This window comes from Xenopus laevis, chromosome 8S, assembly GCF_017654675.1.
Source record: "Xenopus laevis strain J_2021 chromosome 8S, Xenopus_laevis_v10.1, whole genome shotgun sequence".
Classification (NCBI taxonomy): Eukaryota; Metazoa; Chordata; class Amphibia; order Anura; family Pipidae; genus Xenopus; species Xenopus laevis.
The window spans coordinates 70,483,755-70,555,843 of record NC_054386.1 but is presented as its reverse complement, the minus strand read 5'-3'; positions in this window follow the sequence as shown (position 1 = coordinate 70,555,843).

Sequence of the window (72,089 nt, the reverse complement as noted above, 5' to 3'; positions counted from 1 at the left end):
AGTGTGTTAATGAGCTTTTCAGATAAAAAAGTCTAGTTTTCAATTGTGGGACACTGATCCTACAAGTACTGTATCTAGAAGCCCTATAATAAAGCAAGACAGAACTTTTGTTGTTTGCTGCAAATAAAATAGAATGTCACATGAAAACAATAAAATGCTTTCCCCTGTGCAAAGGACAAAAATTCACAATAGCAACCTAGCAGCAAAGTTTTTTCTTAAGTTTCTTATTGTTTTTAGAAGGCCCTGAAAGAGTAATTAAGTTTATATGTATATATTATTATATTATTATATTTTCTATATGTTTGAAAATAAATTAATATTCAACAAGATTGTAGGCATGTTTGGGCAGTATTAGACAATGGGTGGGTGGATCTCTAGATGATGCTTCATTCTATAAACAGCCAAAGTTCTACTGAGGTACATCATCTGAAGGGCTTCTGGGCCATGGTGTCATGTACTGTATAGTGTCTTGTATGGTAAACCCAAACCATACAGGAGTATACTGCTCTTCCGACCCATTTTTTTTTGCCAAAAAATTTGACATACTGCATTGAAGTCTATGGGCATGTCATGCAATGTGGCACGTCAAAGTTTTTTGTAGCGCAACAATTTTTTTTATTCATTGGAGTCTATGGGTGTCATTTTTTTTGGCAAAACTTAGTGAACATTTTTGCTTATCACTGCCTATAGCAGTCAATTTTGGCTTTGGGCCTGGTCCTAAGCTACTTGGGTCCAGACAGGGTTTACGTTAGAATCCAATGACAAATCCTAAATTACACTGCAGGGAAGGAGCCGGTAAGGAAAGAACTACAGTAGATGTAGTCATTGAGGCCAGGTACCAGAATACAACAGCACTTCGAGATAAGCTCTATGTCAGGAACAAGCAGGGATCAGAACCAGGAAGTCAACATAAGGCATAGCAGGCACCCACAGTGGCAGGAATCAAAAAACCTACAAAAAAGAGTGCAAAGCAGGGGGTTTTATAGGCAGACTGATGGCTAAATCTGTGTACCCGTGGCCAGATTAACAACTAAAACAAGCCATGTCATGAAAATACATGGATACCAAACAAAATGAATGAGTACCTAGCTGTCTGCTTATATAGAACTGAGGTGTAACATACTGCATAGAATCTGTAGGTCACTGGTTTTAAACTAGGTGGGATGATACATATAGTTGCTAAATAGGGATGGACGAAATTTAGTCAATAGGACATTTGTCAAACAATTTTTCAAACTGAGCAACATTATTTTCAAGCAGCTCAACATTTTTTAACTATACATTAGAGTCTATGGATGTTTTTTCACTGCTAAATATTTCCCTCACCCTTATTAATGATTATAAGCATTCATTCGTCCTTTATACCATTGTCTATACAGTATATGTCACTGTTATTTCAGTGGTAATTAACTGTTACAAATTGTTTTTTAGGCAATTAGCAAAATAAAGAAAGAAAGAAATGAGAACAAACGCTAATCAAAATATTAGGGTAAAAATTATGTTCATGTTTTGGTTTGTTCTATTGGTCATGAGATACATGAAGTAAAGCAACCCTAGAGCAGTAAAATGTAAAACAATAGCAGTCTATGTTTATCTGCTGAGACACAGTAAGTTAAATTATCACAGGGGAACAAAGTGAATATTGTTGTTGCCCGTATACTTAACCATTAATAAAGCATGAATCATTTGTATTTTAGTAGGGTCTGATTCACAAAATGATAAGGAAACTATGTGGGGAGTGGGATGTAATTTTTTTTTTGCAAAGTAAAATTCTTCATTAGGCTGTTATTGCATTGCATATTTTAATTGTGCATTGCACTATTTTAAAGCATGCTTGAAGGTGGTGTAAACTTTTGGAACAAACATACATTTTTCAGTTTTATTACATAGACTGTACCGTGGCACAAACTATAAAGTTTCTTTCATCCACCGTAGGAAGTGATCGCTAAGCAGTTTCCAGGTTTGCAAAAGCTTTTTTTTAATTTGTGCAAAGAAAAATGTGTTCATGTTTATTTTCGCATTAAGAATATTTTTACTGTTACTAGCTTTTATTACATTTAATTTAAAAGCTTTAAGTTTTAAATGCTACTGATGCATCTCATACATGCATCATATTGACGCATGATACAGCTTCATTTATCTGGAATCCCATTATCCAGCAAGGATAATAAAAGGAACTAAGGAATGTCCAACTCCCATAGAATAATTTTTTTTAATCCTCAGTCTCTAGCCTAGTTCAATATGTCCAAAATATATGAAACAGCATTGTTTGTTGAGCATTAATCCATTTATTAAAAATTAAGAATATATGTTTTAAATTAAATTGGGGATTTAAATGTATGGAGATCAGTGAAGCTTCATAAGTAATCCATTCACTATAAAAAAAATCATATCAAAAATATCTGCCTCGTGTAGCGTGGTGAATTGTTTGACCACACCCATCTATGTTCCCACACCCCCTAAAAACTTCACCCATTTTAAAAAATTTGGCATGTTATAGAAAGTCTGAACAGATTTCTGGGGGTTTTAGGGCCATATTTTTAAAGATGATGGGTGAATCTGTCCCGTTTGCGAAACTGTGAAAAAATTCACAAAACGGCGAAAAACTATTTTGTCCAAATGCATTAAAATCAATGGGCATTCAACTAATTTTGACACACGTGAAGTTTGACGATCGTCAATTTTTTTTTGCAGTAAATTTTTTGCCTGCAAATTTTTGGCGCAGTTTCACAAAAACATTCACGGGTGGCGAAATGCGAAATTTGCTGCAAATCCATGCCTGCCTAATTAATTTGCCTATATATATATATATATATATATATATATATATATATATATATATATATATATATATATATATATATATATATATATATATATATATATGTGCTAAGTATAGAATTTTAGATTATCTATGTTACTCATAATTAAATATAGGTTATAATATAAAATGTTATAAAAAAATATGGTAAATAAATTAATGATGTGAATTCATGTGAATAAGGACTTGTCTGTGCTAAAAAAATAAACTTTGTAAAAATTATTTTATTTCTCTTCATTTTAGATTTTTATATAAATAGTCATGCCTAGTCATTTAGAAAAGTGCAATTGGGTTATGCAATTTTAACTGCTTATAAAATATTTTGAAAGCCACCATTCAAGGTAGATATAGGTGGAAAATATGTATTTTAAAGGCCATGCGTAAGTATTTTAAAGGTCATATATTTTTACCATACATTTTTTTTTTCTGTCATCTATACACATAAAGGCATAAAGGATTTATCAAACCTCTTTTTTAATGAAAGGTAATGACATAAAAATGTAATACAATAAAATCTGTTCATTAGTGATGTGCAGGTCGAGAAAAACTCGACCCAGGCCCTACCATAACCTGCTGCTCCTCCAACCCTGTCAACCCCAGCCAACCCTAACTTGACGGCTGCCATTAGGGGGGTATAAGGGGGACAATTGCCCAAAACCACATGAGTTTTTGTGGCTTAGGGGGGCCCGGTCGTGCCTGGACACCAACTATTTTTATTAATATAAACAAATTATTTTACTTGACTTTAATTTACACTAACTTGCATTCCAATCATTTTAATCAAATGCTTGTTAATTTTCAAACACTTTCTGATGAATTGAATACATTGATGAAAGCAGTAAATGCTTTTATGAATGGGTCAACAGTAAGATAAACTGTAAAAAAAAAAAAGCATTGGATAGTTTGGAATCCTTCAGGATTTCTTATTTTGATTAAGTAAACCAACTCGTGGTCTCATGTACAGATTTTGCAACATCACAGAAAATTTAGCAAAACAGGGAATTTTCCCTCAAATACACTGGAGTTAATGGAAAGGGAAAATTATGTTGTGGTCAAATCATTTTTGGCTCTTTAAAACACATACATTTTTGCTAATCTCCTTTTACACTGTTCTTCATATAAAAAAAGCTCTCTGATTAAATTTCTTTTCAAATATGGTTCTGGGATAACTCCTTTAATTAAACAGGGGGTGGACTGGGGAGGGCCCCCATCCCATTGTTTTTGGCAAAACAGATTGAAAGGCTAAATTGTAGATGGATTCAGGAAAAATGTACTGTGGGTGAAACCATATATTTTATCACAAAAATTGCACTGGGTGAATAGTTTGCACATCCCTAATAGTAACTAGATTTATTTAACTTGATTACTGTATATTGCTAAATTATGAGTAATCATTTAACGGACCAGAGGAAGCATAGGTCTCTTTTTCTAGTGGGCAGCCAGGGAGCACAAAAAAGCCCATGAAGGTGGGATTGGGGCATGTCTTAAAAGACAAGTAAAGTCTAAAATAGAATAAGACTAGAAATGCTGTATTTTGTATACTAAATATAAACATGAACTTACTGCACCACAAGCCAAATCAAACAAATGATTTATGCTTTCAAAGTTGGCCACAGGGGGCTGTCATCTTGTAACTTTGTTAAACATCTTTGCCTGACCCTGACCCTGCACATGCTCAGTGTGGTCTGGGCTGCTTAGGGATCATCATAAACAAAGCTGCTTAAATTCTGCATGGCTGGGAAGTAAGGCTGGGGCTCCCCCTGCTGTTCATAAGTATGAACCGTCTGACAATTTATATCCACAGCAGTAAATAAAGGGAGAATTTCACTGCATACAGTCAGGTTTCTTATAAAAACGGTACAATTTTTTTTTATTAAAGTATATTGGAGATATGTTTCTTTTTCATTAAAGAAAGTAAAAATGGGATTTTATTTTTTTGCCTTTCCTTGTCCTTTGGGGTTTTATATTTATTAAAAAAAAATTTGTAGGAACCTTACTAATTAAAACAATTCAATTCACTTCCTGGATGGAGGAAGGTATGTAAATCGATCTAAAGCATAGCGGAAAGAAGTAAACCCCCCTACCTTCCACACCCCAAACCAATTCAGAATTAAACAAGTGCTTAGTGCAATAAATAATTAAATAATTAGGTAGAATAATATTCTTAAAATTACAATAGGTAAAACACTGATCAACCACCATCAAGTTAATACTTTAAAAGTGCTAGTGCCAAAATCAAATTGCAATCTATTTAGTTTGACCTATGAAGGAATGCGAAAAGGGGTAAGGTGCCAGTGTTGGCACTTGGTTGTCAATAGCAGGGATTTACTAGTTTGGCAAGGGTCTCAGGAGGGGACCTCATCACCAACTGTCCAGAAGTTGGCTGGAAGGCATGGTAGACAGCCACCAAGTGATTTTGGTTGACATGCATTTAGATGAGCAAGTATACATAATAATTTTATGTTGTTTAAAGGGGAACCTTCACAAAATGAAAATCTTAATTTAATATAAGCTTCATCATAATGAAATAAGAAACTCTTAAAATGTAATCAGTCAAAATATCTGTGCTGTTTCTAAAATAATCAAGTTTATCTTCACGTTTATGATTTATTTCTCTTCATTCTGTCTTCATGCAGTAGTTCGGTGTCAGATTTTGATTGACATCTCTTATCTGTAATATAATAGTATTTTTCTATGTAGTAGTAATGCATTACATGCTTTTGGGTCTTGCCTTTTTATCAAGTGAGTTTATCAAACTTTTTTTTGTGCATGTGTCTTTTGGTGAAGCACAGACATCATTAAATCAGCAGATGTAATGAAGTTGCATTTTCCTATACCATTTATTTAAGGTGGGGTATCCCAAAACCAAGAACAAGCCTCAAGGTCCCAGTCTCGGCTCAAGCTTCTGCCTTTAAAAAACGCCTTTCATTTTGGGAGGAGCCTTCCGCTACTCAGATGCCACCAGGTCTTAAAGTGAGAGGACCAAGGGGGAGTTCTGGGCAGGCAAGGGAAACATAATGTATAACCATAATGTATACAATAAGGATGGGGAACAGAGAGAGAGACAGAGTAATTGTGAAACAGGCAGGGTTAAAACCAGTCAGACAAACCATTAGTAGTGATGGGCGAATTTGCGCCGTTTCGCTTCGCCGAAAAATGTGTGAATTTCGCGAAACAGCGAAAAATTAGCAAAATGGTGCCGGAGTCTCGTTTTTTTCTGGCTAATTTTCATGGGCGTTTTCCGAATTTATTCGCTGGCGGTGAATCGTGCAAATTCACCGCAAATTTGCGCCTGGCGAATTAATTCGCCAATCACTAAACATTAGTCAGTAATCAGGCAAGGTCGGTTCAGGCAGCAAATCAGCAAAGATTAAGGACAGGCAAAGGTCAGGAACAGTAAATCAGATCACTAGCATACCCAGGAACTTTCTGAGAATAGACCTACGTTGGGCAATGAGTTCAGAGCAGGGGTTTAATAGCCAGACTAATGGCTTACACTGATCACCTGTGGCCAAATTGGCAACAGGTTAAACAAGCCATGCCTACTTGCAATTATAAAGATAGAAATAGGAATGAACCCAGACCATATCTGTCTGCTCATGTAGAGCAGAGGCAATGCAGACAGCCAGAAAACACTAGGTCACTGGTTCTACTCCAGCCAGGATGTTACAAAAAGTACTTTGCTCCAAAGTTGCTCCTTGCACTTCAGCATAGTTGCACCCAGCACACATTTTGATGATTAAAAGCTTGAAGCTACTGTCACCTGGTCTCTATGGGAACCCTGGAACTGCTGTCTGGTCAGGAGGTGGCAGTTGCTTCATAGTTCCCCTGCATCTATATGTGCAGCAGTGCCTAATTCAGAATGGAGGCACAGAGCACATGGAATTGCGAAGAATGCATTTTCACCTAAGTACTTAATAAAAGTGGTTTTCAGCACAACTCACTGTGGGGAAAGGTGCAAGTTACACACTGTGGATGCAGTCATAAGTAAGCTATATAATGTTTTAACATGTTGACCAGACAGCACATCTACAAGCATATCAGTTTTTTTATTGTCAGACAACAATTGTGATCTCTGTACTAAATATCCCACCCCCTCGCCCTGTCCAACATTATGCTCTGCTGCCTTCAGGGACTGAAAAACAAGAAATACCTATGAGTGTGTTATTTTATGAATATCTATAGTATTGTTTCATTAAATGACAAGTTTTTAAACAATATCTTATTTTGTGATACCTGAATGGATGTAAATTAAGGAAAATGATACAAGTAGGAGAGATGCCGAATGTTTCATGAGCAATTATCCAAAATCAGCCAATGAATCAGCCAAAATCTAGTGTACAATGTAATAAGTATAAGTTTGAGTAACGCATTTCAGAATGACTGGGGATGAATCAATGCAAATTGGTTGCATATTCAGTGTCAAAAAAGTGCATGGATTTTGTTTCACATATGACCTCCATTTGTTGAGGATGTAATGTAAGGTTTAAAAGAGAATACATATGTATACATTAAGGGGCAGATTTATCAAGGACTGAATTGAAAATTCACATTTTTAAATTCATAATTTGAGTTTATTGTAGTGAAATTTGACTAGGGAATAGTCCAAATTCGATTATATATAGAATTCCAAAATGTATCATGTTTAGTGATGGGGGAAATAATTTCACCTAGCACGAATTCCCATTGAATTCCCTGGTCAATTTCCGATTTTCACAAATTTTTTTTCACAAATTTTTTTCCCCACGGGGAGAAATTCGCCCATCACTACTCACTCACTCGTGTACTGTCCCTTTAAAAATTCAAATTTGACTATTCACTAAAACTTGCCGACTTGGTGTTTTAGCCTATGGGGGACCTCCTACAAACAATTTGGAGTCGTTTGGTGGACTTTTGAAAATAAAAAAATTATTTTGGTGAAAAATCTCAAATCAAATTTGATTTGAGTTTGTGGGTCGATCCTATTCACCCAAATTTAAACAAATTACATTTTTTAATAAATTTTCGATTGGTCATTTTTTTTTTATTTCGAGTTCATGGGAAATTATGGGAGTTTTTGTAAACTCCCATAAACTCTAAATTCGACCTTTGATAAATATGCTCCTAAAGGTTTAAGTGATTGTAATCTTAAAGAAACATCACTCAAACAACTTTGCACCACTTTTCCAGGGTCAGTGATCAATGAATGTCAGCTAATACACCAGTTACTGTATACCCATGCTTTGTATATGTAGCATATACAGTATGCTGCTGCAACTCTTTATAACTGCACTGCTGGATGAATATGGGGCTAGAGTAGCGCTTGGGATCATAAATGACCCATAATGTGTTAGATAACAAGATTCTTAATGCCAAATATATTTGTATCTCTAAATACAGTAAGTATGGGACACCTGCTTTGGAGAAAACTTCAAATTCTAATTAAAGCTGGGCTGACTTTAGGAATATTAACCTGCAGGATGTTTTTTTGTTCAACATTTAACCAATTGTTTGGATGCAATTGATTAGTCCATGGCATGGAAGTATGATTAGTGTAGTCTATCAAAATTCTATATTAACTGCTAATCCAACATACAGTATTTACCAAATGAGTCACAGGTCTTATTTTCCTTTTTCTCCCAATTAATTTTGTATGAAACATTTCACCATGTACAGCCTAATTATATTTTTCCATCCTATATCCTGTTTCCCAGTATGTACTGTATAATATAGAATATATATATATATATATATATATATATATATATATATACATATATATATATATATATATATACATATATATATATAGTCCAAAAATAAAAGGAAGCACTCACAGCATAAAGGTTGTTAGAAGTCCTTTACTGAATCATACATAGACATAGACATCCTGATGACGGTCCCTTGAGGTACCGAAACGTATAGATGTTTATATGATTCAGGATTCAGTAAAGGACTTCTAACAACCTTTATGCCGTGAGTGCTTCCTTTTATTTTTGGACTTTATATTGAATTGGGTTAACACCCGGCAAAATGATCAAATGGCGGAGGTGAGTGCCGGCAACCAATGGCTTTATATATATTTATTTATATATATATATATATATATATATATATATATATATATATATATATATATATATATATATATAAATATAAATTTTCCTGGTAGACAGCACCACATATCAGATAAGCCTCTTGATGGCTACCCATGTGCACGGAATAAATTAGTATACAATTCGGACAAAGAAAACCAGCACCAAGGGACTTGAAGTAAGCAAAACTGTATTAAAGCATATGTATCACCGACGTTTCGGTCCCCATTGGGACCGTTCTCAAGGTACAAATTCATATAAAAAAGTGCATTAAATAGAAAACACACCTCCCCCATGTGATCGAATCTGTGACATCATGTGCATTGTTAACTCCTTATAGAGCTGTGTAACAGCAGTGCAATATAATCCTGCTAAAAATCTTCTGTACAACAGCAGCCATCCTAGGCATTTAATCCACTCACTCCCTAGGTCACAAATGCTACGGGTAGTAAGGATAACTAGTGAGATGGGGGAACAGAGGAATGAACTTGAAGCAATGTCCAAACGATTCCTAGAACGTGGCTATCCAGAACAGCTCGTAACCCAGACCAAGGAATGGGCCCTCTCTTTGGATAGGGCGACCCTATTCCAGAAAGATGGCAAAGTTAGGGGTGAAGCTAAAAATTAGTTGTTTTATATGTGTACATATGATCCTAGTACCTCATCTATTAAAAAATCTCTCACACAGTTTTGGCCTTTGATTACTACAGACCCGGAGATGTCCAAACTAGTGAACAAGAAACTACGTTTTGGGCACAAAAGAAACAGAAATTTGAAAGAACTATTGTCTCCTGCTGATCCAGCAAGTAAATACACACAGTCAACTGGAGTCAATCCGCTCAAACCAGGTGTGTACAAATGCAGCAATTGTGTAATGTGTAATACACTTATTGTAGGAGACAAATTTTATCATCCGCATAATGGAAAGTCTTATACTATTCGGCAGAGGCTAACGTGTCAATCTCAAAATGTGGTGTACATTATAAAATGTCCATGCGGGATGCTGTACTGTGGGAAAACCACAAGAAAATTGAAGGATAGAATCAGCATGCACCGTTCTACTATACGGGCAGCATTAGATCCCAACTATGCCAACAAAAAGATGAAGCAGGATATTTCCAAGCAACCTTTGGCACAACATTGGCTAAATGCACATCATCCCATTGCTTCATTTAAGTGTATGCCCATAGACTGCGTGAAAACACCGCGCAGGGGAGGTGATGTAGACCAATTGCTGCTACAGAGGGAGGCATTTTGGACTTTCGAGTTAAGATGTGTTTCCCCTAAAGGACTGAACTCTACGCTACAGCTAAATGGCTTTTTGAACAAAAGATAACGTCTCATATTGAAAGACTGAGGAAACAGTGTTACAACATTATCTCTAGAAACTTTTTAAAAAATTTGTTACAACGTTGTTTACGATGTATAGTTTGCAACTAAAGTTAATATGGCTATATTTATGGGGTTATAGAATAGATTAGAGATAATAATGGTCTAAAATATTCATCAGTGCTCTTTTAATGTTTTAAAATTGTTAACACATGGTTTTAAATGGGGTTTATTCCAAATTTAGAAACCTTACACCTTATAATATTTTTACTGATTTTTACAGAAGATTTTTAGCAGGATTATATTGCACTGCTGTTACACAGCTCTATAAGGAGTTAACAATGCACATGATGTCACAGATTCGATCACATGGGGGAGGTGTGTTTTCTATTTAATGCACTTTTTTATATGTATTTGTACCTTGAGAAAGGTCCCAATGGGGACCGAAACGTTGGGTGATACATATGCTTTAATACAGTTTTGCTCACTTCAAGTCCCTTGGTGCTGGTTTTCTTTGTCCGAATTATATATATATATATATATATATATATATATATATATATATATATATATATATATATATATATATATATATATATATATATATAAATATATATATATATACTCAATCCATTTTTATCATTTCTACATAAAAGTTATATATATAAAGTTATATCTAAGATAAAAATAATAGTGCACTAGGCAAGGACTATCAGCTTGCTCTTATTCAATATAACAATACATTTGTATAGCTGGAAGTTATTGTTCCCAACTAAAGCTTTACATTTTCTTTATGTAGACAAGATTTTGAAAAGAGAAATATTATGTGAGCAGAAAAGAGTCAACCAGATTTTTCTATCCTGCTGACAATGATTGAAGAAATTCAGGTGTTATAGGAAATGTTTTTGGTTGTGATGCATTAGACACCAGTGGAGAGGCTGTAAGGAGTAGATACTTTATTATATAATAATGTATCATATGCGAAAAACAATAAGAAAAAAGCGAAAGCAACCCTAAATAGATATGAAAAAGAAATATTGCGTGAAATATTAAGATATCTTTTCACTGCCAACTGTTCAAGAAATCATGGAACTTAAATATATCAAATACATAAAAACAAATGAAAAAAATATACAACCAACAATAGCTTTAAATGCACACCATTGCTGGAACATGGTAAGTCACTACAGGACATATTTGTCTTGCATCAGTTACCTTAATTAGAAATTATCCCTAATTAAAATGATTGCAGAACCTTGAAGTATAAAAATATAATAACCTGGAGTACTGTCTCAAAATATAATTTTCTTCATTCACTAAAAGAGCGTGAAGCACATTTTACCATACCTTACCATATATACAGTAATCGTGATAATCTGCTGTGTTATTCACACTGTTCATTTGTTCAAATGGTAACTATCTTAATAATTGACAAAAAAAACCTTTACAATTCCACTCTTGTTGTAAATGTATTATGGATTTAATGTTCTGTTAAATGTGATTTTCATAGTACTAGATTTATGGGCAGAATTATCACGGGCCGAAGTGAAAATTCGAACAGAGTTTTTTTTTTGTGGAATTCAACTAGGGAATAGTTAAAATTTGATTTGAGTTTTTAAAAAAAAATCTAATTTGATTTTCGAAATTTATCATGTACTGGCCCTTTAAGAATTTGAATTAGACTAATCGCCACCTTAAACCTGCCGAATTGCTGTTTTAGACTATGAGGACATCCTGGGATCGATTTGGGGTTGTTTGAAGCCTTCCTGAAAATTGAGTTTTTTGTGTCGAAAAAACTCAAATCAAATTTGATTTAAATTCAATTTAAGTTCGCGGGTTGATCCCATTCACCCGAGTTTGAAAAATTCTAATTATTTTAAAAAATTTGGACCCTTAAAGTCAATCCATCTTTCAAATGAAAGAAGTGCTCGTAAAAGGATGTGTTGCTTTAAGATATTATGAAACTTAAAAAAAACACAAAACACAATATCCGTCTTAAATTTAGTTTACAGTATTTTATGGACATGCTAGTATTTTCAAAATTGTCGCATAATTCCCTCATGTACTTTTTGTTCAGCATCTGGCACTAACACGAGTGATGTGAAAAGCTTCTTTTCCCCTTTAGACCAGCCACTGAGCATTCATTTATGGGTCAAAGGACATCAGAACACGTAAAACCTTCAGGAGATGGATACTTCGAGCAAACCTGTTGTTAAAATATGTGAATGTCTTACCCTTAGGGAGTTTATACAGGAACTTTGAAATGCCAACCTAATTTCAGAGTTCTGAGGGAAACACAATGTGAACTGTATAATGATTTTAAATCTTTTGATATAACACACAAAAATATTGCCTCGTTATATATGCTAGAAAAACGACAGGCAATCAAACTCAACACTTTGCACTTTTAATCCAATGGAAGGAGAAAACGTGTACCTCTTATTTTTGCCTCTAGACAGGATATACAGTGTGCCTTCCTAGTTATATACATTTTTTCATATTGTAAAATATTACTACTTTTTAAAGTAATTATTTCATCCTTTACCCTTGGGTATCATGATTAAATCTTGATGGGAGTCTATTTCAGAAATCTAACTAAGCACAGAATTCCAACACTGCTGAACTCATAGGGGGTTATTTAGTAAGCTCCGAATACCCGAAATTTCCCGAAATCTGAAAAATGTGTGATTTTTTTTTTTTTATAAAATCTGACTTTTAAAAAAAATCAAAAACCCAGAGGGCTAAAAAGCCTGAATATAAAAACACGGTATCTCAAACCATCATCATCATCATCATCATCATCATTTATTTATATAGCGCTGTCAAGATACGCAGTGCTTTACTGCAGTTATAGCAAACAGGGAATAAATGGTGGCTAACAGACAAGGATTACAGAGTACAATGGGGTTTACAAACTAAAAGGTTAGGGTACAATTGAGACATTAGGATTATATAAACACTTTGTCATTTTTGATACAGCAATGATTAATTAAGGTACAACGAATAGGCCTCTTTAAACAGATGGGTCTTTAAGGAGCGCTTGAAAGTTTGGAAGGAAGGAGAAAGTCTGACAGCTTGTGGCAGAGAGTTCCAGAGAAAAGCAGAAGCCCGAGAGAAGTCTTGTAGACGAGAATGGGCAGAAGTGACCAGAGGAGAAGTGAGGCGAAGATCAGAAGCAGAGCATAGGTTTCGTGAAGGAGTGTATTTGGAGATTAGAGATGAAATATAGGGAGGGGTTTCATTATTAAGGGCCTTGAATGTGAGTGTAAGTAATTTGAATTTGATTCTAGAAGAGATTGGGAGCCAGTGAAGGGACATACAAATGGGAGCAGCTGATGTTGAGCGGCGAGCTAGATGAATGAGTCTAGCGGCCGCGTTTAGAACAGATTGGAGTTGTGAAAGGTGACTTGTTGGAATACCTGTGAGGAGTAAGTTGCAGTAATCAAGGCGGGAGATGATGAGAGACTGAATCAGTGTTTTAGTTGATTCTGAACTGAGATAGGGTCGTATTCGAGCAATGTTGCGCAGTTGAATACGGCAAGATTTTGCAAGTGTTTGAATGTGTGGTGAAAAAGACAGATGAGAGTCTAAGATAACTCCTAGGCAGCGTGCCTGTGTGGTGGAATGAAAGGTGGTGTTGTTTACGGTGAGTGATATCTGAGGGACAGGGGAAGATCTTGGAGGAAATATGATGAGTTCTGTTTTAGAAAGGTTCAGTTTCAGGTGGCGCTGTGACATCCAGGAGGAGACAGCAGAAAGACAGTCTGTGACTTGGGAAAGGACAGAATTAGAAAGATCAGGAGTAGACAAGTAGAGTTGGGTGTCATCAGCATAAAGGTGATACTGAAGTCCAAATGACTGAATGAGTTTTCCTAGTGAAGTTGTATAGAGCGAGAACAGCAGGGGGCCAAGAACAGAGCCTTGAGGAACTCCAACAGAGAGTGGGAAAGTAGTAGAAGTAGAGTTAGAGAAGGAAACTTTAAAGGAACGGTCAGACAGATAAGATGTAAACCATGAAAGAGCAGTGTCCCGAATGCCAGCTGAGTGTAGAATGTCAAGGAGGAGTGTGTGGTCAACTGTGTCAAAGGCTGCAGAGAGATCTAGTAGAATTAGAATGGAATAATGACCTTTAGACTTTGCCAATAGAAGATCATTGGTTACTTTGGTGAGGGCAGTTTCAGTCGAGTGTGATGGGCGGAAGCCAGATTGCAAGGGGTCGAGGAGGGAGTTGTGAGTGAGATGCTGGATCAGGCGTTTATAAACAAGCCTTTCTAGTAATTTGGAGGCGAATGGAAGAAGGGAGACCGGTCGATAGTTAGTGGGAGAGCTGGGATCAAGGGAAGGGTTTTTGAGGATAGGAGTGATTAGTGCTTGTTTGTATAATGATGGAAAGGTACCAGTAGAGAGTGAAAGATTGAATAGGTGGGTAAGTGCAGGAGAGAGTGTATCAGAGATTGGGTGGAGAAGGCGAGAGGGTATGGGGTCAAGGGAGCAGGTGGTGGGTTTGAGCTGGCTAGAAGTTTGCTGACTTCCTCTAGAGTTGCAGGGGTGAAGGAGTGCAAAGTAGATGTGAGTGGACTGCACGTTGGTCTGAGATTGTTGTCGGACGGTATGCTCAGCCTAATGAGATCGATTTTTTCATTAAAGAAATGAGCAAGGTCTTGGGCAGTAACATTAATAGGTGGAGGAGGTGGAGGGGGGCATAGGAGTGAGTTAAATGTGGCAAACAGCTGCTGTGGTTTGGAGGACATAGTAGATATTAGATAAGAGAAGTATTGTTCTTTGGCTAATGATAGAGCTCGGTTATAGCAAGAGAGCATGAATTTGAAGTGGATGAAATCAGGATCAGTTCGTGACTTTCTCCATCGTCGCTCAGCTGATCTACTACATCTTCTGACGGTACCGTGTTACACTAGTGTGCCAGGGTTGGGGTTTAGCTGGCCGGCTGTGACGGGTGGTAGAAGGTGCAAGGGAGTCAAGTGCTGTTGAAAGGGCATCGTTGTAGAGAGAAGCTGCCATATTGGGACAGGAGAGAGTATTAATATGAGATATGGATTGTGCTGATACTGTTGATAATTGTTGTGGTTCAAAAGCATTAAGGTTTCTGTACGTATGGGTAGAGAGAGATGGTTGTGAAGGTGCAGGTGAAAGCAGTATCTGAAAGGAGAGTAGATGATGGTCAGACAGAGGGTAGGGAGAGTTTATTAAGTTGGATGGGCAGCATGAGTGGCAGAATATAAGGTCAAGAGCATGACCCTCGATGTGGGTAGGTGAGTCGGTCCACTGAGAGAGACCAAATGAAGCTGTTAGAGAGAGAAGTTTAGAGGTGGCAGCAGAAGCAGAGTTGTCAATGGGGATGTTGAAGTCCCCTAAAATGAGAGCAGGTGTCTCACTGGAGAGAAAGTATGGAAGCCAGGCAGCAAAGTGATCCAAGAAGGTGGAGTAGGGACCTGGGGGGCGATATATGACAGCAACACGCAGAGAGATTGGAGAAAACAAACGTATGCTGTGGACTTCAAAAGAAGTGAAGGAGAGAGAAGACGGTGTAGTTAGATTTTGAAACCTGCATTTGGGAGAGAGAAGAAATCCAACCCCACCGCCATGACGGCCATCCGGTCTAGGAGTGTGAGTAAGCGAGAAGCCTCCATAGCAGAGGGCAGCAGGTGAAGCAGTGTCTGAGGGTGAGAGCCATGTTTCAGTGATTGCAAGAAGGTGAAGGGATTTAGCTATAAAGAGGTCATGGACTGCTGTTAGTTTATTGCAGATTGACCGTGCATTCCAGAGGGCACATGAGAAAGGTATGGAGGGTGCTGGTTTTATGTGAATTAGGTTTGCAATATTAGAAGTACGTAAAGTCTGAGAGACTGGAAAAGACCTTGTTGAATGCCTGAGAGTAGGAATAAGTGAGGGTACAAATGAGTGAGTTGGACCAGGGTTTGGGGAGACGTCCCCAGCTGCAAGTAACAGTAATAATGAGAGTGAGACAAGGTGTGACCTAGATTTGACAGTGCGAGCAGTGTATTGTTTGATGGAATGAGAGGGGATAATAGATTTAACAATACAAGATAGTGTGCTTAGATTGAGAGAGGGTGATGGGAGCAGTGAAGAGGAGATTTCAATTTCAGGATAGTTTGATGGATGTTGGAGTGCAGAGGATATATGCAGAAGTATAGAGGAGAGAGAGAAAAAGAAGGCAATCAAATTAAACATAGTTAGACAGTATAATCCGGCTTATCTTGTTGATAGAAGAATTGATGAGCAGTGATGTCCAATGTTTGCTTGGAGATTCCAATTCAACTCTGATCCAACTGTTGTCCAACTCTGTCTAACTCTATGGGGCAGATTCATTAAGGGTCGAATTTCGAAGTTAAAAATACTTCGAAATTCGACCCTCGAATTGAAATCCTCAAACCTGTTGAGGTTGCATAAAAGTCAATGAGAACAGTCCCATTGTTCGGTTATGTTGGGGGTTACAATGTTTTCATAGCTTTCTGGTGAAAACTCAAAGCAAATTTTCGGGAAAATGTAATAATAAATAAGAGTTAAAAACCTGAGCAGGTTAGATCAGAGTTTGTAGCAGCCGATATTGAGATAAATTCGGACCTTGATAAATAACCTCCATAGTGAAGACCTCTGAAGGTGACAATGTTCTTCATTTATGCAATTAGAGCTGAAATAATTAAATACAGTTTTAGCACCAAAAGAATAAACATTGGTATGCCTGGTATGCACTCCCACTCATGTTTGATTAGCGTGTCACATTGGGAATACAAAATTTATTTCTGTATGATAGATACCAGAAAGTCACTGATATATGGAATTCTCATTGGTGAATTCTTACATCTGCATTTAAGTTTGGGCCACCTTCTTTAGAAAGCTAGGGGCACAGTGAGATAAAAGACACACCGTTTAGTTTGGGTATCACAGAGTAGGCATTATTCAAAAACTACACTTAGGATAAAAATGATTATGCGGATACTGTAAGCTGTTAGTTGGTGCTCATCTATCTGCTTATCCCTCAGAAAAAAAACAATAAGTCATGGTTCAACAAATATTGTAAGGACAGTATGAAAGATCAATATGTGGCTTTCCTGTCAGGTAATTTAGTAAAGTACAAAATCCCAAGGTATGCATTTTAGAAAGCCATAAGAAGCTATGCAGATGAGATTGACAATCAATCCTCCTGCAAAGGAAACTTTGTCAATTGACTACAAAGGGGTAAATTATAATGTTATAATTTAATACCCACTATGCCATATGATCTGAGTAGGTTGCATGCAAGATTCAATAAATACTGCATCAGTTGATTAAATAACATACTGTACTATACTCACCCTCATTCCAGGTCCAGGTAATTACAGATTCAGGACACAAAAGGAAGGAGCTTTCTGTCCCATATAGCTTACAATCTAAAAATACACATATATATATTATATATCAAATTATGTTGACTGAAAAATAGGATGTGTCCTATATTCAACAGGTACCTCTATTTCAAGGTATTCATGTCAAAACTGTTAATTGTACCAAAACAAACAATATCTCAACAAAAGTCTCAAAAAGGAACATTAGCTCAGAAAACATATCTTAAAAAAGACATGCAATGTCATATCACTTATTCAAGCCTATAGGAATATGTGTTTCCAACGTAAAAAGATCCAGTACACCTCCTGCAAATTAAGGGGGCTCTTTCCCGATAGGATTTTTTTTTATCTTGATTGAAGACACATGGGAATCTATTTCAGAAATCTAATCAAGTCAACTACCTGGGCAACTATCTGTATATTCAGCCTAATTAAGTTCCAAGCTCAAATATTGAAACAAAAAGCCACAACATTGAAACATTGAACTTAAACTTGCAACCTCTTTGTCCTTATATCTGACTTTTCTAGCAGAGTCTCCTCCTTTTTCATATGGTCTAGTAACCTTTCTGTATAAACAACTAACATCTGCAGATGCAACTAGAAACAAGTCAGTCAGCCTTAACTAGAAGATTGAATGAGCATACCCTGGATTCAGCTCTCCATCAAAGGCACTTCTGTAATGTGGTCCACAAGAACAAGGCAACTCTGTAGCTACAATGCATATGTTTGCTGCAAAAACAATATCTTGTGGTTGTCAGTACATTAGTTATTTTTTTATTTCAAAAGAATTGTACTGCATTTGCTGCTACAAAAATTTCATCATAAAAAAATCCTTTAAAATGAGTGCTAAAATAATTGCATTGCATTATGAATAATCATACAATTTGGAATTTCTGCTTAGTACTACTTTTTTTACTTGACTTAGGTTTAGATAAATCAACCCCACATATGGTAGCTATTTATTATTTTTCAATAGGTTTCAGCATTATTTTGTTGTCCAAAAAACCCAGGACATATTCTTCCCTGATACTTGTATATTGAACAAATTTGTGAATATCTATTGTATATGTTACAGTTGGTATAACCTTTTATACCTGAGAAGGGATTATGCATGTTTAAGAAATGTGCTACTGTAGCATTTTTCTTCCGTAATGGAATCTGATCCTTGGATGAATGAACTTCTAATTAACATACCAATTCACGGGCAGCAACACTGTTAGAACTGTCTCTACTGGGAGTATCTGATTATTACAGTTGTTAAACTCCAGTTCAGCACTTTAGGATTTACTGGATAATGGTTTGAATTATCCAACTATTAGATAATGTCATACACTTTTTTAAGGTTGTTGAATTTAAAAAAAAAATATGTATTTCTAGAAAACTTTTATTGAGGACATATTCAGAACAATATACTGTAAGTAGTTTCAATATCTTGTTTTCTAAAAGTATTAGAAAAAAGAGTAGACAAAACAACACAATGCAGAGAGGTCAGTGAAAATGTTCCTTAGTAACCGCAGAATGATATAGTATTCTCTAAAGAGTGAAAGGGTAAAGAATAACTATAAATTATTTTAACTGGACCTTAGTGGTTCTTATCGGCAGACATTGCCTGCCGCCCTGCAATCTGCTGCACCACATCATAGCAATTACATTTAATTACTAAGTAATTAAAGGAAACAATACTGCGTGACAAGACAGAGACAAGACAGCGTGTAAGCTATAATAAGAGAGAGAGAGAATTAGAAGTGTTTACTTGACTTTAAAATACACCTATAAGTCATTTACCTTTTGGAGGAGTGCCTATTTTACAGATTTTTAAAAATTAACTCTATAAACATTTATATGGAATGAACTATAAAACAATCAGCGATATGGTACACATGGCATTTTGAACAATAGTGGTCTTATGGAGAATATGTCAGACAATCAAGGGCATTTTACCCACTGCAGATTTATTTGAGAGCACCAGAGTAGCTAAAATAACACATGTGACATGGCCATTAGAAGGACAACTCAACTATATGTGACTTGTTTAGATTTTGGCTACTAGACATAAAGCAGAGCAAATATTGACATCTATCATTATACTGGCCTCAGTTCCAGAAAGCATTCACTTTGTAGACCTAAGTCAAGAATGTGTGTTTTTTTAATGCTTAGTTTGAACAGTGGGCCTGATTAGAATTGGGTTGTGTATAGAACAGATCATATTTCATACTCACAAAAGATTAGATAACCTTAATAATCTGATTCTGATCACATTTTCTACTGCTTTATACTGCATTTTAAACAGGGAAAATTTTTACCAGCAGCTTGCTTGCTTTCAAGGTTAAAACTCCCAAATGGTTGCCATTTTATTGGATAACACTGGGATCACCTGGCTGTAGCTGGAAAGGGTGGGAAGTACAACATGGAGCTGGCCACTGCTCCTGTATAAACTATAGCAAAAAAGGGAAAGTTGTGGTCACCACTACATTTCAAACCATTAGGCAGGAGTGCAATGAGGTTGTGATCACAAAATTCATGCAAACAAAGACAAGAAATTCTCTGCACTGAACCCATTTTTTAAAATACATTATTGAAAATTCCTATTTTGAATGAACTGAAGAGCAGATTTTTTAATAGGAAAAGACAAGGTTGTTTAATATTCAACCACACTGAACCATTTTGTCTATTTATATAAGAAAAGTGACCGTCAACCAATTCTTCAGTCATTAGAAGATGATTACCATGCCGTACCAGTGGTGTTTGTAGGAGCTGTGGATATTTTACTTGTTTATTACTTTGAAACAATTATATTTTTTCTAATCACAAAAAACCCACAAAACAATATGTACCAAAACATTGAATCCATTAAATTGATGTGATAGACAACTTTCTGAGAAATGTACAGTAGTTCTCTGTGTACATTTGAGACCCATCTAAATTACACTAAACAATTAAAACTTTATCCCTTTTGTTCATGAGCTGTCACCATAAATTTCCAAATGTTTTTACTATGGCTCTTGGAATCAAACTAATGTCTAAAATATTTATGTAATACGGTATAGTTGTATATATTTAATAAACACAAGTAATGACACATTGTTTAGAAGTTAAGGAGAAAAAGATTTAATACATTAATTTCTAAAACAACTATCAAGGGCAGATTTATTACAGGTCAAATGGAAAATTTTTTATTTGAATTCTCAAATTTTTCTTTATGATCCAAACTCTCAAATTCAAATTGTGAATAATCCAAACTCGATTCGAATCTTAATTAAAATTCAAATTAGAATTTCGAGATTTATCAAACCCTGGCCCTTTAAAAATTCAAATTCGACTACTTCGTCGGCTAAAACCTGCCGAGTTTATGTATAAGTCAATGTTTATGTTAACATGTTCCTAGCCTTCCTGACATTCAAGCTTTTTTCAGAGATTCGAGTTTTGTTGAATTCGATTAGAATTTGATTTGAGTTTTTGGTAATATTCGTTTGAGTTTTAGATATTCAATTTTTTTTTATCAGATAACCCCCAATCAAATTTCAAGTATCTCTGAATTTATTACAGTTAAAAAAAAATTCACATGAATTTGCAATTCAACCTTTGATAAATGTGCCTCTAAATGTGTAGACAGTGAGCAATACTAGTGATGGGTGAATTTATGCGCCAGGTGCGAATTCACAGCGAATTTGCGGCAATAATTTGCTGGTGTTGGGAAAAAATGTCGCTGGTGACAATTTTGACGCCAGTGACAATTAAGGGATGCCCATTGATTTTAATGGCTGTCCAATTGTCGCCGGCGTCAAAATTTGCGTTTCGTGAATTTTTGCAAATTTTGTAGGAAATTCACAAAATTCGTGGTGAAACGGGACAAATTCACCCATCACTAAGCAATACAGCTACATTTGATAATTATAGAAGAATGATGGATCTTATCACCAGAAGGCAATAACTTTTACCCTGTTAGCAGTTTAAATATTTGATGGGGCAAATCTGTGCTTGAAAATGATAACTAAGAGATATGCTAACTATAAAGAAATTATAGCTAATGAAAATAAATGCTTGTGATGTGTGTAGACCAATTAACCTTTTATATTAGTGAGCCTCTTAAAACATTCAGGGAACCACTCCTTTTAGATATTATTCAATATTTTTTATAGATATATTTTGTATTTTTAGCAGACAATAAAGCTTCAAAGAACATATAAAGGTAGAAAGGAATACTGAGAAAACACAGTGGCAGAACAAAAAGATCCCTATTGTATCAGTGAATTGGAAGAAAGAAACATTGACCTGGTGTGGCAGATTAAGGTAAGCTTCAATATCTACAATGTCCAAGTCACAAGTAACAAAAAATAACAAATTAAAAAAAAGGCAAAGGAACATTTAGAGCCACAGTACAGAGCACAATAAGTTCCTGAGAAAGAAAAGAACAAATTTAATAAAGATGTAGGGTCATCAGTGAACTATAGAAAGGGCAGAGCAATTAAGTTGGACAAGACATGGTACAAGATGATGTCACCTTGAAAAATGATTGGTTTCTATAAGCAAAAATACAATCAAACAAAATAATCCTGTAATTCCGGTTCACAATCTTGCACTGTATATAAAATTATTAATCTTAACATTTTTGTAATTTATATGTAGTTTATATAATGCAGCAACATGCAGCAAAACAACAGGGTAAATAAATAATGTGAGTACAGAAAACTACAAAGACTAATACATAATTTAAACAATAAATAGACAGATAGATGATAGGGCTACATCAGAATACATAATGATAATGTAATGCTCGGATGCTGTTGTTTTAGAAAAATCAAAACACAAGTGTATTCACAAATGTGCCAGTATTAGAACAGCAAATGGTGCTGCATTGGTCCTTCCAGAAGCATAGAATCCTATTAATGCTAGGGGGTTTCAGAGATAGGCCACTGCAAAATGCAGACAATTTCCTGGAATAATCATCATCATCATCATTTATTTATATAGCGCTGTCAAGATACGCAGTTACTGCAGTTACAGCAGTTACAGCAAACAGGGAATAAATGGTGGATAACAGACAAGGATTACAGAGTACAATATTGTTTACATACTAAAAGGTTAGGGTACAATTGAGACATTAGGATTGTATAAACACTTTGTCATAATAAAAAAAGAGGCAGCTATTGTGGCAACAAAAGTAGTGTGGCAACAAGTTAGCTGATGAACACACATGTACAATGCACTTGTTTATTAACCCTAACTGAGTGAAAGATTATGATGAATTAATAAACATTTTGGGAGTTTAAGTTCCTTAATTGTGTTAGGCCATCAAATCCAAGTCATTCAAATCCATGTCATAGATGGATACTGATAATTAATTTATTTCACACTCATGCAGAGAGTTGTGAAATCCGGTATAAGCTTATTCGATAGTGTTTATAAACTTCAAATTTTTCTCACCATTCAGTTAAACTGGCTCAGGTGCCAGATGCCCCGAGCCTCTCACTTAAGGAAGGGGGGAGAGAGAAAAACCATCCCCAACTTTGATATCCCCAATCTTCAATTTGGTATTTAGCTTACCGGATTTCTGCTGTGACCCGGGTGCAGCCGCCCCGAGTCCGTCGCCAAGAAATAAACGCCAAGTTACGATTATTGATGTATGGCAGCGCACTCCAGACCACATTCAATAGTCACCAACACCGCAGTCGCTTGTTAAAAAGATAAATTTTATTTGAACATTAGGCTAATAAGCGTCTGAGGTCTGACGCGTTTCGTGTTCACACACTTCCTCAGAGACCTCCTGGATACTGTATGAGTATAGTGCCTCTCTACTATTTTGTTTGTTCAGTCTGACATTATGTTTGAGAAAACAGTAATTTCAGAGGAGCTGTGATGCAATACACTTGCAAAAATGGTTCATCGTTAGATTAAATTTTTAAACATGACCAATCCACAAGCAGACCAATATCTATTGTACATGGATAACTTGTTGCCACCATACATACAGTATGCTGAGAATCATACAAAACTTTGTTTTCATACAATATTACCTGCATGTGTATGGTCAACTGCAAACGTGAGGAACTGATGCACAGAACATCAGGATATGTTGAGATTTTATATTACATATATTACATATATGGCAGGCCATCACCTAATAATTATGTGCAGGTTGTTACGTATGGTATTCCAAAACCCAGTACAAACCCGAAGGTCCTGGTCTCGGCCAAGGCTTCTGCCTTTTTTTGTCACCTGGTATCTATAATATCCCTACATGCTTGCTTTAGTCCTGAATTAACTCTGCCCCCCTGAAAAAGCAAAAAAATTTTGTTTTTTTTGCACTTGCACCTTTTTTCTTACTTTGTCATTGTTCTGTTCATTTTCAGTTAATTAAGGTGGCTGGGAAACAAACCAATGTTGTATTTCAGTGGCAATGTTACAGTGGGGGCGGGGCATGCCTAAATATCTGGCATACAGTAATGTGCCTGGAGGGCAGTATCCATTGCAACTCACTACATTAACAGTGCTTGTTTTTTAAATCTATACTACTTCTGACATCATATAGGGTTGCCACCTTTTCGGGAAAAATATACCTGCCTTCCTATTTTTATTAACCTTTTGCACTAATGGTATTGGTACATTGGTATCAAATATCATTTTTACCAACCAGGCCCATAGAATATTGGTCAGGTGGCAACCCAAACTGCATAATGTCTCTGGGCCAGTACTCACTGCATCTTTCTGCATGTAATTTGTTTGTTTTGGATGGATGGAGGAACCATGTAATGTGACCTTATTTGGAACCCATGGAAGTGCATATGTAAATACTTTTACATCCTGAAATTTTTAGGGTGAAAAATCACTCTTCTCTGCACTTTTGCACAATTTCCTGGAACATAGTGAGAATCATTAGAGGTAGTTGTGGGTTCATTTTCATGCCAGTGGCACATCCACTCAACCTCACATTAGCTTGAGGTTGGTCTATGAATGGCCCCTCTTAGCCTCCCCAAACAAAAAATTCACTGTCTGTGAGAACCTGTCATCTGTATTAAATCTAGCAGCATAATCTGTACTGTATGTGTGCATGCATAATCTACATGTGTGTGCATTGTGCAAAATTATAATCCACTTGACTACCTCAATGCCAATAAATGCACAACACAGAAAAGTATATTTATTTTCCTGTTTGCCAGATATATCTCTAGGCAATTGATTATGTTTTTCATGTAATTAACTTGATTTTTCACAAGTATTCCACTAAATAACCCATGCTTTTCCAATCTAATTTTAATAAACATCTTAATTATCAGATTATGAAATTGAAAAATTATCTGTGAAAGTGATTTTGCAAAAATATTATTATATTTTCAATAAACGGCTAAAAGTTTTCTAACTGCGATATATAATTATAACTTTACAATTACACCTTTTTATGCTCAGTATCACCCATTTAAAGGTCATGAAGTGCAAACACCATACACACTAGTTCTAATTGGCTACATACTTCTTTATGATCAGCTCTTATGAAAAGCTCACATTATCAGGACTGCTGATTTGCAGACCATGTCAGACAAGAAAAGACAAGGACAATAAAAAGTAATCCCTAATTAATCTAAATTATTTTCCTTCTGGTCAGTCACAGTAAAGTCATAAAAAGAAGCAATTTAAATTGCAGTGCTAAAATGTGAGGCAGAGCTTATGCACTGTAAATCAGAACAGACCCTCCAGCCATAATTATATCTGGAATAAAAGTAATTACACTTTTACCAATCATTTCAGATTCTGTCAGAAGAGTTATTCACGTTCATTGAGGAATCATGATATTTTACTTTTCTGGAAATAATAATCAGTGTAGTCCTGGTAAATGTAAACCATAGAAAACCCCTCAGCAAAGGTATTAAATGACCCATAATAGAGTTTGTATTACTTACCAAGAAAACAACACATTTACTGGCCATTATATTGACATTTAATTTCGTAAATAATTTTAAATAGGCATATTCTCTTTCTCTCTCTCTCTAAATATATATACAGTCATATAAAAATGTTCCGGAAGCCCTCTCAGCCTACATAATAATTTACTCCACGTTCAACAAAAAAATATTACAGTGGTATGGCCTTCATACCCCAGGAACATCTGAGTACTGGGGTATTTTCTGAACAAAGGTTTTTAGTGAAGCAGTATTTAGTTGTATGAAATGAAATCAAATGTGAAAAACTGGTTGTGCAAAAATTACCCTTGTAATTTTGCTAATTTGAATGCATGCAACTGCTCAATACTGATAACTAGCAACACCAAATTGATTGGATTAGCTAGTTAAGCCTTGAACTTCTTTGGCAGGTGTGTCCAATCATGAGAAAAGGTATTTAAGGTGGCCAATTGCAAGTTGTGCTTCTGTTGAACTCTCCTCTGAAGAGTGACAGCATGGGATCCTCAAAGCAACTCTCAAAAGATCTGAAAACAAAGATTGTTCAGTATCATGGTTTAGGGGAAGGCTACAAAAAGCTATCTCAGAGGGTTAAACTGTCAGTTTCAACTGTAAGGAATGAAATCAGGAAATGGAAGGCCACAGGCACAGTTGCTGTAAAAATATGCAAAGGTTTGGTGCGCTAAGTCGATGTTCTGTCCCCAATATCGAGTGTCGGATGGGTATGAGCGTTTCAAAGGTGTATGCTTACAGCGCAGAATGCCGTCTCACAGTGGGTATCTGGCGTGCGGTGATTTAATCTCCAATTTTCGCGATGTTCCTTGGCGCTGCGAGGTTCTGTATGTTATTAGCCGCAACACTTTGGAGTAGTCGATGAACGCAGACCGATAGCTCCAACTTGAAACTTAACACAGTGGCTGTCAGCACGGTGATTGTGCGTTCCTGGGTGTCGTTCACATACACCTTTGTAGCAGAGAGTCTTCCAGCGTGTTGGTATAGGTTTACACGCGGTGTATTGCAACGATTCTAATTAGGTATTCAAAGGTTTCTGAGGACTTCAAGCGAATAGAAATCGACTTGGCTAGCAAATATTGTAAAATTATTTATTTATTTCAACAATAAAAGCCCAACGCGTTTCGTATGTCATATACTTCATCAGGGGTGTTGCTGTAAAACCCAGGTCTGGCAAGCCAAGAAAAATACAGGAGTGGCATATGCAGAGGATTGTGAGAATGATCACCTCCAAAGACCTGCAAGAACATCTTGCTGCAGATGGTGTATCTGTACATCACTCTACAATTCAGCACAAAGAACATCTGTATGGCAGGGTGATGAGAAAGAAGCCCTTTCTGGCCACAAACAGAGTCGCTTGTTGTATGCAAAAGCTCATTTAGACAAACCACAGTCATTTTGGAACAAAGTGCTTTGGACTGATGAGACAAAAATTTAGTTATTTGCATGGCAGAAGAAGAACACTACATTCCAAAAAAAAACAAAACACCTGTCTGTACCTACTGTCAAATTTTGTGCAGGTTCCATCATGCTGTGGGGCTATGTGGCTAGTTCAGGGACAAGCAGGGTCGGACTGGGCCGGCGGGACCCCGGGAAAAAACCCAGTGGGCCCGACTCTTTTGGGCCCCGCTGGCCCAGATCCACTCCTACACTCACTCTGGTCATGCTGCAACACAGGAAAACATAGGTGCGCATGTGCATACATGCGTACAAGCAGGGGGTGGGGTTCAGGAGGTATCTGAGGCACAGATACCTCGGCCGGCCCAGACCCGCTCCTATACTCACTTTGTTCTCGCTGCAGCGCCGGTAAAGGGAGGAACGCACTGTGTGTACACTCGCACGCGGGGGATGGGAATGCTGCAGGAGGTATCTGAGGCACACAACCAGGGTTAGAACTGTGCTGATTTCCTCAGATTTCCCTATTCATCTTTTTATGTAATAACTAGATCAACTGAAGTCTGCACATCTTATCTACTACAGTATGTAAACATGTGCCCTCTATCTCAGTTTCAGGTTGAATGGCTGCTCCATGGTTATATTGTAGTGTATTTATATAAACTGTAGTGTTTTTAAAACAAGTACACTTTTTACCAATGCAATGTAAATGCATGCAAATCCCGATTTTGGTGTTACTGGTAGTGATGGGCAAATACATTTCCCATTTGCCAAATTTTTTGCTGTTTTGCAGGATATTTTTCGGTGAACCAAAAAGGGACAAAACTTTTTAAAGACCATGAATACCTTTATAATGTTTTCTATATTATAGAGGGACATCTTCTGAGCAACTTTCTGTTTGTTAATAAGGGGCACATTTACAAAGCTCGAGTGAAGGATTCGAATTAAAAAAACTTCGAATTTCGAAGTGTTTTTTTGGCTACTTCGACCATCGAATGGGCTACTTCGACCTTCGACTACGACTTCGACTACGAATCGAAGGATTCGAACTAAAAATCGTTCGACTATTCGACCATTCGATAATCGAAGTACTGTCTCTTTAAGAAAAACTTCGACCCCCTAGTTCGGCAGCTAAAAGCTACCGAACTCAATGTTAGCCTATGGGGAAGGTCCCCATAAGCTTGCCTGTGTTTTTTTGATCGAAGGATATTCCTTCGATCGTTGGATTAAAATCCTTCGAATCGTTCGATTCGAAGGATTTAATCGTTCGATCGAACGAATAATCCTTCGATCGTTCGATCGTAGGATTAGCGCTAAATCGTTCGACTTCGATATTCGAAGTCGAACGATTTTAGTTCCTAGTCGAATATCGAGGGTTAATTAACCCTCGATATTCGACCCTTAGTAAATCTGCCCCTAAATATATGAATATATTTTTTTTAAACTGTGTCACTGACTGGGTTAGTTATATTGTAATTTGCAATACTTTTAATAGTTTATCATTCTTTTCAAATCCTCTTTTCAAAGTCCTAGTGACCAGATAGTAGTTAAAAAACTAAATGAATACTTAAAATAGCAATTTCTCCATTATGCTGAAATGTCATTTTAAAATGAACTGCACTTTTAAGATCTAATTGCATGTTATAGGTAAATCTTTTTTACACAATTTTTACTGAACTAAAGATTAGTCACTTTTTATAAATATTTAATTATGTGTCTCTTTGTATTGTGTGTCTCATTTAACATATTTTATGAACTTTGTGTATGAGAACTGACAGCCTTTTATAATCCTTGGATTTACTACATGACTCTTCCCATATTATATATAATATATTATATAATTTTCAAAAAAATATTTTGAGGATGAGTAGTGATGGGCGAATTTATTCGCCAGGCGCGAATTCGCGGCGAATTTGTGATCAAGTTTTTTCAATTTGAGTTTTTCATAAATAAGCTAGCAATTGAAAAATTCAAGGTTTTTATTTATTTTTTTACTTTTTTTCACTTGAAAATATTAAAAATCCACCTCTCCTTGTTAGAGTTTAAATAAATAACCTTTTGGGACCCATTTACTAAAAATGGAATAGAGATTTTTTTTCACAAATCTTGAAAAATGTGTGATTGTCCTCTATTTCTAAAAAACCTCTAAAAATTAGAAATGTATCAAGTAAAAAAAACATGAAAATCATTGATACCAAACTTTTCCAAGTAAAGGTTGTGGAGGTGCTATAGAAGTTGTTGCTATAGAGCTGTTCTTATTGAACTGCTTTAAATCAATTTGGACTTTTATAGGTTTTCAATTTTCTTTTCACTAGGAATTCAAATTCTCATAACTCAAATTCTTCAAAAACTCAAATTTCAAGGTATTCATATTTTTTTTAGCACGAGGTCAGTGCTTTTTTTTTCGTTCACACATTTTAAATTTGGATCTTCTAACAAATTCAATTAGAATTGTGGTTTTAGAGTTTGTGAGTTTAGTCATAGTTTCAAAAACCTCTAAAACCAATAACATCTGACCTTTAATAAATAAGCCTCTACATGTGGGATCTAGAAAAGCAACATATACATAATGTACTTTAGTGAAACATTAGATTCACACAGACTTTTGTCATTTGCAGTAAACAAAAGCAAAACAAACAAAAAAAAAGCAAAGGTGGAAGTTAACACATACTAGTTTAAGCATTATGAGGAGTGTAGCTTTGTTTTTTGTTGTTGTTGTTTTATAAAGAAATGCGAATGTGCCTGTATAAAGAGTAAAATGGATAATGGGCTGGTTAAAAATAAAAAATTAGCAAAATTGCAAGTGTCCGTTTCTGAAAAACCCTTAAATAGAAAATAATGAAAAAAGAAATGTCATGCACCACTACTTATATTACCTTGAGCATCTAAGCTTTTAAAGGAAAGTGTAAATTGGAGATGTTAGAATTCTTTGAAGCTAAGATGAATTTGCATATATGACTATTTTAATGAAAGCCTGCTCTTTAATGTAAAGGCAGAATGGTTTCAAATATTATTTCCTTTTTATATGCTGCATTTATCACATTTAGCAATATTTAGATGTTCATCTTTTTTTAAAGAAATGTAGTATCTCCATTTTGTTTAGCAAACTCATAAAATAATGCAGATGGGGAGCGCATGCAATTGAGTCAGGTTCACCTTCAACTGTACATGTTTGGTGTTGGTGGTCACTTACAGGAAAAGAGTTAGTTGCATGAGATGGCATCTGTGCAACACGCTCTGCTATTCTGCTACAAGGGGGAAAAATCAAGATGGCAAACTGGTAGGGTGAAAGGGTGATCCATGGGTACTACATGTCATCTAAACCTTTTATTCTCATAATGTTGTCCTATCTCTATAATGTATAGTCCAGTTTATTAAAGACAATATGAATTGTTGCTGAATTACAAACCCCAAATATAATAACACATTTTTAAAGGTTAAGATATTCTAGAAGCTGTAAGTCAACAAAATCAGGGCAATATTGTTCAACCAAACTTCTCTCAGTTCTCCAAATTTGAATTTGCATTCAAATGCAAATTAATCCTTCAATTACAATTACACGTTTAATCTCAGTGTAAATTAATGAAGCTAACATTACACAATAATTTCTGAGTAAAGTAACAGATAGATGACTGTTAAAATGGTGTTAATCAGCATTCTTATTTCTGAATTAACTAAAGATCTAAGTGGCATTATGGGACAGTTTTGTGATGAATTAGACCATTATCCTTTGTACCTAGATGGTCTAGATGGTACCGAACTTCAGTTTCCTGTATTATTCTACATATATGCACAGTTAAAGGACATGTAAAGTCTAAAATAGAATAAGGCTAGAAATGCTGTATTTTGTATACTAAATATAAGCATGAACTTACTGCACCACAAGCCTAATCAAACAAATAATTTATGCTTTCAAAGTTGGCTACAGGGGGTCATCTTGTAACTTTGTTAAACATCTTCGCAAGACTAAGACTGTGCACATGCTCAGTGTGGTCTGGGCTGCTTAGGGATCATCATAAACAAAGCTCCTTGAGTTCTGCATGGATGAGAATTGAGATGGGGGCCCCCCCTGCTGTTCATAAGTATGATTGTTTCCCTGCTCAGCAGTTAGGGACCATCTGACAATTCCTATCCACAGCAGTAAATGAAGGGAAAATTTCACTGCATAGTCAGGTTTCTTATGAAAACGGTACACATTTTTTTAATTAAAGTATATTGGAGATAGGTTTCTTTTTCATTAAAGACATTTTACATGTCTATAAAAGAAATTTGGCTTTATAAAAAAATAATTTTAATAAAATGCATAAAAATATTAAATATTGTTTTACTTACAATGATTATTGTTTCCTCCTATTTGCTGCATTCTCAAATTTTGGTTTTCAAGCCGCCCACAGACAACAAAATGTCTTGCGTGACATAGAAGGTACTGACCTTCCATGGTGTGCACTTCTGTCTCGTAACATACCTGTCATGCAATTCTACATTTCTAGTCACTTGCATTACACAGGTCACAGGCAAGGGATAATATTATGCATATGTTTGCAAATATTTAACAATACTACCATGCTAAATGGAATAAGAACTGAAACTGCATAGCATCTTCTACATCTCACCTCCACACTTCCACCCAACCATTAGAAGTTGATGGATCCTGGCAGTTGTATTTCCTTAGGACTGCTGAACAAAAATGCCATCTTAGGACTCTACATCATAGTGTACAAGTTTGCTTCTAGCATGTAGGGGGTTATTTACTAAACTCCAAATGCCAAAAATCAAAAAAAAAAATGTGTTTTTTTTGTATAAAATTACAATTTTTTGTGAAAAAATCTGAATCTGAAAATCCGGCATCTCAGACCTGCCGAGGTTGCATATAAGTCAATGGTAGAAGTTACAAAGAAGTTACAAAGATATCTTGATCTGTGCTGGGGTTTGTTCAATAATAAGTAGTATACAGTGCATTTAATATCAAGTCCCCCAGAGTAGTAAGACCATTGTGCACTTACCCTTAGCTGCACCTTTGTGGGAAAGCTGGGAGCTTTTAAGCCCCAGCCAACAAACATACACCTGTGAATAATTTGCTTCCTACACTATTAGCATTTTAACTTTGTAGTGCATTTAAAATCAAGCCTTTTTTTAACACAATCACAGGGGCTCAAAAATAATAGGACAAATAAAAAACTGAAAATAAAATGTTAATTTCTAATACTTGGTTGAAACCCCTTTGCTGGCAATGACAGCCTGAAGTCTTGAACTCATGGACATCATCAGATTCTGGGTTTTCTCATTTTTAATGCTCTGCCAGGCCTTTACTGCAGCGGCTTTCAGTTGCTGTTTGTTTGTGGGCTTTTCTATTCGAAGTTTAGTCTTCAACAAATGAAATGCATGCTCAATTGGGTTCAGATCAGGTGACTGACTTGGCCATTCAAGAATATTCCACTTCTTTGTTTTAATAAACTCCTGGGTTGCTTTGGCTGTATGTTTTTTGTCATTATGAAATGCCTCCCAATCAATGGACTGCATTTAGTTGGATTTGAGTAGTTTGATAGTATGTCTCTGAACACCTCAGAATTCATTCGGCTGCTTCTTTCCAGTTTCCCATCATCGATAGTGATGGGCGATTTTCTTCTGTTTTGCTTTTCTCTGAAAAACTTGCGAATATTCGTCAAAATTCACAAAACAACGAAAAATTTGCCAAAAATAGTTAAATAGGAAAGTTTACGGAAAAAAACGTGAAATTCGAGTGTTTTCATGAAAAAATTGAGCAATTCGAATGTTTTAACGAAAAAATCAAGCAATTCAAACGTTTTCACAAAAAAAGAGCAATTCGAACGTTTTCATGGGAAAATCGAGCAATTCGAACGGTTTCAATAAAATCGAGCAATTTGAACGTTTTCACAAAAAAATCATGTAATACGAATGATTTCACAAAAAAAAAATCGAGCAATTCGAACGTTTTCACGGAAAAAAAACCGGAAATTAACGCAGGTGAATTTTTGTTGCCTGGGACTGCTGCACCTTCAATGCCTTTATGTATTTATGGGTGATGAGGCCTTTGGTCTTACGGAAAACATAATGCAGCCTTACCCAGGGTCACAAAGTGTCATTCAGATACAACTTTTCAATTACAGATTATCAAGAGCACACCATATGGTAGAGTGTGCTTTTGGCATTCTCTCAATTAAATGGCATATATTCTATAACGTGATACAACTGGAACCCAATTTTGTGGACATTATAATAAAAGATTGTTGTGTCCTACACAACTTTGTTCATCTTCGGGATGGGTATAGCAATCAAGACACCCTGACCGATGATATTCCAGATATTGATTGGGCCCCTGTTAGAGGTCCTACAGGAGGAATGAGAGTGAGAAATCAGTTTGCCAATTACTTTATGTCTCCAGATGGAACGATACCATTGCAGTCTGCATACAGTTTCATTGTATTGTATTGTATTGCCACCATACCAATTTTATGATCATAACTTTGTAACTAAAAACCCGTTTTTGTAAACACATGCACTTGGATATATATACTGCATTACTTGTGAGACTGGGGACCAGGAGATGTTCATAGGTTAATTGGACAAATCAGTTGCACTTCCAACACATTTTTACTTAGCCTTGGAGTGCTCCCACAACCCCCCTTGTATTTTCATATATTTACAGCCACTACAAACCACAGGCATCAATAACCGCATCGACAATTCTTTTTTTTATTAGCTGCAGCGACAATTCGAGTTGACAAAACACTGTGAATGGCCAACGTTCATACGCAACACGTCATACGGCCAGCGTCATACGGCCAGAGTTATTTTTCACCAGGCCTGGTAGATAGAAAGTTTTCTGCTTGCAGAAAGCTACGAAAACTTGCCAGTTTGGAAACACAAGCAGCACCTTTTGCAGAGGTTAAGACGCAGGTTAAGGCACGGGCATGGTTTTTTCCTTTGACGGCTGCACCTTACAAAGGCTGTGGTCAGATTTAAAGCACAGGGAGCTGGATTTATCATGCAAGTACAGCTGCATGAACACTTCATGAATAATTCATATTTCATAAGTAACTAAAATAATTGCACTATACATATATTTAATATTACATTTTTTATCAGGGGGACATGCACAAGCTGTTGCTGAGCCTGAGGAGGAGGAGGCTGAGGAGGTGGAAGAGCAGTCTGAGGAGGAGGCTGAGGAGGTGGAAGAGCAGCCTGAGGAGGAGGGTAACTGCAAGACTGCATCACACCACCACATCAAACCTTTTTAAATTGAAACATTAATAATAATGCAATTTATTACATATAGGTTACCAAGAACATGAAGAAGAGGAGGAGAATTAGGAAAACTGGGACCATGCCCAACTGAAGTTCAGCCCTTTGTGGTAGCTGAAGTTCGGGCCCTTAAAGAAAGGGTTCTGGCCCTGGAAAACCAACTGAACCAGGGTTAAAATTGTTTTTGATATCCTATATAATAAAGTTGAAGTTTCTCTGCGTCCAGTCCCTGTGTCCGTGGGATTGCGCTACTGCGAATGTGCCCCACGGACCGTTTCTGGCGAATTTTTTTTAGACTAGAACAATTCTGTTTTTTTAAATGTTTGACTACATATGATCTAGCGCCCGTTAATTTAACGGGCTTAATGTCTAGTAGTTGATAATTATCATTTACACTTCTGTAAATATGTAAATAGTCTTTATAAAAAAAGTCTTACTAAACCATAACTGTGATTTTCTATAAACATTTGTAGACAAGGAAGAGTAAGAATTCTGCTTATAATAAGTTGAATATTTATTTATAAAGCTATTAAAAAAACATTTAGTGCAAGCATCTCTATCCCCTCCCCCAAAAGTGCAAGCATCCCCCCCCCAAGTACAAATATCCACATTACCCAATAAAAATAATAAAGCACACACAACAAGATCAGTTTGTACAAATCAAAAAGTTTAACATTAAAAAGTGCATATACATTAAAGGTCCATGAAGGAGTTTTGATCCCATGCTTGGGAAATTGAAGGGTATGGATAGGGGTACCAAGAGTTTGCAAAAGTGGTTTGAGGCATCAGGTAATTCTGAGGTGGTTGCAAGACAGGCTCACTGGGTGGTTGATTTGTTTGTGGTAGAAATCTGTATATCATGAATTCTGACTGCAGTGCTTGCCTTTGTGCCTGTGGTACCATCATAATTGTAGGCAGTAACCCAATAAAAAAAGAGAATTCTGGAGTATTCTCATATAAATAAGTAATTTAAGAAGAGCCTCTCTGACTAACATTGTATTGCACAACATGGCAATCATGTCTTCAACATCACCTGATGCAATATCTTGAGTTTTTTCTTTTTGACGGCCGAGTTGTCGTTAGCCAGAGAGGTTTGGGGAGGTGGAGTGATAGTGCCAGTAGTTGGTAAACTCTTAGATGAAGTTTCAGCATGTGGATTTTCTAGGGCTATATCTCCATCCTGCTCCTCATTGTTCTAATGCAAACAAAAATGTAACATTAAAACAAGGAATTGTTTCCATACAAATAATACATACATTTTGGTACTTCTGAGGTATTCCTCTGCACTGTTGTTTTAGAAAATATACATTACATGAATATGAGGGCTCCAGTGTAACTCCAGGGGTAGATATACGCTCATATCCCCCCCCACCCATGCCCCCTCAACCAAAATAAATTGAGAATTTTTTTGGGCAGCTACATTCTACATGGCACAGCTGGAAAGTAAAGAATACTTATCTCTGTGGTAAATATTAACATTTACTGTCTGCATAAATATATTTTTTTGCTGTTTCATGTTGATGCGCCACTGTGTGAATCAGTCCTCTGGGCAGCTACTTCCATACGAAAACAAACTCTGATGTGCTTGGGAAGCAATGTTAGCTGAATTTCTTTAGCTGTGGGGGTAGAAGAAGAAATAAATATTGTTACAATGTGTACTAAATTGAAGATGAGACACTTAGGATGAGCCACACACACACAAACTGTATGCATACCCACCGTACACATGATTGTTTTAAAAAAAGAAACAAAATGGTGGCAAGCAATTACCTTACAAATTCTTTTCACCCTCTGAAAGAGATTCCCAGAATTTAATGAACTGAACTGTCACCTCATCCCACAGTTGCTTCCTATTTTGTTTGTTGTGGTATGCTGTTAAATCAGTCATGTACAGAGCTGGTCGTTCTTCAGTCAGATCAATGAGCCTATCTGTATCAAAATAAATGCTTTAAATAAAGCATTTTTCCTCAGCGTATCGTTGCAAGAGCAATGTCACGTGGCGTCCTCTGCAAATGTCTGCAGGCGAATGATGAATGAGCGTGTGGTGCTGGGACAAAACAATGGGAATTCACAACCTAGAAACTACATTCTGCGTCCTTACGTGCCGCCGTGAAAGCTACGTTCATTGTTTTTATGTACGGACGACATGCCGCACACCACATGATTTGAATACTATCGTGGCTACTAATCTCCCTGTGTGTTTTGCTAGTGCAAATTTTCAGTACTTTTACATGGCCATGCATTTCTCATAGATCGCTCCAAAAATGTCTATGTGCATTTTGAGGCTACTGGCATTTTCAAATAGCTCTGTGTGTGTAGTCGCTGTCGATTTATGTTTTTCTCTATGGGACGACAAACAGTCTTGTCACCAAAACTCACTTTTAAAAAACGCGGGCAACAAATCTTCCTGTGTGTCATTATAATTTTTGCAGAGACATTGGCAGTGAATGGCTATCGACCTTGAAGAGATTGACTTACTGGTTGCCATAGTACCATGATTAGTGCTTCTTATTTCAATGATGGGACAGCTACCTATTTCAGTGCCCTAATCAGTGAAAATCTATCAATTTAAGGATTGTCTGCGTTTTTTATTGCATTCACTTTACATTGAGCTTATTGGGCAGAGCAGTGTGATGTAAGTAATGAAGCTGGAGGGGGGATAAGGCTGCTGGGTGAAAGGTTTCATTTACTTTTGGAAAAAATGTGCTGCCGTCAAACCCCCTTTTGTGCTGAATATTATGCAGTTTAGGAGGGAAAGCTGTACATTATCCATAAACATGGTTAAATATATTAACATGTCCTTAAAAGGAAACCTATACACTCAAACGAATACTGAAGCAACCAAACTATACCAAACTGGTATATATATTTAAGTAAATATTGCCCTTTTACATCTCTTGCCTTAAGTCACCATTTCGTGGGTTTCATGCCACCTGGCCAGTATTTTACAGACCTGACAGGTAAAAATGTTGCTTGATGCCAGTTATTTATAGGGCAAAAGCATAAAAATATACAGTACACTAGGAAGGCCGGTATTTTATTTTCAGAAAAGGTGGCAACCCTAGATGGTCTGTGTGCTGCCTCAGAGATCACCTGACCACAAATACTGCAGCTCTAACTGTAACAGGAAGAAGTTTGGAAGCAATAGACAGAACTCTGTCTGTTAATTGGCTCATGTGACCTAACATGTATGGTTTGTTTGTGTGCACCGTGAATCCTAGGATCCAAGGGGGCAGCCCTTATTATTTAAAATGGAAATTTTTATTATAAACCATTTTCATTATTATGAAAATGGTTTATGTACATGAAGCAGGGTTTTACATATGAGCTTTTTTATTCAATATATTTTTACAGAGACCTTCATTGTTCGGGGGTATAGTTTTCCTTAAAAATTCCTGACATTATATAGTCATTTTGAACTGCTGATTAATGAATTAGGGTAACAAACAGCAAGGGCTTAGCTGAAGAAGTATTGGAATATTTCATTTTAGTTCTCTGTCATGCTTGCTTGACACTAGTGTGTGATCAGCTGGCACAGTGGACACAATAAGAAATGCAATCCACAGTATATCACAGTAAACACAGGGAGTCTGGATATCTGACAACATTATATTAAAGATGCATCTTCTTCACCACCAGTAAAACAGAGTAGATAATTTCAAAATAAATTGTTTAGATTGACCTCTGTATGGGGTCTCAATGAAAATCATACAAACAATGCAAGCCCTGTATAAACAATTATTTTGTGTTTCTGTTAATGCAATTGCTGTAATGAGTAAATTAAAATTATTACATTAAATACAACACAGTACAGATCTTGCTAACATTTACTAGACAGTATTTCGTGTATGAATAACCTATAGAGCAGATTTAGCAATGTTTCATCTGGTTTCCCAAACATTCTTTGGATTCATGAGGATTGATCCAATTGGTCAATTGTATCAATTTGCTGCATATCAATTAAAATAGTTATCATTGTCAAAGCCTGCAGTATTTGTTATTTGCAACAAAAAGAACAACTGTTGGATGTTGAATCTCCTTGAAGGTTTGCAATAGTGCCAGTTAAATAAGTGTTTACACAATCACCCCTTTTGCATTCTAAGGGAAAATCTAATTCTATTACTATTTTCTGGGATTTTTTGCATTTGTCCACAATACTGACCTGTTACCTTAGGGAGACTTGCTTGTGTCAAATCTTTATTATAAACAATGTGTGTATATTTTATATATGTTGTGTTGTGGATCTGAAAATTTTATGTGATATACTGTACTTCTTAGATGGTATCAGGATACAATAAATACAAGCTTCAAACACAACCCATTTAGCAAACAGCTGCCAAGTGCCCCCCACTTAACAAAGTGTAGTTTTAATTCAGTCATTTAATCAATTCAATCTCCCACCTTCCATTGTCCTCCTAATTCTTAAATGGACTGTCTCAAGAATCCATGACAAACTTCATAAGATCAACTTAATGTTCATTGACCAATCAGAACCTGACACTTGTACCCATGATCCGTCTCTAGGTTAATCGAATGTGTTACGTTCATTAGTCAGAGAGTTTTTGGAGTTCCTATGGTGAGGACACAGATGGGAAGAAGAAAATGGCTCCGCACTCCGAAGTGATTAAAAGGTCAAAAACTTTATTCATCCATAGTTAAAAAGGCACATCATACAATATTGCTTGATACGTTTTGGGCAGGTGCGCCCTTAATCATATACACCTGCTTAAAAATCAGCTACTGTGTAGCCATGGGGGAAGCCATTCAAGAACAGGATACATAATAGATAACAGATAAGTTTTGAAGAATCCTATTGTACACTATCTGTCATCTGCTGTGTATCCTGTGCCTTTTCTCCTTTTCCAGCTTTGAATGGCTACCCCTATGACTACACAGCAGCTTGTTTATATAAACAATAGTAGCATTTCTGAAGCTTTGTTGTACCAGTTGTAACAATGTAGTGCACAGGATATTATATTTTCTTGACTTTAAAAACGTTAAACTTTAAATTGTTTTGGCGTTACTGTTCCTTTAAGAGAGTGTGATCTGATTCTACAAGACATGTAGAGATAAGGAAAAGATTACAGAACTCAAAGAAAGGCTATAGGATTAGCCAAAACGTCAGTTATTTATTTTCAATAAATTTCACAGATTTTTTGCATCTTAAGACCTGTAAGTGCTCGCCTCTTTCCAGGATATATATATAGATATATATATATATATATATATATATATATATATATATATATATATATATATATATATATATGCCATTTTTTTGTCTACTTGATATTTTGAGCCAAAAAAATCCCATTCATCTGAAAGTGTGCTGCAGTTTCTGGTTTGTCTATATGCTTAAATTGATGCTTAAATATATGCTTAAATTAATATAGTGAGTTTTAGCATTCTACATAGATCAACCTTTATAACAATTTCACACTTTACATTGCTCTTTTGGCATCTTTAATTCTGTCTACAATTACAAATTTTTTGTTGGCGGGTGGTCAACTGGAGTGAAGAGAAAAAGCTGTTGTAAAACAGCTAGCTAATTACTTTAACACACAAAGGTTAGAGTGTCAACAAATTTGCACCTATTGGACACACATTTAAAGATTTATATTTAGAGATGGTTTTTGATGAGTTTTGCCATGGAAATCACGCCCATAGACTTCATTGGGAGAAAAAAAATTACACGGGTCAAAAAAAGAAATCGCCCCACGTCAAATTGTTGGTGAAGTGAAACGGGTTCAATTCACCCATCCCTATTAATACTACATTCCTTTGCTAACAGGCCTGGTATGTGTGTGTTCAGTAGTAACACATCTTACAAACACCATATAGACAAAGGGACTGCACACTTTTGACAAAGTATGACTTGCAATAGTTCATGTTAATGTTATTTGCATTACAAATGATTTGAGTGTTGACTGAATGAAATTGCTTCCTGTTGTGTGAAATTTATTTCTGACCAGGAGGGGGCAATAAAGACACGAGTACAATCTTTTTTGCACTCATGACATTATGCAGACCTCCTCGGACATAGAAGTCCCTTTTCACTTTCAGCCCCTCCTGTCTGGTTTTGGGAAAATGGATAAATAAATTACATCTTTTTTTAAGATCTCATAGAACTTGAGTCAGTGACCAAGAGAAAGTGAATTGAGACATGAAAATGTCAAGACCTACTGATGACTGAAAGCTTCCAGATGCCAGCAAATGGCAGGTTGCTAATAACTTGCTGAAGCCTGGAATTGGCCTATTTATACTGTAGGTGCCAGAGGATTAATATAATTTTTATAAGCTCATAATATCCATGAGACACTAGTTATTAAGTGGATATTGAAATGAAAATGTAAGAAATAAAAAGCATTTCTGCCAGTTCAAAGTGGTGAAAGGGAAACCAGAAGATTTTGAAGCGATAATCAGTTTTGGGTTGAACCAAATTGCAAAAAGTAAGTGTTCACGCTACTTTCAATTGGCCGTTAGATAACGAAAACATAGATAATGGAAAGATGTTTTGATTAATGCGATGAGTGTTGACCACAATGAATTGCATAGCGGACACTTGAAAAGTTGCACTTATCAAATTAAATTTACTTAATACACTTTTGTTATTATTTTGTTTTATTTTATTTTACTTAATAATTAGTCAATTTACCTCCTTGTCTAAAGTTTCTTAATAGCAAGGTAGTATAGGCACCCAAGGCAGCATATCCAACAGGTGTATTCAATGGCACATAATGGGCCAGATTCCTTGAGAAATTGTAAAGCTTATAAGCAAGATTCAAATTGAGGAAGAAAAACGTTTCTCCTAATTCTCCTAATTCTCATCAAATTAAATCTGGTCCATTATTTGAAAAATATATTTTTCATGAAAATGTTTTATTTATTTAAAATAGTGTTTTAAATATGACATTTTTGTAATTTTGTAGAGAATTGTAAAGTTTAGACGTATAGTTTCCCTTTAAGATATCTTGTAGAGACAGAAATTTAAAGTGTGATGCAAACAAAAATGAAAACCATATAGCTGGAAACAGAAGAATTTTTACTTTCGATAATACTAATACAGAGTCACTGATAATCATTGAAAATCCATATGAGTAATTACATTCCTCAGTGAATAAATCCCAGAATACTACCACAGGTTCATACTGTATATGCAGCATGTCTTATTAGTCATGGCATGGGTTATCAATATTAAACTAAATATTCAATACATAGATAAATATTACAAGCACAAAATCAATGGCTATTTGCAGCAAGGAAAACATACTACTGAATGGACATAATAATTAAACAGAAGCACATGTGGACGGCAGGCTATTAAGCTAAACATTCATTAACCTCTTGAGAAAAACAGCTAATACATCCAGAGTGTAAGAGTTGAAAAGTCATAGCTCTGTCATACACCAGCTTTGCTTTAGTAATAGGAGGAATACAGGAAGAACTAGCAGAAAGATCAATTTATATTTCCAATATTTTTTTTTTATGTTGGAGGCCTAGTTATTATGTTGGTCAATATGGCAGGTCTAACTACATAAATGTTTTGTGTAAAATAGAGAAAAGAAAAAAGAACATATGGGAGAATTTGGGAGTATAACTTATTTACAGTAGACATGTACAGTTAAGGTACAGTTGTACAATTGTGATATGATACACACTTAAAGAGATACTAAACCTCCGATGGTATTTTGAAATGACTGTAGAAATGCTATACTCAGGACCTGATGTACTAAAGATGACTTATTGTGTTATCACAGTTTTAGAGTTAGAAAAGCCTGAAAATACAACAATCAAAACTCTATTTGAATAAACTCAGAATTTTATCAGGTTCAAATGTTTTCTTATTTATGAAAAAAATAATCTAAAAAAACTAGTTAAAAAACAGACTAAAACCAGATAAAAAAAAACTGGAAAGCATTAAATTCATATTGTAAGAATACCTGGTGGTCTAGTAGGGTGGGTAACTCTGCTAGGCTCCCAACAGAGAAGAGCCTCCTCTTCCTCCTTCTTTGTGTGCCAATGCTCAAATTATGAGCGATTGTGCCACTTCTGGGTGTCGATGCAAGTGCTGTGTCTGAAGTCATTGCACTTGGCGTGAAATTCAAATATTTAAGGGTTCCACTACCAGCTGTTTCTTGTACAACATAGGTCTATTTTCAATAGTTTCTGGGTGTGATTTATAGTCTGTCTTGTCTGTTTTTGACCTAGCCTGTTCCCGACCATTCCTGGTTTGCTGACTGTCCTGACTTCTGTCCATTTATTGACCTTTTGGATCCTGTTTTTGTACTGTGATACTGTTGATTCTGATGCTGACCACTTTCTTGACTGATTCTGTACTGCTCTGCCTGTTTGGTATTGACTCGGCCTGTCCCTTGACCACATTCCTTGTTCCCCATTTCTATAGTTCTCATTTGGTTCCCTTGCCTTCCCAGAACTCTCTTCTTGGTCCTCTCACTATAAGACCTGGTGGCATCCGAGTAGAGGAAGGCTCCTCCCAAAACAGTGGCTGTTATAGGCGGAAGTGTGAGCGGAGGCCATGACCTTTGGGTTTGTTTTGGGTTTGGGATACCTTACGTGACATTTTTATTTTCAATGGTTTCTACATGAACTTGCAAACTTTTATATGCTGAGCATAAACATTTAGGAAACCATAATTCCCATTCATGATAATAATTGGGCATTGTTCCTGTAAAGAAAGTACCTGGTGGTCTAGTGGGGGTGCAATGGGGACGCCCACCATGTTCGCTTCCCTGCGTGCCAATGCAGGCTGAAAATGCTGGGGAAGCCAGCTCTGAACTGGCATGTATGGAGCACAGAGCACCCTGGGAGGCAGTTTCTGTAATACGAGCAGTGGGAGGAGTGTGAGGAAAGTTTTAGTTATAGGATATTCAATTATTAGAAAGGTGGATATGGTATTCTGTTGCAAGGACCCTACATGCTGAACAATCTGCTGCTTGCCTTGTGCTAGGGTTCGGCATGTAGTGGAACGGGTGGTACCCATGGTCTTGGTCCACATAGGTACCAAATTTAGAGGAGCGGGTGAGGTCCTCAAGAATGATTAAAAAACTAGGTGAAAAGTTGAGGGCAAGGACTTCCAAAGTAATTTTCTCTGAGATATTACCTGTGCCACGAACAACTTTCAGAAGACAGTGGGAACTTAGGGAGATTAATGCATATCTGAGGGATTGGTGTAGGGAGAAGAGATTTGGGTTTCTGGAAAACTGGGATGATTTCTCAATTAGTTACAGACTCTTTGCCAGGGATGGGCTGCACCTCAATGATGACATTGCAGCTGCTTTGGGGGAGAAGATGGCTAGAGCTTTGAAGGAGATTTTAAACTAGGCCTGGGTGGGAGAGTGCAGTAAGTATTCAGAGGAAGAGAGGTTAGATCAGGTAGTGGGCATAATAAGGGAAAAAATGGGGGAGTATATTTGGTTGGGGTTACTGTTAAGGACAGGAAGGACCACATGTTGTACAGTTTTACAAAATTCTCATACTATTACAGTATAAAATATATGTTTTCAAATGCAAGGAGTCTGATTGGTAAAATGGGAGAGCTGAAGGTGCTGGCACGTTTGGTGTTGCTGAAACATGGCTAAATGAGTCGCATGACTGGGCAGTTAATATCAGTGGGACAGGGGCAATAGAAAAGAAGTAGGGTATGTCTGTTTGTTACTTTATGGGTGGAGCTCTTCACTGATTGTAAAGTGTCCAGCAAATTAATTGTAGGAGTATACTATAGACCCCCTAATGTAAGTGAAGAGGAGGAAGCTAAGCCCCTGATTCAAATAGAAAATGCTGCTAGTTTGAGGAAAGTAATGATAATGGGTGATTTTAAAGGACAACAAAAGGTTAATAAACACTTTGGTTGAAAAGAAAGGCACTCTGTGTAAGCACCTACTGAGCAGAGCAAATCCTGTGTCTCTGGTTTCATTCCATTGTAAACACACTGCCTGCACAATCAGAGTCCCAGAGATGGGTGACGTAGTCAAATTCTCCTATTGTTCCCACCCCGCTGCCTCAGGCACTGAAAAGTTGCATAACACTGTTTTCTGCGCATGTCTGTAATCTGAATCTCCCTTCCCTTCTTGCCTGACTTTCTCTTCTCTTTATTTGCATGCCGGTCCCCGAACCAATAGGAATCTGAATCTTTTCATTGCTATGACGATGCTCGATTCTTTAGTGTCAGTTTCTGATCTGCAGGCATGATTTTATCAAGCAGAGCACAGAGAGTGACTGCAGGCAGGATTACACCACAAGCAGAGCACGCTGAGGGGCAAGATTAATTTATATTTCACTGCTACTTTAGTGAGCCACAAACTAAATAATGATATTCATAACCATGCGCATGCGCATTTACAATTACTGGCAGAAGCACTTCCTTTAGTAACATGGTGGCAGTGTCCTTAAAATGGCCAGCAACTTTAAAAGACAAATATCTTTTAGAGAAAACTTTTGTAAGGGAAAAAACTAGCAATTACAGAGTACTGTATGAGGACTGCTCAGTGGGACAGTTTGTAACATTTGCCTTTCCTTCTCCTTTAATTACCCAGATATTGACTGAAGCAGTACTGCCAAGACAGTTAATGGAAACATGTTTATAAATTTGTTGCATGACAATTATATGGCAGAGGTTGTTGAAGGGTCAACCAGAAGCCATGCTATACTAGACCTAGTTATCTCTAATGACTCAGAACGTATTGCTAATGTGCAAGTAAATGGAACCCTGGTTAATAGTGACCAAATTTGATCTCATTTAGTGTACAAAACAAATATTCACTGGGGCAACAAAAACTCAGAAAATTTCAGAAAAGACAAATATATCCCTAAATTAATAATTATGCAACAGATAGTTTATATCAAATTAAGTGGAATAATAAAGAATCTTACCAAACTGCTATATATATTTAAGTAAATATTGCCCTTTTTCATCTCTTTCCTTGAACCACCATTTTACAATGGTCTGTGTGCTGCCTCAGAAATTACTTGACCAGAAATACTACAGCTTCAACTGTAAAAGGAAGAAGTGTGGAAGCAAATTGTCTGATAATTGGCTCATGTGACCTAACATGTATGGTTGGTTTGTGTGCACTGTGAATTCTAGGATCCCAGGGGGTGGTCCTTATTTTTTAAAATGGTTTTCTCTTTATGATCACCCAAATGCACATACTACTATATTATTATGAAAATAGGCTTTACATATGAACTGTTTTATGTAATATATTTTTAAAGAGACCTAGATTGTTCAGGGGTATAGTTTTCCTTTAATATAGAAGTAACGAAGTTAATAGGAAAGAAGAGAAAGACATTTAAAAACTACAGGTTTGTGGGGACAGAAGCTACATTTAATGAATATAAGCACTATAATAAATGTTGTTAAACAGCAATCTGAAAGGCAATTTTTGAAAATAAGGAGTGCATTGCAGCAGAGGCTAAGTCTGACCCCAAAAAGTTTTTAAATTAAATTAATTGTAAAAAGTTGCAGGTTGAGAGTGTGGCCATTTTAATAATGGTACTAGAATGGTTGTACCAGAAAAGACAAATGTGCTAAATCGGTTCTTTTCTTCAGTGTATACAATAGAGGCATCAGAGCTCCAAGACCCACCTAATAGCTGCACTGTTGGTTTACCTCAAACTAGTCAGTGGATTACTCAGGATATGGTTCATAAAGTTTTACTAAAATTAATATGAACAAGGCACAAGGGCCAATTGGAATACACCCTCATGTACTAAGAGAGCTTAGTTCAGCTTTAGACTCTATTTCTGATTTTCTCAGACTCTCTTTCATTTGGTATGATACCTATGGATTCAGCGGAAAACTGATGTAATTCATATATTTAAATACTGATTACAATCTCAGCCGCCACTGCGCCAATCTGGGCACAACTTCATGGCGCTGGCGTCAAAATGTGCGCATCAACGCACAACAGCAGCGCGTGACGCATGACTTAATCACGCACATTTTGGCACAAAAATTTGCCTATAAAAGGATGCCAGAGGCCTTCAGACTTTGCCCAATTATAGGTTCAACTATTTTGTGTTCCTGGGTGTGATTTATCGTTATTGAATTCCTGATCTTGATTTCAGCCTGTATCTTGACTAAAAACTGTTTTGGAATCTGCAGCTTCCTCCTTGGTCCTCAACTGCTAACTGAGCCTTAGGGCCCTGACAGTATAATTGGGCCCTGGACCTGAGGAAGCTCAACCTTAACCAGACATTAGCAGAACTTTCCGCGGACTGGCTTGAGGCACAGCGGACCCATTTTGGACAATCTTTGGAAACCATTTTGGACAAGCTTTCGGTAACCTCACCGGCAATCACTGCATCAGCTTCACCACCTGCTGTTCCATCTCATAGCCAGGAGCCCAGAGTTCCAGCCCCTCCTCGCTACAGTGGAGATCCCCAGGCTTTTCGGGGTTTTGTGAACAATTTGAGCAACAGTCGGCGCAATATGTGTCCGAACGAGCCAAAGTGGGGTACGTAATTACTCGTCTTGAAGGGAAAGCGCTGGAATGGGCATCCCCCTTGTGGGAGAAGAATTGCAATCATTCTGCACAGTCTTTGACGCACCTGGTTGGGTCACTACCACTTCATCATGTCTGCTGCAAATTCGTCAAGGGAGTCTACCTGTTATGAATTTAAAGTATTTATTAAATTAATCCTGTATTGAAGCAGCAAAGAAAAAAGGTTTTCACTTGAAAATTAATTAAGTCTCTTAATTTCCAGGTCCATGTAGAGGAACAGCCTCTGTGGTCCTCAGGAAGACCATCCCACATGAGGAACGGAGATTATCAGGAACTTCCAGGAAAGTAAAGCTGTAGCGGGAAATGTTCTTACTGGAGTTAAGTAATCTTTTATGATGACCTCTTCCTGTAGAGTGACTCTCCTTAGGAGAAGAGATGGTTTAATTCCTCAGAGCTAGGCTGAAACAATACTTCTCCCGAGGTAAGTACTCCTGGAGAGTTGTAGTTTAGGTAGGCATACGGTACTAGACTGAGGAACCAATGACTGGTACAAGCCCCTCCCTTTCCTGGAAGATTAGTATACAGTCTATCCAGGACATCCGAAAAAGCCAGGCCACACTGGTAAGCAGAAGTTAATCAGCACTTTTAAAAGGATAGCCAAACAACACAGGTAAGCAGGGGTTAATCAGCACAGTCTTTTAGCAACAAATCGTTCGGCACGAAAACTTGAGCCCAGCTGACAAGTGTTAACTTCACCGCCGTGACTAAGCTGGGAAAGGCTGGCAATCAGTTTAACACAGTCTTAATGGAGAAAATAATAATAATGCTTTGTTTTCAGCTTGAAAAGGGTTAATCAGTGTTTTAGGAAAAATCTAAGACAATGTTGCAAGTCCAGGCAAAAAACGTAAGTGTTGAGTAACTTTTAACTCACTTAGGAACAGGAGAAAGGAGTGCCAATCTGTTGCTATGGAACACCCTCTGGGAGACAGATCAGACTGGGAAGGAGAATTTCCAGTGTCCAAACATGCTGAGTTAAGCCCTGAAGATCCATCCAACTGAGCTGGGAACTGTGGAGAAGAACCAGAATCAGGATCCGCAGAACTTCAGCAAGAATCCGACACAGGGAACTGGAGCACGGAGATGCCGAACCATCTTCCAGGTTGATGTGAGTATAACTGTGCAGCGTCACTGCGCCTGCGCTGATTCTTTTATAGGCTGAGGGCAAAAGCGGCCGCAAGCTCCGTTACGGAGCTGCACCGCCTTACATACCATGCTGCTTTTTAACAAGGACTTTCCGCCCGTCTAAAAGACGATTTGGTCTCCCGCGATCTCCTGGAAAAGTTAGAGGATCTTATTGCCCTGGTCATTAAGATAGATACCTGGATACGGGAGCCCAAGAAAAGAAGCAAGAAATTCCAACCCTTGCTGGCTCCACGCTTTCAGAGGCCATTTCTCCCCAGTACCCCTGCTCCTTCTGCAACTACCTTGTCTGAGGAACCCATGCAAATTGAGGGAACCCGCATGTCAAAACAGGAGAAACTTCAGAGACATGATGGGTTGTGCTTGTATTGTGGGGGCAAAGCCCACTTTGCTTATAATTGTCCAGTGAAGCAGGGAAACTTTCACGCCTAGGTAAGTTTGGGGAGACTCATCTGAAAGACTTTCTTTTCTTATCATTAATTACCCATCAACTCCTGTAGTCCTGGGGCTGCCCTGGTTTCATCACCACAATCCTACCATCGATTGGTCAAAAAGCCAGATATCCCATTGGAGCCCTTACTGCCAGCAAAATTGTTTAACACCTAATGCATTACAAAAAATGTATTGTGCTTCAATAAATCTCCACTCTCTTCCCCTGGCTTATCAGGACTTTGGTGATGTTTTTTGTAAAAAGTCTGCAGAGACCCTTCCCCCCCATCAGCCCTACGATTGCCCTGTTGATCTACTCCCTGATACCATGCCTCCTCGTGGTCGCACATATCAGATTCCACCGAAACAAGAGCTATGAAGGGGTACATCCAAGAAAACCTTCAGCGCAGATTCATTCATCCATCTTCTCCAGCTGGGGCCAGGTTCTTTTTTGTGGAGAAAAATGACGGCAGTTTACGACAGCTTACGACCTTGCGATGACTACCGAGGTCTCATTAAAATCACCTCAAAGAACCGTTACCTCTTATCTCTGAACTGTTTGACCAACTCAAAGGGGCCTGTATATTTACTAAGTTGGATGTCAGGGCACATACAACTTAATCCGTATCCGGGAAGGCGACGAGTGGAAGACTGCGTTTAATACTCGTGATGGTCATTACGAGTATCTAGTCATGCCATTTGGGCTCTGCAAGTCTTCCAAGAGTTTGTCAACTACATTTTCAGAGACTTACTTGGACTATATACTCATCTTTCCTAAGTACCTGGATGAACATTGAGTACATGTTCGGGAGGTTGTTCTCTCATCTAAGAAAGAACGCACTCTTTGCCAAGCTAGAAAAATGCACTTTTAAAACTTCTAAGATTTTGTTTTTGGGTTACATTATATCCCCTGCAGACTTTGAGATGGACCCAGCCAAGATATCCGCAATTCAAGAATGGCCACTTCCTATGAGTACCAAAGCCATACAAAGATTATTATAGGCAGTTCATCAAGAGCTTTTTGTCTAGAATAGCTCCAATACTGGTCCTCATCTGCAAAGGTGGGAAACCTAACTGCTGGACTCCTCAAGCAATGGAAGCATTTTTCTTTTTCTTCTGCTTCCATTCTTAAACATCCAGATCCTCTTCTCCCTTTCTTCATTGAAGTTGACACCTCTGCTGTGGGTGTTGGTGCAGTTCTTTCTCAAAGACAAATCAGTGATAGGAAACTTCACCTTGTGCCTTTTTTTCTAGAAAATTCTATCCGCCAGAACAAAATTATGATGTAGGCAATCGAGAACTCTTGGCAGTTAAGTTGGCATTAGAAGAATGGAGGCATCGACTGGAAGGCTCTACCATACCAGTAACAATATTTACCGACCACAAGAACTTAGAATACATCCAAGCTCTTAAACGTCTTAATCCTAGACAAGCATGATGGGCATTATTCTTCTCACGTTTTAACTTCATCACCTTTCAACCTGGTTCTAGGAACAAAAGGGCAGATGCATTATCTAGAAGCTTCCTTCCGATGAACTCTTGCTCGAAAGATACCAACCCTTTTGTTCCTCCAGCAAAACTTGTAGCTGCCTTATTTCCTTCTATGGCATTGACTTGCTGACTTTGACAGTTTTGGCCATAAAAAAACTCAAAAAATTAAATTTGAAATTCCAGTTTTCAATTTGTTTCTTGATAAATGTGCCCCATACTGTATATATTCATAATTAGTGTAATACAGTTGAAGATAAAGAATTGCACAAAAAACTCAGCTCAGTATTATTTTTCAACTTATCCTCATAGGATAAAAAGAGAGAATGCGAGATGCTCTGCTGTAAAATTTTGTAATTGACTAGTTACACAGTACATACAAACATATCTAAGAGTGGTAGAATTTTGAACTTTGCATTCAATATTTTGTCCCTTTGTCCTTGGGGGTCTATTTATCAGAACCTTTCTTTACGTATAATTTAGGAAGTGTCTTAGCCCCATTTATCATGATTACTTTCATTGATTCTGTTCTATTTCTTGTGATAGGTTGTAAGAAGAGATTGGATAAACAAGATCAATCAATGGCATTTTTATTAGTGCACAAATACTAAAAGGCTATATCTGGTTGGCATTTAATGGCTACGATAGCATATTAATCTTGATTCAAAAGTGTATGATATACAGAATGTAGCATACAGCTTTAGAATTGTATTATATATATATATATATATATATATATATATATATATATATATATATATATATATATATATATATATATATATATATATATATATATATATATATAGATGTAAATGGGTGCACACCAGGAACGTTTAAAGCCAAGTTACTTAAAGGTTAAAACATACTTTATTGAAAAATATAAAAACAGGCCAACGTTTCGGTCTCCTTCTCAGACCATTATCAAGACCCGAATAAGCATAGGGAAACAGCTTAATATAGATAAAATGCATAGGCACTCACCCAATCACGTGTATGGAGACAAGTCATGTGACAGAACCCAATCACCTGAATAGACCAAACATGTGAAAACGAAAAAGGAGAACACCTGGACCAGAGGTAGACAGGAAGTAGAAGAAGAAAACATGATTAAAAACATACATAACACAATGTTTCAAAACCACTGATAAGCAGAGAAATTGTAGCAACAAGTCAGGTTACATGTACACAACTATAAATAGCTTAAAAAGGGGACAGCCTGTAATTAATAGGGATGTAGCGAACTGTTCGCCGGCGAACTTGTTCGCGCGAACTTCGACCGTTCGCGTCCGCCGAATGTTCGCGAACGTCGCGCGACGTTCACATTTTGAGTTCGCGTTCGATCGTTCGACCATTCGAATTCCTTCGACCGCTAAAAATCGAACGATTTCCATTCGTTCGAACGATTGTAAGCATTCGAATGAATGAAAAGCATTCGATCGAATGCTTCGATCCTTCGATTCGAATGAAAATCGTTCGATCGAACGATTAAAATCCTTCGATCGTTCGATTCGAACGATTTTAGCGGGTGTTCGAAGTTCGCGAACTGTTCGCGAACGTTCGCATTTTTTGCCGGTGTTCGCGAACGGCGTTCGCTACATCCCTAGTAATTAAACAAATATAGTGTTACCTCAACTAGAATATATTGCACATAGTAATACTTCACCTTTGATTCAAAAAGCACATAAAAGAACAGTGTTCATTTAACCCTAAAGGGGCCATCGTGTTTAATTTTTTTATCCAAAAAACTTCTCGCTGAAGTAGGATTTTTGATCTATCCCCACCACGTTTCAGGGGCGGTACATGGTCTATGGCAATATATTTAAAAGTGGGTAACCTATGTCCCTGTTCAAGAAAATGCTTGGCAACTGGTTTAACGGATACGCCATCCCTGAATGCTACGCTAATAGCTGAGCGATGAGCATCCATTCTCAGTCTAAGGGTAAGGTCTGTCTTGCCAACATAGGGCAGGCCGCAAGGGCATGTGATCAGGTATATGACATGGCTCGTATTATATATTTAATCCAAAAAATAAAACCGCACTCCAAGGTCTTGAAATAGAGAAAATAGTGGAAAATTTATTTCAACGTTTCGGCACACTGACTTGGGCCGTCTTCAGAAAATTTTCCACTATTTTCACTATTTCAAGACCTTGGAGTGCGGTTTTATTGTTTGGATTATTACACTATGCTATTACCAGCACCCAGGCAGTTGCTTGTATCGCGAGTGCACCACTATAGACTCTCTCTCTCTCTCTCTCTCTATAAACAAACTACTGGATAGGTGCACTCAGAAAACAATGGAAATGCCTAGGTGCTAGAACATATATCAAAATCTATAGAGCAAAGAAATCCGCACTCATAGGTCTTTTGTGAAGAACAAAATGGGTTTATTCAACGTTTCGGCTCTTAGACTCGAGCCGTCATCAGGAAGGCTTGAGCCGAAACGTTGAATAAACCCATTTTTTTCTTCACAAAAGACATATGAGTGCGGATTCTTTTCTCTCTCTCTCTCTCTCTCCACTATTTTCACTATTTCAAGACCTTGGAGTGCGGTTTTATTTTTTGGATTATTACGCTATGCTATAACCAGCACCCAGGCAGTTGCTTGTATTGCGAGTGCACCACTATAGAATGTTTTTACCATATTTCAGTATGTGTATGAACTGCACCTCTCACCTTTCCTATGATGTTCCTGCTTAGGTATTGCAGAGCTCCCTAGATGTTCGGCATGCATCAATGCAATGTAGATACATTCTTTAAAGAGAGTCGCACAAACACCATATGTATTGCAGGTGGGGAGCTTACCCTTTTTATTGTGATCACCTGACCGACTCTCTTTAAAGAATTTATCTACATTTTACCATCTTTCACACATGCTTCATCTCCTCACACACATTTCTCACTGTAATTTGGTATTATTACAAAAATTGCATAGCAATGGTCATTCATTTTCAAAAGAGACATTTTCTGGCATGTATGGCAGCTTTTCTCTTGCAAATATTTTGCAGACCAAATACAATACTTTTCAAAAGTTTTTAATCAACAAGAAATTTACAAGTAAAAATGGCATGTCAGCCCTATGTACAGAGCAACATTTATTGGGGTTTTTAGAATTTTGTCATATTCCAACCAGTGTCATTCTTGTACCTACTTAAGCAAATAAAGTTCTGTCTTGCATAAAAAAGACATGAACTTGAAGGATGAAAACACAATTTTGCCTCTTTATAGGTCCCTGGTAAGGCCTTATATCGAATGTGCAGTGCGGTGTTGGGCTCCAGTCCTTAAGAATGAGCTAGAGGGAGTGCATATACATGCAACTAAACTAGTTAAGGTGATGGACTTTTTAAATTATGAGGGTAGATTGTCATGGTTGGGGTTGTTTTCTCTGGAGAAAAGACATGATTACTCTTCATAAGTACATCAGAGGGCAGTATAGGCTGCTACTGGGGGATCAATTTTTTCATCAAATGAACCTTCGGACCAGAGGCCACACCTGGAGTAGAGGAAAATAACTTTTATTTGCAGCAACATAGGTACACTTCTGGATGATGTTGTGATGGCTGATTCTGTTAACACCTTTAAGAGGGTGATGGTTGATTTCTTGGACAAGCATAATATCCAAGGTTATAGTGACACAAAAATCTACAATAAATATAGATATTAGCATATAAAGTTTCAGTGGGTATGTGTAGGTATAGTATGTGCACTGGGATTCATTTGGCGTGGTTGAACTTGCTGGACTCGTATAAGTGATGAGAATTAAGTCCAGTAACTTTAACAAGTAGAAGCGGCTTTGCAACTAGGTGAGGTTTTTGTTATTGGTGACTTCAGTTATCCAGACAGTGACTGGAGTAATGGGGTTGCCAAGTCAAAAAAAAGCTAGCAGGTTTGTAAATATGCTGAATGACAACTTTTTATTTTAGCTCATTCAAGAACCAACTAGTAATGTGTCTCTTTTGGATCTTGTAATAACTAATAATACTGAATTTATCTCTAACATATGTGTTGGTGAGCATTTAGGGAATATGAATCATAACATGGTCTACTTTGAGATTATGTTGCAGAAACAACTCTATAAGGGAGCAAATAAAATACTAAATTTTAGACGCGCAAACTTTGACAGTATAAGGGCATCTCTGCAACATATTAAGTGGGAAATGCTTTTAACATGGTTAAACACAGAACAAAAATGGGACATTTTAAAATGCTGATTAGTAAGTATTCATGTCAGTATGGGAAGCTAGGACTTTGTGAGATGGGTAAGAAGATGTGCTTTTAAGGCTTTTTAAGTTAGCTGGGAAAGCTGAAGCTAAAATTGATATGAAAAAGGATATTGCAGTAAGCTGTAAAAATAATCCAAAATTATTTTTTAAATATGTAAACATTTAAAAAATGAAGCAGGAAGGGATGGGACCCTTATTATCAGAGTGGGCACATCAGGATGATAACAGAAACAAAACAGAGATTCTGAACTCATATTTTTTGTCTGTCTACACAAATGAGGAACCAGTTATTGAAGGTTTCCTTCTTAATATTCCCAATCCTAGTAATACAACTAATGATGCATGGCTCACGCATGAAGAAAATCAAATGTGACTAGAATAAACAAAGGTCCAGGACCTGATGGTATTCATCCTGGGGTACTTAAAGAGCTTAGCTCTGTGATTGCCTACCTGCTTTACTTAATTTTTCAGGATTCCTTGAAGTCTGGCACGGTGCCGAAAGACTGGCGTATTGCTAATGTGGTGCCGCTATTCAAAAAGGGATCCAGTTCTCAGCTTCAAAACTATAGGCCGGTTGGTCTGGCATCAGTGGTAGGAAAACTTTTCAAGGGGTATAAAGGGATAAGATACTGACTTCATAATATTATGAGTTTTTGCCAGCTTGGTTTTTTGTGTAATAGATCTTGCCAGACTAATATAATTTCCTTTTATGAGAAGGTGAGCAGGGCCCACTATTCTGGTAAAATCAGTGGATGTGATCTACTTAGACTGCTAAGGAATTTGATACAATGCCACACAGAAGATTAAATTAAGGAATGCAAGTTATACATTAAATGGCAGTTTGTTGGGAGTTTCCCTAAATGGGAAGGATCTAGGGGTTTTTTGTAGATAACAAGTTGTCTAATTCTGGGCAGTGTCATTCTGTGGCTACTAAAGCAAATAAAGTTCTGTTTTGCATAAAAAAGGGCATCAACTCAAGGGATGAAAACATAATTATGCCTTTTTATAGGTCCCTGGTGAGGCCTCATCTGGAATATGCAGTGCAGTGCAGTTTTGGACTCCAGTCCTTAAGAGGGATATAAATGAGCTGAGAGAGTGCAGAGAAGTGCAACTAAATTGGTTAGAGGGATGGGAGACTTAAATTATGAGGGTAGACTGTCAAGGTTGGGGTTGTTTTCTCTGGAAAAAAGGCGCTTCCAAAGGAACATGATTACACTTTACAAGTACATTAGAGGACATTATAAACAAATAGCAGGGGACCTTTTTACACATAAAGTGTATCACCATACCAGAGGCCACCCCTTTAGACTAGAAGAAAAGAACTTTCATTTGAAGCAATGTAGGGGGTTCTTCACAGTCAGGACAGTGAGGTTGTGGAATGCACTGCCGGGTGATGTTGTGATGGCTGATTCAGTTAATGCCTTTAAGAGTGGCTTGGATGACAGACATAATATCAAAGGCTATTGTGATACTAAGCTCTATAGTTAATAAAGGTATGGGTATATAGAGATTATGTAAAAGTAGGGAGGGGTGTGTGTATGGATGCTGGGTTTTCATTTGGAAGGGTTGAACTTGATGGACTTTGTCTTTTTTCAACCCAATTTAACTATGTAACTATGTAATGTTGGCCAGGAACATAGTATTTGTACCTGAATAGAGAACTAGCTAAAAGATAGACTACAAAGAGTGGTGGTAAATGGAACATTTTCTAATTGGACCAGTGTTGTTAGTGGAGTACTGCAGGGCTCTTGATTGGTCCTTTGCTTTTCAACTTGCTTATTAATGACCTGGAGGTGGGTATTGAAAGTACTGTTTCTATTTTTGCTGCTAAAGTATGCAGAACTATAGGTTGCATGCACAATGCTGCCACTTTGTAGAGTGATTTGATGAAAACTGGGCAAAACTGGAAAATGAGGTTCACTGTTAATAAATGCAAGGTTAAGCACTTTGGGAAAAATGATAAAAATGCAAGTTATACACTAAGGGGCAGATATATGAAAGGTCAAGGTGAATTTTCTAATTAAAAAACAAAAAATCGAATTTCAAGCTATTTTTGTGTACCTCAACTAGGAAATAGTCCAAATTCGATTCAAATTTGAAAAAAAAAAATCGAAATTTGATTATCGAAATTATCATGTACTGTCTCTTTAAAAATTCGACTTAGACCATTCGCCATCTAAAACCTGCCGAATTGCTGTTTTAGCCTATGGGGGACCTCCTAGAACCTATTTGTAGTCAATTGGTGGACTTTGAAAAATCAAAGCTTTTTGGGGAATCAAATATGATCGAATGTGCTATTAATTCAATTTGTACCATTCTAATTCTGCCAAATACAGACCAATTAGATCGAAAACTGACCTATTTGGCCAAAAAAAACTTTGACTTAATTTTGATTAGTCTTTTTGAATTTGAATCTTGAAGTTTTACAAATTCGAAATTTGACCCTTGAAAAATATGCTCCTAAATACCAGTGTGTTGGGAGTTTCCTTAACTGAGAAGGATCTAGGGGTTGTTTGTTAGCAATGGGCGAATAAATTTGCCTGGCACAAATTTGCAGTGGGCTCTTCTCAAAAAGCTTACATATCTAAAAATGAATGACAGTTATTGGGCCAAAGCTATAATGAAAGGATGAGAAGAATGTAATATTGGTGTCCAGTGCATTATGCGTAATTTACAGAGGATACAAACTTTTAAGGGGAATCCCCCCAGTATGGCCCTAAACAAAAGACACTAGAACAATACGCCAGGAAAGCAGACAAGGATACTGATTTTCCAAGCAGAGAGACAGATGAAGGAGGTGGGGAATCAGACCCACCCCACATGCTACCTTGCAACAGGATCTAGGGGTAGAAATCCTCACAGCCCTCTCTATGCAAATTGAGGAACTGAAAGTAGAGGTCTCCCTGCTCAGGGCGGACTTCCAGGCAGTGTGAGGCAGTGTGAGAAAGAGTGACCAGCATGGAGGGGAGCATATCTGGGCTGCAGGACATACAGGTATGTGATCCGCTCCTGAATCAGGTACAGTAGCTCACTTAACAAGTCCGCGCCCAAGCTGATCTCCTTGAAGATTATGAAAACCACCAGTGGAGAAATAATATGATAATAATTGGACTATCTGAGAGGGCAGAAGGTTTAATTTTTAAACATTTTTCCTATATTTCTTTAAACTATAAAAATTCTAGATTATTGAATGAAAAAAACACAAAAACTCTTATAGAAAAATTCACCAGGTAAAAGTTGTTGAAGCACCAAGAACCACCCTATGTGGCTTAATATAGAAGTAAAGAAGTTAATAGGAAAGAAGAGAAAGGCATTTAAAAACTTTAAGTCTTTGGGGACAGAAGTTGCATTTAATGAATATAAAATCTATAATAAATGTTGTAAAACTGCAATCCAAAGGCAAAGATAGGCAATGAGGAGTGCATTGTGGAAGAGGCTAAGATTAACCCCAAAAAGTTTTTAAAGTTTATTAATAGTAAAAAGATGCAGGTTGAGAGTGTTGCTCCTTTAAATTATGGTACCAGTATGGTTGTAACAGATACAGAAAAGGCAAATGTGCTAAACCAGTTATTTTCTTCAGTGTATACGATAGAGGAGTTAGAGTTCATAGGCTCACTTCATAGCTACACTGTTGGCTCAGCTCAAACTAGTCAGTGGCTGACTCAGGATATGGCTCATAAAGCTTTAATAAAGACTTAATATGAACACAGCACCAGGACCAGATGGCATGCACTTCAGGGTTCTAAGAGATCTTAGTTCCATTTCAGACTAGCCTCTATTTCGGGTTTTTTCAGATTTGCTTTCATCTGCTTTCAGATTTGCTTTCATCTATAGTAGCTATGCACTGAAGGAAAGCTGGCATTTTGAGCAGCAGTCAGCATTGCTTTATGAAGAATAGGTCATGGCAGACAAATTTGATTGCATTTTATGATGAGGTAAGTAAGATGCTGGACAGTGGGGTTGCAGTATATGTGATCTATTTGGATTTTGCCAATGCGTTTGATCAGTGCCCCACAAACGACTGCTTTCTAAACTAAGGTCTGTTGGGCTTAAGGAGGTTATTTGCACATGGATAGGAAACTGGCTACAGGATAAGGTACAGAGGGTGGTTGTTAATGGTACATTCTCTACTTGGAGTACGTTTCTTAGTAGGGTCCTTCAGGGCTCGAAATTGTGTCCACTTTTATTTAACTTGTTCAAAAGTATGGAAAATCTTAGCTATGAGGAAAGACTGGCCAAATTGGGGTTGTTAACTTTGGAGAAGAGGCGCTTAAGGTTTGATATAACTATGTGAAAATATATCTATAGAAATAACTCAAATCATCTGGACTTGCTGTGTTTTTTTTCCCTTGAAGATGTTTCACCAGTCATCCAACTACCTTTCTCAATTTAGAATAACTTGCACATAGGATCTTGCTTCATTTTATATCCTCTGAAATGTTGCTCCAATCAGCATAATATGTTTATCATAATCCACAATGATGTCATTAAGTTAGGTGTTGATTGTATTAACTACATCTAAAATAAAAAGGACACACGTTTGAAGACTGACAAATCCAGATTCTAGGCCGGGAGAGTGACTAGTTCAAAAGAGCTGTTAAAGAAGCCATATATATAAAAACTGAAAAACCAAGTCTGAATAGAGGCGGGGGGGGGGGTGCGATATCTATTGTCTGCCACATACAATGCTGTTTTGGCACCTCTCCCTGGAAGGTTTAATAACACATTGTACAGATGACACCACTTTAGTTTGTGTGTTTGACACAGAATAACTAAACCCAGATATCCCATTTATACCATTTAACACAGAAAATTGCGTCACAGCATCCCATCTGATTAAAGCATTTACCATTGTGAACAATAGTGCTTTGGTATGCTAATGAAAAGGTTAAATGCATTAAATGAGTTAAGATGACTTAAGATAACACAGTTTCTTCAGTTAATCCTGAGTTATGACGCATTTAACTCACAAATCCAAGTAGCTTCATCTGTAGCTCCAATCTTGCTAATACAATCAACACCTAGGGGCACATTTACTATGGGTCAAATATCGAGGGTTAATTAACCCTCGATATTCGACCGTCGAAGTAAAATCCTTCGACTTCGAATATTGAAGTAGAAGGATTTACCGCATTTCCTTTGTTTGAACGATCAAAGCAAAAATTAAATCCTTCGAATCGAACGATTCAAAGAATTTTAATTGATCAATCAAACGATTTTCCTTTGATCAAAAAAACCTAGGAAAGCCTATGGGGACCTTCCCAATAGGCTAACATTGATACTCAGTAGGTTTTAGGTGGCGAAGTAGGGGGTCAAAGTTTTTTTTAAAGAGACAGTACTTCGACTATCGAATGGTCGAATAGTCGAACGATTTTTTGTTCGAATTGTTCGATTCGAAGTCGAAGGTCGAAGTAGCCAATTCGATGGTCGAAGTAACTAAAAAAATACTTCGAAATTCAAGCTAAGTAAATGTGCCCCCTAATTTAATTACATCATTGTGGATTATGATAAACAGATTGGAGCAACATTCCAGAGGATATATATTCTCAAAGGAAGATTTAAAAGTTTTTTTTGAATTGAGAAAGCCAGTTGGATAGGTGAAACACCTTCAAGGAAAAAAAACACAGCAAGTCCAGTTGATTTGACTTATTTCTGTAGATATACCATGACCTGGATGAATGAGAATCTTCACAAACATATGTATAAATATGTAAGGAGATCATATAATAATCTCTCTAATGTTTAATTTACAGTACCTTAGACCTTTCCAGCTGACAGGAGGTCACCCATTCTGATTAGAAGAAAGGAGGTCTGGGCTAAGTATTCTAAAGAGGTTTTTTACAATGAGAGCTGTGAAGATGTGGAATTCCCTTCCCGAATCAGTCCTACTGGCTGAAACATTAGATAGCTTTCAGAAGGGGTTGGATGGCTGTTAAGCAAGTGAGGGAATACAGGGTTATGAAAGATAGCTCATAGAACAAGTTGATCCAGGGACTAGTCCAATCGCCATCTTGGAATAAGGAACTAATTTTCTCCCCCTCTCAGGCTAATTGGAGAGGCTTCAAACTGGTGTTTTTGCCTTCCTTTGGATCAACTAGCAATAGGCAGGATTTATATAGACTTAAAAGGTTGAACTTGATGGATGTGTGTCTTTTTTCAACCCAACTTATTATTGTACTATGACATTGTGGTTTTAGAAACAGTGAGCCATGCTTTAAAAAACCTCCTAAACAACTAAAATGGGACTGTCATTGTTTTAGGTATACACAGGTATGTCTTGTATTTGCAACTACCTTGTATAGCACTGTGAGAGACAATTGTTCCATATATATATATATATATATCAATAACACCTGAAGTCCTTAGTAGAAACTAAGCCTTTTGTTTTGCAATTTGTATTAAAAGCACCAACTATTTTTTTTGCAGTAGTAGGTTTACCAGATACATTTGATTTCTTCTTCCTAAAATGTTTAATATATCTAAAACACCTTTAAGTCCACACATTTATCATTACAGTATACACGAGGCAAGCAATTTTCTTCAAAGCAAAGCCTTTATCACTTTTCTCCTAAATCAGGTTTATAATTTTGCTTTGGGGACCACTAGATGTGAAATTATGGTTATATTCATAATTTGCTTAGACAAATTATCTTGGTTCAGATAAGTATTTTAAGGCATGCTGTAAACTTATTTAATGAAGCTTAAATGCAAATCTTAGCAATACTACATGAGAGGAACTAAAGATAATGCTCTTAATAAATGTAAAATATGAATTTCAGTTCATGCTACAAATGGGTATTAATGGAATATATATGGAATGGAATATATTTTTATAAGCCTGTTTCTAAAACTTGCAACTTGCTGATGCTTATAAAACAAATGCACAATTAGAATATTAATTAATCACTTTATACAGCCCATCTGCATTTAAAAGGATCTCTGTTAGAAATAGGTTTTCTGATGTTTTTATTTTCTGAAATACGATTCTTTTTGTTGTTGCACTAAACAACTAGGGTGACCAATTCATCCCTGTAAAACAGGATAATTATTGAATAAGCATGCTGCGAGTTGAATGCATGACTGCATAAGTTGAACCTTGATTTGTGTACAGTCATGTATCCAACTTGTAGCATGTGCATTCAATAAGCATTCTACTTTGAAGCCTTGTATCCTGGGTTCTTCAGAGCAATTGTTGAAGTGGCCACTCTACAAAGAACAGTGATACTGAGGAACTCATTTTACATTTAGCCTTGTTGTGTCCGTTCTTTAGAGAATATGAATGAAGGACAACAAGGTGTTTAGACAGACTAAGGAGAAGAGAGGGTAATTCCACTTGCCCTTTTGAATATGAAAATGTATTTTTAAATAAAACAACATACAGAATACAATTAATTACAGATACTTTTTATTCATCTCATACAGAACACATGTAAATCAAAGATTTTAAAGTGAAGGAAGTGGCAGCAAATATATCTTGAGAAAAAGGTTTTAGAAGATGAGGCTAAGTACAAAGAGTTGGGAAGAAGTATGTACTGTATCTGTTCATTAGTGTTCTGTGGTAAAAGGTGCAGAGTTTGCTACCCATAGCAACCAATCACATGATAGCTTTTACCAGCATTTATATCCGTTTAAAATAAAATCTTATTGTTGCTATATTATTGCTCCTGGGCTTTTGATATTCTTTAAAAGGCTATTTCTCCCCATGTAGCAATGATTTACTTCTAAAACAACCATATGAATTGCAGATAGCTGACCACTGGCTAGCTGGCATTGCCAAATACAAAATGTCCACTGCACTCAAGACTGCGAATACTCTCCCCTTTAAAAAACAGGGATCGTTTGTCCATATATTGCAATATATTTAAGATGGCCAAAAACATCAAAGTCATCCCTGGTCTGGCCAGTCCTACACTCAATTCACTTGCTTTCAAGGTTAAAACTCCATGTTGCAGCTCCTACCCTTTCCAGCTATAGCCAGGTGATCCCAGTGATAATATAAATTATTTGAATATGAATTGTTAGGGTATTCTTCTTCTTCTACGGATGTTTTTGAGTATGTCTAAAAGAAAAAAGCATTCTGCTCCTAAACACAGGAAGGAAAAGATGTTATAGTAAACTAGTGCCTAACAGCTATGCCTCTTTCACAAGGAAATAAATTAAGTAGTTATGTGACTACCTGCTGCCTTTGCAACAGTTGTATGATTAAATGACAATTATGTGTCAATTAGTCTCAGCATTAATTAGGCAGCTCCAACTGGAGTGGGTTTACAAACAGGGGACAATAATCTAATTATACTAACTACATATTCAAATAAAGCACAGCTAATAACCCAAAATAAAATGGAACATTAACTAAAGTAACACATATAAAAGCAGCAGGATATACAGATGATGTGCATTTCCTAATTAAATATTATGTTTTTAACAAGTAATAATTAATTTGCAAGTTGAGATTTATGGACATACAGTATTCATATGCAAACATGCAAAGTATACTAAAATAAAAAAAAGTAAAACTTGCAACAAAAGTAAAACAATTATCTATAAAGTTTCGGTGGTAAAATCAAGTTTTATTTTCAAACCCCTTTAACCAGTTAAGTTCTACATCTCTAGTGATGGGCGAATTTGGGGCGTTTCGCCGAAAAATTCACTAATTTCCCACTAAACCGCAAAAAATTCAGTTTTTTGACGCCGGTGCAAATTCCATTCCATTTTTTTGACGCTGGTGCATTTTCGCGGCTGTTTCGCGAATTCTCGTCTGGCGAATAAGTTCGCCCATCACTACACATCTCTGCAGCTCATTGAAATACCTCTTAAGGACTGAAGCCCAAAACTGCACTGCACATGCAATGTGAGGCCTTACCAGGGACCTATAAAGAAGAAAAATTATGCTTTCATCCTTGAATTAATGTTCTTTTTTATACAAGACAGAACTTTATTTGCTTTAGTAGCCGCAAAATGACACTGTCTGCATATACAACTTGTTATCTACAAGAATCCAAAGATCCTTCTCAATTAGAGAAACACACTTTAGTGTATAACTCCCATTTATATTATTTCTGCCAAGGTATATAACCTTGCAGATGAACCTCATTTCCATTTTGCTGCCCAGTTTTACAGTTCGGTTTTTTTGAGTTTCTGCGCAGGTGAAATTTCTTCTGAAACTGCGTCAAAAAATTTTGCGCATAAAAACATATGCAGGTGTGTGTAAAGAGACACGTTACCTGATGCAGGTGACAAAACAGGCATATATCCAGCAAACTTTTCAGTAGAGTCTGAACATGGCAGGATGTTAGTGTGTATATATATATATATATATATATATATATATATATATATATATATATATATATATATATATATATATATATATATATATATATATATATATATATATATATGATAAAGGCCCCAAAGTGGGCCAAAACATTGGATGCATGAGTGATGAGTTAATAAAATCGGTTGTATATATATATGTATATATATATATATATATATATATATATATATATATATATATATATATATATTTATATTTATATAGAGGATTTAGCCCTCAGTGAAAAAACAGCGTTCAATGGACATTGATTACAGGTAATGCTTAAATGCACATAAAAAATAAAACAAGTTAGGGACCGCCATTCGGGGTTTACCTTGACGTGGTTTGGTGGCTTATCAATTTTATGATCATAACTTTGTAACAAAATAACCCCTATTTGGATACATATGCAATAGCATTTATTATACTTATATATATATACTTTAAAGCCTTCAGAGTGCTCCCACAACCCTCCTGTTCTGATATTATATATATATATATATATATATATATATATATATATATATATATATAGAAAATTATACAACGGGTGCCCCAGCACTCTTAGAAGTATACTTGCTGTGTTGGTCGGTGCTCGCTCCAATAGGAGACGCCGTCACATCCCCACATCAAATAGAGTATGTAAAGAAGAAGCAGCACTCGTCAATTGCAAAAAAGTGTATTAAAAGATCAGAGCATCACTCAAGGCAACGTTTCGGACAACATATGTGCCCTTTGTCAAGCCCAAAAAGAGTTCTCTCAGCTTATCACAGGTATCACATTATATAGGCAACAAACAGGAAATGACCTCAAAATTTGCATATACACAGGTACAGAGCATTATCATATACATGTATCTATAGAAACAAAAACAGGTCATAATCACGATTTAAACCCCGAGGATATAAAGATTTGAGCATATTAATCCACCATACCTCTCTTCTTTTAAGTTTCAATTCTCGATCCCCCCCTCTTTTCATGGGCGGTACTACTTCCAAAACCATAAATTTAAGCTGATCTGCCGTGTGTCCCAAATCAACAAAATGCTTAGAGACAGGTAATGTGGTATTGCCCAAATTAATGCTAGACCGATGTTGCGATATACGTGATTTGACCATCTGGGTGGTCTCACCCACATAGATGAGACCACACGGACATGTCAACACGTAAATCGCAAATTTTGAAATACACGTGAAGTGTCCTCTTAGCTGTATCTGTTGGCCAGTCTGGGGGTGAATAAACTCTCTGCCTTTCAATACAAAGGGACATTGTACGCAGCTAAGGCAAGGATACATACCCTTAGATCTACCTCCCCAAAATGTATGAGTCTCCTTGGGTTTAGTTCTCACTAAAGTGGAAGTGACATGTGCCCCAATAGTTTTGCCTCTCCTATAGGAGATAAGCGGAGGTGCTCTAAATTCTGGTATGGTAGGATAGGCATTTCGTAAAATATACCAATGCTTGCGTAGTAATTTACCAATAGCTTCGCTATTGTTATGAAACTGGGTGACAAATGGCACACGTTGCGTCTGTTTAGTTTTCCCCTTAGGATGTCTGACCCTTTGCTGGGCTTGTTGAATCACCTTTTCTGGGTATCCCCTCTCTCTAAACTTGTGGCACATAATTTGTTCCTGCTTCTCTTTTTCCTTCCCTTCACTCACTAACCTCTGTACCCTTGAGAGTTGGCTAACGGGGATTGATTTCTTCGTATGTGGGGGGTGCTGACTGGTAAAATGAAGAATTTGATTCCTATCAGTAGGCTTTGTGAATAAAGAAGTACATATAGAACCTTCTAAATCTTTGTATACTAGAACATCAAGAAAGTGGATTTTTTGGAGATCATAGACCAGCGTAAATGAGATTGAAGGGTGTACCCCATTAATCCTACCATGGAACCGCTGTAGGGAGTCAACGTCACCCCGCCATAACACAAATACATCATCGATGTATCTCCACCAGGCCAAACAATGTCTGGAGAAGTCTACATCAAGGTAAATGTGTAGCTGTTCAAGCCTTGCCATGAAGGCATTGGCATATGACGGGGCGACGTTGGATCCCATCGCGGTTCCACGTAGTTGGAGGTAGTACTGTTCCCGAAAAGTGAAATAGTTACAACATAATATGATCTCCAATGCCTGTAGGAAGAAATCAATCTGATGTACAGAGTACTGCGCTCCTTCCCTCAGTATCCACTGACTTGCTTCTAACCCATCACTATGTGGTATAGACGTGTAAAGACTGGCCACATCCAACGTGGCCAGAATTACACCCTCCCCCACATTTCCTAGTGATTGTAATTTATGAAGAAAATGTCCAGTATCCCTTATATAGGAAGGTACCTCTTGAATCAAGGGACTTAGTACTTTATCGAGCATTATAGCTAATGGGCAAAAAACCGAGTCAATGCCGGCCACTATAGGTCTCCCTGGTGGACACACTGGGTCCTTATGAATTTTAGGGAGAACATATATGGTCGGCGTGACTGGGTTCCTGACCATCAAATAATTCCTCAATTTGTCAGTGATCACTCCCCTATCAACCATATAATCCAGTAAAGTTTTAATCTTTCGTATAATACCCAACAGGGGATCACTGGATAATGGTTTATAAACCTCCCCATCTGCCAATTGCCTCTCAATCTCTGCAATGTACTGTGTAGTGTCCATTACCACAATTGCGCCCCCCTTATCAGAGGGCTTAATCGTAATATCGGTTCTCCATGAAAGATCTCTCAAAGCGTCACGCTGTTGCTTGGACAAATTATGTGTCACAAATGAAGGATCACCCTCCACCTGACAAACATTTTTAACTTCTGCCATGATGTTATTAATATATGTTTCTACAGCAGCGTATGTAGTAGGAGGAACATACACACTTTTGCCGTATAAACCAAAAGTCTCAATGTCCAATGACTGGCTATCGCCATTAGAAGTCAGTTGTTCCTGTGGTTTCTGAAAAAAGTGAACCTTCAGCCTCAAAGTACGAAAAAAGCGGTATAAATCAACATCTAATTGAAAAAAGTCCGTAGGTCTATCCGGACAAAAATTAAGACCCAGTGACAATACTGACTCCTCAACTGGTGTGAGCCGTTTAGAAGAAATATTGTAAATTACTTGCTTATTGTCCTCTTGCTGCAACCGCGTAGCGGTCGTCTTGTCATGCCTCCTGTGTTTAACACCTCCTCGTTTCCATGGTCTCCTTGGCCTTTCTTTGGGGATTTTGCCAAAAAATCCGCTCCCTGAGCCCTTTCTTGATTAGAGTAGTGGGAGTCTTCACCTCTAGGCCCCTGTACATGACGTTTTCCTTCAAAACGATAAAAAGCATGTTTATCTCTCACATCAGTTAACCAGGCATACACATAACCTTTTTGGTAATCAAGTGCATCTCTATCAAACTTCGATCGCTTCTGACGCTCTCCCTCTTTGCGATAGCGATCCAACTTTGCAATTAGTTGTTCATGCACCTGTTCCAGTTCCTCAAGTGGGCAGCATTGTTTTAATTCAGCTTCAACCTGGCTGATCTCTTGTTGGACCACTGTAAGTTCCTTATTAATATATTCAAGTGTCAATAGCATGATATCAGTGGAACATCTATCGACAATCTGCTTAAATTGATTACAATAGCCAGTATTATTGGCAAAAAGAGTAGGACGTAGACTTACTCGTAATCCACGTGGTATCCATGCCTTTTGTGATACTCAGCTAAAGTCAGCCCGTGTAGTTCCAAATCCACCGTCCTCTTGCGCAGCGTTTCTAGTTGCCGCCGTGTATTAGTGACTGTCGGCACTTGCAGAAACTCCGCAGGACCGGAAAAGTGTGACAGGATACGCGTCACTTCAGCTTCCGTGTAGACTGAGGTTCCGTGATGCGTTCCAGCGCCATGTTGCGTTCCACTTTGATTCTCCATCGCGTCTAATCAACCCAATAAAAGGTGCACGTGGGCTACGGAAATATAGAAAATTATACAATGGGTGCCCCAGCACTCTTAGAAGTATACTTGCTGTGTTGGTCGGTGCTCGCTCCAATAGGAGACGCCGTCACATCCCCACATCAAATAGAGTATGTAAAGAAGAAGCAGCACTCGTCAATTGCAAAAAAGTGTATTAAAAGATCAGAGCATCACTCAAGGCAACGTTTCGGACAACATATGTGCCCTTTGTCAAGCCCAAAAAGAGTTCTCTCAGCTTATCACAGGTATCACATTATCACAAACTAAACAGACGCAACGTGTGCCATTTGTCACCCAGTTTCATAACAATAGCGAAGCTATTGGTAAATTACTACGCAAGCATTGGTATATTTTACGAAATGCCTATCCTACCATACCAGAATTTAGAGCACCTCCGCTTATCTCCTATAGGAGAGGCAAAACTATTGGGGCACATGTCACTTCCACTTTAGTGAGAACTAAACCCAAGGAGACTCATACATTTTGGGGAGGTAGATCTAAGGGTATGTATCCTTGCCTTAGCTGCGTACAATGTCCCTTTGTATTGAAAGGCAGAGAGTTTATTCACCCCCAGACTGGCCAACAGATACAGCTAAGAGGACACTTCACGTGTATTTCAAAATTTGCGATTTACGTGTTGACATGTCCGTGTGGTCTCATCTATGTGGGTGAGACCACCCAGATGGTCAAATCACGTATATCGCAACATCGGTCTAGCATTAATTTGGGCAATACCACATTACCTGTCTCTAAGCATTTTGTTGATTTGGGACACACGGCAGATCAGCTTAAATTTATGGTTTTGGAAGTAGTACCGCCCATGAAAAGAGGGGGGGATCGAGAATTGAAACTTAAAAGAAGAGAGGTATGGTGGATTAATATGCTCAAATCTTTATATCCTCGGGGTTTAAATCGTGATTATGACCTGTTTTTGTTTCTATAGATACATGTATATGATAATGCTCTGTACCTGTGTATATGCAAATTTTGAGGTCATTTCCTGTTTGTTGCCTATATAATGTGATACCTGTGATAAGCTGAGAGAACTCTTTTTGGGCTTGACAAAGGGCACATATGTTGTCCGAAACGTTGCCTTGAGTGATGCTCTGATCTTTTAATACACTTTTTTGCAATTGACGAGTGCTGCTTCTTCTTTACATACTCTATATATATATATATATATATATATATATATATATATATATATATATATATATATATATATATATATATATATATATATAAATCAAAAAAGTCCAGACAACTTGCTTTGTGATCAAGAAAAAACTTTTATCAAGCAAGTATTAAGTACAACGTTTCGAAGCTCCCGCTTCTTTATCAAGCAATAAAGATTACAATGACATCACATCCTTTTAAAGCCATGTGTACAGGCCACACCCATCAAGTGGGATGTGGTTCATCATGTACTACCTATAGACCAATAAGCATACATTTAACTTGTATATTGCATCAGTATCCATTAGACAGTGGTAACAGTAGCATGCAAAGATTAAAGAAACATATCGGTCAAAAGTAACAATATGTAACTATGAACAAAAAAGTTATGTGGAATCAGGATGTCATATTCAATTGGTCCCAACAATCCAATAGTAAAGTGTTACAAAAATACCTTTCATTCACATGAAAGCATACAGGTCATACTCCCTGTTAAGCCCTTTAGGGGACAGTGTTTGCAATGTATGTATCCAAAATTTTTCTCTTTTCTGGAGTTGTAGGAGTCTATTGCCTGAGGGTTGCCACAGAGTGTCGTGCAGAATGGAAATGGGCTGGTACTGGCAATTTCAATACCTCCTTTCTGATCGTGGATTTGTGTTGACTAATACGATCCTGTATTGGTTGAACTGAACATGGCAGGATGTTAGTGTATATATATATATATATATATATATATATATATATATATATATATATATATATATATATATATATATGATAAAGGCCCCAAAGTGGGCCAAAACATTGGATGCATGAGTGATGAGTTAATAAAATCGGTTGTATATATATATGTTAAGGTGTACAAAGAAAATAGTCAGTTGCAGACATGTGTATACAGAAAGCCGACTGATAGGAATACGCTTACCCATTACCATAGTAACCACCCTAGGCACCTTTTGAATTCGCTGCCCAAGTCACAAATGCTTAGGGTGGTACGTATTGACAGTGACCCCAAGAAAAGATCAGAAGATCTTATGGAAATGTATGGTAAATTCCTGGATAGGGGGTACCCTAGTAAATTACTTTTGGATACCAAAAAATGGGCCCTTTCCCTGGATCGTGAGGAGGTCTTATTGGAGCAGGAAGAGCACCTGAACGTCAGAAGTAGAGGTGGGGGTAACGATATTTACTATGTTAGTAAATATGGGGCTAACAGTGCTGTGGTGAAGGATAGTGTGTTGAGGCACTGGCCCATTTTGAAAACGGACGATACCATCTCTAAAAAGTTACCAGATAGGCCCAAGTTTAGCTACGCAAGGGGGAGTAACTTGAAGGAAATATTGAGCCCCTCGGATCCAGTGAGTAAATATCAGGGGAGACAGGCCCAACATTTTCTAACGCAACGCCCGGGGGTGTTTAAATGTATGGGTTGTATACTTTGCAGTTCCCTAATACAAGGTACATATTTCACCCACCCACACACAGGGAGGAGATACGATATCAGACAAAGGATGTCCTGTGATTCATCTATGGTGATCTATATTGTGAAATGTCCCTGTGGACTTATTTATTGTGGAAAGACGATCAGGCAGTTGAAAGAAAGGATGGCAATGCATAGGTCCAGTATAAGAGCTGCGTTAGATCCAGATAAGTGCAAAAAAGATAAAGGCAAGAAACAGGACATTTCACAGCAGCCGGTGGCCAAACATTGGGCCGAGGCTAAGCACAGCCCGGCAGCGTTTAGGTGCATGCCCATAGAGCAGATCCCCAAGAGAGTAAGAGGGGGAGATTATGACAATATGCTCCTAAAGAGGGAAGCATATTGGATATATGAATTGGGATGCGTGGCTCCTAGGGGGTTAAACGGTCAACAATCCCTGGGTTGTTTCCTAACTTAAATACTACAACCTTTTCCCCTATTTCAGCACCCAAAAACTCAAGTTGTAAAAGCATGGAAGTATATAAAAGAGGGTTGGAAGAATTGTAACAGATACCATTTCCTTTATATGATTGCATGTTACAACTGACAATATGTTGCAATTGACTGAGATAAGGCTTATCTTGATTTACAGGTGCTGTATTTGTGTATCCATCGGCCTTGGAAACAAGGAGATTGATTTGTAACAGTTTTTTAACTCACTTCAATGGAGTATGAGCACAGATTAAATGCACAGTATTTTGCTGACACCTATTGACACAAAAACGAAGGTACACCTTTTTTATTGTGATTAAACACTCATCATATGTGTTGAATTGTTAATTGAGTGTTGTAATGATGTCATCATGACGCTGCTAATGAGGGAATTGTGGGTATAAATATTGGGCACTAAGCCACACACACTTTATCCTTGATAAAGGCCCCAATGCGGGCCGAAACGTTGGATGCACAGTGTATTGAATAAACACTTTTGATAAAGAAAACGGAGTGCTGGTCCATCTTCAATTGCTATATATATATATATATATATATTTATATTTATATAGAGGATTTAGCCCTCAGTGAAAAAACAGCGTTCAATGGACATTGATTACAGGTAATGCTTAAATGCACATAAAAAATAAAACAAGTTAGGGACCGCCATTCGGGGTTTACCTTGACGTGGTTTGGTGGCTTATCAATTTTATGATCATAACTTTGTAACAAAATAACCCCTATTTGGATACATATGCAATAGCATTTATTATACTTATATATATATACTTTAAAGCCTTCAGAGTGCTCCCACAACCCTCCTGTTCTGATATTATATATATATATATATATATATATATATATATATATATATATATATATATATATATATATATATATATATATAAATCAAAAAAGTCCAGACAACTTGCTTTGTGATCAAGAAAAAACTTTTATCAAGCAAGTATTAAGTACAACGTTTCGAAGCTCCCGCTTCTTTATCAAGCAATAAAGATTACAATGACATCACATCCTTTTAAAGCCATGTGTACAGGCCACACCCATCAAGTGGGATGTGGTTCATCATGTACTACCTATAGACCAATAAGCATACATTTAACTTGTATATTGCATCAGTATCCATTAGACAGTGGTAACAGTAGCATGCAAAGATTAAAGAAACATATCGGTCAAAAGTAACAATATGTAACTATGAACAAAAAAGTTATGTGGAATCAGCATGTCATATTCAATTGGTCCCAACAATCCAATAGTAAAGTGTTACAAAAATACCTTTCATTCACATGAAAGCATACAGGTCATACTCCCTGTTAAGCCCTTTAGGGGACAGTGTTTGCAATGTATGTATCCAAAATTTTTCTCTTTTCTGGAGTTGTAGGAGTCTATTGCCTGAGGGTTGCCACAGAGTGTCGTGCAGAATGGAAATGGGCTGGTACTGGCAATTTCAATACCTCCTTTCTGATCGTGGATTTGTGTTGACTAATACGATCCTGTATTGGTTGAACCGTCTCTCCAATATACGCAAGCCCACACGGGCACTTGAGCATATAGACCACATATTCTGTGTCACATGTAAAGTGGCCACGTAACTCAAACTTCCTTCCTGTGTGTGGATGGGTGAAGGCATTAGTGCGTATGACACTTGAACATTGGTTGCACCTACCACACGGGTACATACCATTTGTCAGTGGTGCTAGGACCCTTTGTGTATTAACCCTTTGAGTACCCAGGTCTGCTTTTACGAGCCTATCCCTGAG